Source organism: Anopheles moucheti, chromosome 3 (genome assembly GCF_943734755.1).
Source record: "Anopheles moucheti chromosome 3, idAnoMoucSN_F20_07, whole genome shotgun sequence".
Taxonomy (NCBI): Eukaryota; Metazoa; Arthropoda; class Insecta; order Diptera; family Culicidae; genus Anopheles; species Anopheles moucheti.
In genome coordinates, this window is record NC_069141.1 from 83,024,680 (window position 1) to 83,092,909 (window position 68,230).

The following is a 68,230-nucleotide window of genomic DNA, read 5'->3' on the forward strand; positions in this document are numbered from 1 at the left end:
CCAAGTTGACGACATCGGTGTGGTATTTTGAAGGTTCAGCTCGTCTGCCGCCCCACGCACCACCTGAAGGTGCGACAGTAGCCCAGTCATTTTAACACCACCGACCAGGGTCAGGGGGGGGGGGATCGATATCATCTCCCAGCAGGCAGCTACTTTGAACATGTCCGCCGACCATTTTGATAACAGTAACACCCTTGCCCGGCAGCCCAGAGAAAGGGCTACTTTAATTAGTGCTTGTATCTTTTGTTGTTTTTCTTGCGCTTCCTGTATCTGCACCCACTACATGGCGTTGGAATTTGTTCCCGGAATGAGTTTGGTTTTGCGCCCCCCGGGGTAACTTACCTTTTAGGGGTGACAGTACGTGACAGTAATAGCTTGTATTGTTTTGCGCCAAACACCTGTCCGGTTGGGGCGGTTGTTCCAGATACTAGGGACACAATTCACAGCTAAAAAAGGGCAATAATTTGCAATGATAAATCAGTTTTGATACGCTCTTTCCGGGTGAATGTACGTTGTTTACAATCCCGTATTACAGGCTGGCTGATAAGGCCTCGCGCATACCCTTGGGTATTTCTAATATACGCAAACGATAGGGAGGGGTTTTCCCTTTGCCAATCGATCCATCAATGCATTTGAAATTAGAAATAAGTAAATTCAACACTTATTTATACAAAAAAAGGATTTTCGTAGTACTACAATTGGAGCAACTGAGGTTATCGGTCGTCAGAATATCTAAATGAGTAAAGTAGTACTACATTGTAAGTATAGGTCAGGTTATATTACGCCTCAGGTGTAAACAGCTTGAATGTTTTTTTAAAATAAGTAAAAAAGTAACTTTCAACTAAAGCTATTGAATGTTTTTAATAAAAAGGAGCAATAACTTTTAATTACACTTTACTCCTTCCAAACTTTCTTTCTACTTAGGGAGAACCACGAAACAAAAACAGTCTTTCTGACAGTTCAGTGTTACAATCTTACAAATATTTTGTAATTTTAATTGAATCAAAATTTTAGAAAACTTCCCACACTCTCTCGCAGCTTTCGTTTTTCATTATCGTCATCGTGTTAAGAATTGTTTGAAATCCTTCAGCAAAATAGATGACAAAATCCCGATTGCATAAGGTTGCACCATGGACAACAACTAACAATAAAATCTCCGTCCTAAGAATGTGCATCGTCGGGGGTGTAAAAAAGCCGCCTAGATAAAGCAACCCGACGCGAACGGGGAGTCCGGCGGCGAGGTGTTTGTTTGTTGTATATTTTCCATGACGTAAGTTTGTCGTTCAAGAATGTACCGGTAGTGCTTATCAAGGGGTGTTTGCTCTCGTTGTTTTCCATTCCGAACAGGACGAAACATGCACCAAAAATTAGGTCATCTGAATCCGTGAGGTTTTCCTTCGATTTTATGGTACGATCTTCCACTTATAGCCAATCATCAGCCAATAGTTCCTGTCTCATCTTTCATACACCCAGTAATTAAACCTAACGCCGTCATGAATCGAACACGGACCGGAATCTCTGTGACGTGTAGCCCGATCGCCGCACCGTTCGATTAGATAGCGCAACTCCAAACTCGTGACTCCAACGATGGGCCAGTGACGAAAGCAATCAGCCTTTGACTGCCGGCAGGTGCGGGCGAGCTACGATGATAAGCACGATGGCGGCATAGTTGTCCCGTTGGTCATCCCCGGGTGCGTTGTTTTTTTTTTGTTTGGCCAGCCCTTACTACGCTGATACTACCGCTATCGTTAGCCTTTTTGTCGCGACCCGATAAGGGTTTGGTTTTATTTTTCTCTATATTGCATAGCTGCAACAGCTGATACAAACACCTTTCGCGGAGGTTACGGACAGGTGGATGGAGCAGGGTGGAAGGAGAATAAAAAATTGGTAATGGAAAGGTAAAGGGCCCGCGTTTTTCGCAATGTTGCGTACTTACGTATGTGACTCAAAGCTTGTTTCCTCACTTGTACGGTGACGAAACCTGTCGGTTCCTGTTCCTTTGCGTGCATTCTATGACTTTTGCTGCGCGTTGATTAGAATGTGTTGATAATAGGCGTGCAATATACCAACATTAGTTCCGATTTGTTTACGATTAAGTTTTTCCTTCTCGTCATCAATACTGAGTCATTTTGTATGGATGGCAGACCGATGGATATCACCTATTTGTTCCCGTAAACAGTTTTCAGTAGTGTAAAGTAGGACCAGGAAGCCTGTAAAATCTGCATAAAATATACTAATTACTTATTACAGATTAGGTTGAATTTGCTTTGATTTAGCGACTTTGAAAAAGTCATGAAAAATAGAAACGGAGCTTTTCCGGATCGGTTTCATTCCGTTCCGTTTTTTTTCTATCCAGATCACCTAACACTATTTCAAAGTACTTACCGTGCTGAAAGTTCTTATTTTAATGGGCCAGATTTTCCAAGCAGTTAGAAGGACGGGCTGTTGACTTCGGTGTATTATCTGTAGTACGGTGCGCTGGAAGGGCTTTGACTCCTTGTACCACTGGCAGCCATAAGCTGCATTAATCAATAATCCACTCTTTATGTTTATAAATATATTTTAGGAAAGACAAATAAGATCCAGATGAAATTTCAAACAAAAGGGCTTTCTAATACTTACCGATTCGACAATATCCTCACCGTACACACACAACATCAGCAGTTCAATCAGAAAACACAGCATAAACAGCACAAACTTAACCAGCATGTATCCACTCACGGTCTGCAAATGTAATGTACGAAAAGAAAAACAACACGTTACACGCCATGCAGCAAACGTTCTGACTCACTAATTTGTTTTCCGTTGACATTACGTCCTTCCGAAAATACGTCACCAGACCGAACGCAATCAGACCGCCATTGCATCATCGCGTATATGTCCAAAAGCACGTGCTGATCAACATCCGTTACGCGCCAACATAACGCCAGCATGCATACGCACGGGCGCAAACTGACCCCTGGGCTGTCCCTACCATTTGCATCTCACCCTTTCGCGCGGGCTCCCCACCGCTTTTGGGGTAAAGAAGTTCTGATAAGATAAGACTTGAGCGCGCCTTCTTGTGCTTGAGATATTGCACGTGCTATGATTAGACCGTTGCGTCTCCAACCACCTTACTTCTCCGGTGGCCTCCGTCTCTCTTTCGCGGAAGGTCAATTTAGTGGCAAGATCCAGACAGTGGTTACGGGGAAATTGGTTGCAATCCTGTACATTCACGTACCACGGTGGCGTCTGGCGTATGGTGACATGTATTACGCAGCGGATATTGATAAACCAAACAACGTTAAGGCAGGAGCCGTTCGAAGATGTGTAAATAGCCGTGTAATTTTTGAAAGAATTTTCTAAAGAAAGAAAAAAAAAGAACATCGCAGCACACTCACCGTAATCATAAACATTTGGATGCAGATAATGATCGAACTGCCGCAAAAGTTAACAAACAGCGTGTTACCGAACACGTTCTGCATGAATACGCCACACCTGCAAATAAGTTACCAAACGTTAGTGGCTTTGGTTGTTTTCTTTTAGCGGCTTTTTCAATACCCAATCAAATTTTGATGATTAACTATCACCTTCTGCAGACGTGTTATGCTGTTTTTGTCCTCATTCTCCTTTCGATCAGTATGCCCCACAGCAAGGGCGAGATTATGCTCCAGGATCCGGAAGTGCATACACAAATGGGCGGCCAATATGCAGAATAAACAATCGAATGCCTGGCAAACATTTTATGCATAGGTTTAGTGGTATTATAATCATACTACAGCTAAGGTGAGTAAAATAATCCTAAAAACATTTTACTTAAACTCTTTCTAAATGCATCAGACGTACCATATGGATAATAATGCCAATAAATCCAATCACCACGTACAGTGGATAGACGAACCAGAAGTACTTGGCACCGGCGAGCACATCGAACGGCCACCAGATGTTGAACGATAGCTGACGGGTCCAGGTGCCGGTGTAATAGTGGCAGTAGATCATTTCCGCTATCGGTAGCATGGTGAAGGATATGCCCATCACCACGTTTACCAGAGCCGTTACGGAGGTAACCCAGATCGCTGGTTTCATGGTATCCGCACATATCTTCCAATGCTCGTCTTCTACGATCTGGGAATAGAATTTTGAATCGTTGAAAGTAATTACTAGATTACATTAAAATACAGTAGAATTCACACTCAGCACCAAGCACCGCTTACCGCTTCGTTCCATTTCGCGCGAAACAATCCCACCAGCTCGGCGATCGTGTTGCGTCGCACCGCTAGGATAATCATTTTCAGCACACCGATCACACAGTACCCAATGCACGGTGCTTGAAATGTCACCTCGAGAAAGTTCACTTCCCGCTCGAACATCTGCAGCAGATAGATCAGTTCGCCGATCGTTGTATAGCACAGCAATAGGAAAGATCCAATAAAGGCCAAGTTTCTCCAAACCGTAGCCAACACACCGACCGGATAACGTTCCTCGCAGGGCGGAATACCCATCATCAGCAGCATAATGTTGGTGTTTTTTAAAGTTGTTTCAAAGGTTAGATGGGTGCGGTAGTGTTCCATTTTTGTTTCTTAGTGTGCTATCACGCTCGCAAAGTGTGATCCTTCTTTGGTAGATGAACGAAACACTCTGGATGCGTTTGAAACTCAATCCAAGCAGGTTGGTATTGATTGAACCATTTGCTGGTGGGCGGAGCTTGTTCCTTTCTTCTTTAATTGCCACTTTTATCGCTTTCCGTAGTTAGTTTTCCTGGTTAATTATTAAATAATCGATAAATTAATAAGAAACGATTGCTTATAGGACACAACTCTTTACAATTAACCAAGCGATCAATGGACTGTCACCTTTTAAAATATACTCGTTCAAACAACAAAAATTTTGAGTACAGAGCAAAAGTTGTCACATAAAAAACTGTAATCAATTATTCTAGAACTCGGAAACAATGAAAAATCTCATTTCAGGAATCTCAACACACTTTTACGATATGATATAAAAATACGATTTTATATAAATCTACTCATTGTTGTGTCTGAAGCATGATAAGGTCCCTGAAGATATCTTGATTTGTTGATCTCTGTTAAGCCCAAAATAAGGGCGATTTCCACAAAGTGCCAGGACCTATTGATTCTTAGGGCGAAATTAAAAATAGAATAATTTCACTGGTTAGTAGTTAGTCCCCTATGTCGGCTACCTTGGCTAGGGCAGGACAATAAAACGAATTCCTTTGACAATCATCCTTAAGTAATTATATGTGACTTTACATGTTTCTCCTGCTCCGGCACATAGTAGCTTCACGTACGATACTAGCAAAGACCTGATATTCTAGTTCAAATCCTTTCCAAGCTGCTGATACCGGACAGGTAAGAATATTGAAGTACTAATGGATTTACACTGTATAGTACTCTGTAGAATATAATGAATCTCCTTACACTTCCTTCATGACATTCAAAAGAGATAAAGGAAGAAGCATTTCTTACATCTGCATAACTCCACCAACGCCAGCCCGAAGTGCTCGCGTAATTTATCGCACAACAAGAACCAATGTCACACAATAGCTACTACGAAGCGCTTGGTTTGACACGCTGTAATGTAATGCATTTTCGGATGGTATGTAGTTTCACGTGCGCGAGTGTAGAAGCATTAGAAGCGCAACACGGTCGTGCACATTAATCATAACGTGGTTGCAGTTTTCAAATTTTTCGCGTGGGCTAACACAAGTAACAGGTCCCTTCTTACCTTGCACCTTGCTCGCATTGTGAAGGTTTGGTTTTTGCGAATGCAGAAGCACCGTATCCACCAGGTTTGGAACTGGTGCTGTAACCGGCGAACCGGCAGCAGTGGTTCCATTCGGAATGAGAGGTTTATTTTTTGTTGTGTTCTACACTTCATGTTTGATCCTTCGGTCGTGCACTAAATGCACGTGTTCGTTCTATCAGCTGAGTTTGATTATTTATGGGAATAATTACACCCCTGCGCTGCCCATCTTTCCCTCTCTGTCATGCATTACACCTTCCATCATGGGGATGGGATCGTTGAGTACACCGAAACAGCGCATCGTATCAGAGTAATCGTAATGCGGACAAGACAGAGAACAGCACCGCAGCACTGTACGTGCACATGAATGCACACTAAATCACCATTACATAGTTCACTGTCGGGGTTGATTTGATCCCAAAAAAGAGTCATAATAAATAAAGCAGTCTCGGAAAAACCCATTTATACCGACGATATGACGTAGTTTCTTCCTCCCCCCTTCGAAATAGTGGTTTGTTTCATTTTTCCAATTTTACAAACAACCAAATATTCGTCGCTCGTATGAACCCAACCCCGGGCGACCCTTCCCCGGTGTTTCGAGCTTGGTGGTGCGTGTGATTTGTGAATCGCAAGTGTGTCACGAGCCGCATAAATCATCCCACCAGAGCACGTAGATCCGGTTACGGACGATCTCCAACCGACAAACGGGAGTTAATTTTTCATTTCCCAATACTAATGCAAACGTATCTTCACAACGGCACCGGCGGAGAGTACGTGGCCAAACGGTTTGCATTTTTCCAACCGCAAGATTTTTAAGGCAAGGACGAAGAAAAAGAAACCCTTTTTCCCCCCCCCTACCACCATGCAGTCAGCTGGTTGTAATAAAATTTTCCAATCCAATGGAAAAACAAGCATGTCCAACCGTATTAGCGGCACCGGCATCGTACGTATCGTCCTCTCGTCATCGAAATCATCCGGGAAGTGGAAGATTTATTGCGCTCAACCATTTATTGGAATTCAATTTCCTGCTCCAACCTTGCAAGACTGTCCTTTTTTCTCGCCACCTTCATGAAACTGTCAGCTCGGTCGGTGGGGGGGTTTTTTTTTTTTTGGCTAAAACTATTTCTGTTGCCATGCTTCTCCACCTGTGCCATGGGTTTATGGCCCGCCGGAGCGAAATTGATACAGCCCGCCCGTTATCGGTGCTCTGACGCATTCGATGTGCATTTAAATATAGCTACACGCTATCAACCGCGCGCACCGAGTTCGGCGGCATATTAATATTTACGCATGCACCTTCACGGATGAGATAAAAATCGAACGTCTTCTTGGCGGGCTAAACCACTCCGCTGCCGGTAGGATTTATGATGGTAATTATATTATTCTTCTACGTTGCGGTGAGCGTTATTTTCTTATTGGGCTAGCAATGTTACGTAGTACACTGTTTGCAAACAAGAAGAGTTCTTGAAGGCCTGGCTAACGTTGAAGTACGCTTTTGCTCTTTCATTTGTTGTTACTAATTGCCTTCCTGAAGCTTTCTTGTAGGTATTCTTCAAAAATCTGTCCATTACCAAGTCGAAGATACTGATAAGAAAGTTCATACTGTTACTATTCTATTAGCTTTAATTCTCATTTACAGAGACTTCTGATACGATTTTTTTTTAACGTGGGGTTTAACCTAACTCCAATATCATTAAAGGTTAGGTTGTCCGGTATCATTCTAATAACATGATCAACGCGATCAAGTGCCTCCTCTCATAGAGCTCCTCTCTTAGATGTCCTCTCTTATCATCTGCTGTTTGAAGACGCGCATTATTTGAAGATTGCGCAGGATCAATACAGTAAGGCAAAAATATGTCTAGGAACTGGTGAAATGCTTCAATAACTTTTAGGCAGTTGTGTCAATATCCGTCAATGTGTTGCCTAAAATCATTATTGTGGACTGGTGAATTGGGTTGAAATATTTCAAGCTTGAAACATATATGTTTCAAGCGGCAATGCAACTTCATGCGTTCGTGCTCACCATGGCAACGAAGCGAACAAACACTCGCGTCCCTGAAAACAACAAATCGGTGGTAACTATACATGATTGCAACTGGTAGGGACCAAATTGTCTCTCCCGTGCTAATTCCGTTCCATCATGTCGCTGTTTAAGGTACGCAATTGGTGGAAAACGCAGTGTCCTACCATCGAACCAGCGTACGATTCCTTTTCGTTGCACTGTGCCCGGCTGTGCATAGAGGAGGGTGAGAAGGATAGCATCGTGGTTGGATCCCATTCCGGTCAGCTATGCATCTACCGTCCGTCCGGTGGAACCGCCAACCTGCCCGATCTCGATGCGGAGGACGCCGAAGGACAGCAGAACCAAAGTTCCACACCGAACGAACCGTTCGAGAATGTGTTTCAACATGCGGATGTCATCCTGGAGGTGCAACTTGCGTTTCCTGTGCTGGCCATTGGCAGTGGAAAGTTTACCACGTAGGCATTGGTTTTGGCAGGGTGACATCTCTGGGGTGGCGCTATCGGTAAAATCGATGTGTTTCTCGTTGCAGGACGAATAAAACCGATCCCCGACTGCAGCTGGCCGTATTGCACCCTTCGAAACTGTGCATCTATCAAATCGTGACGGTAGACGGACTAGCGGATCATGGCGATCATACGCTTCTCGTCACTCTCTGCGACCATCCACTGTCGAAACCCGCCTTCTCCCTGTGCCATGGCCCGTTCGGTGGTGTGAAAGGACGAGATTTCATTTGCGTACAGCATTTGGACGGTTCGCTGCGGTTCTTCGAGCAGGACGGTATCAGCTACGAACGAACGTTGGCCACCGATCGGCACATACCGTCGCCGATACACTATTTGCAACGCGTTGATTGTTTCGTGACGGTTACCCCGAGCTGGGTGCTGGAGTGTTACCGCTATCAGGACATTGCCGAAGCACTCGAATCATTGCGTCGTCACGATCCGATCTGGTCGCTGTGCGTTGGCGAGTATGCGCTCGATCTGCAGGTGCATCAAATATCCAAGTGCGTGTAATGTGCAGCATCTAGCATGAGAACCACGCAACGCTTTACTCGTTTTTCTCCTATTTTCAGCACCGAATCCGTCATCGTGATAATGGGTGAGAACAATTTGCTGTGTGTATCCGACACGGGTAAGGTGCGGTTTATCAAAAAGCTTGACTACGCACCGATCTGTTTCCACACCTTCGTCACTGGTTGGTACTGGGGTAGGTGGTTTGGAAGGTATTCCCTTCGTTAAGTCACTGAGCTAATCATGGATATTCGGTAATTCTCAGAACCCGGTGCACGATTGATGCTGGCGGTTGTGTCCGAAAGTGGATCCTTGCTGCTGTACGATAGCGATCAAATCATCTGGTCAGCTCAGCTGGGTGACGTCCCGGTGGCAATCGGTCGCGCCAATGTAACAGGGCTCCCGGGCGCTCTGGTCACGCTCGGTGCCACCGGAGCCCTCACGATCGGATATCTCGGCTCGGAACCGCAACTGTTTCGCGTACCGGCCCTCAACCTAGCACCGTTTGAGATTGCTCGCTGCCAAAAGGAGCTGCTTGAACTGGAACGGGAAATACGGGCCGGCGTGGATCCGAGTGACGCGCACATCGCAAACGCGGCTGCCGAAAGGGACGTCAAGTTGGTCGTTACCATCGGCGAGGAAACGATCCCCTGTACCCATCCGACCAACATTCCCCCGGGAGTGGCCACTGAAATGTGCCAACTGAGTGTGACGGTTCAGGTGGAACCGAAGCTCGAGGTACTGCAGCTTACCATCACCACAGATCTGGCTGTGGGATGCTCGAAAGATGCGTACCTATTTCGAGATGTCGTAGCACACAGCACGGAACGATTTGACGTGTGGGTATATCCTGCCGAGCAGACGCTGCCAGCCACCCGTAGGGTGACCGTGTACTGCTCCTACACCAGCAAGCAAGGCATCACGAGAGTGCTGCAGAAAGAAATCCTGCTACCGTTGAAGCTATTCCTCAAACCATGCCAACCATCAAAGGAAGCACAATACAAGCTAACCCTGTCGGTAGTTAGCACAACGCAGAACAACGTCGGTGGTGGTAGCGGTTTGGGACAATTATTTCCAGAGTTTTCCTCTGATGGTAGCAGTACTGCCAGCGCTCTTGGACTGCAGCCAATAGGAGCTGGAGATGGACGTAGAGTTACGATAGTAGCGGCCAAAAACACGAATCGTTTTCGTATTCAATCTGATGAGCTTGGAATTATCGCGCTAGTGTTGGAATGCCTCATTGCACGTCTACAAGGGGGACGGGACTCCGAATCGGATGGATCCTCCCGAAAAGATTCGTGCAAAGTAACTATCAGCGGAGTCCCGTCAATCAGTGGACTAATGAGATCGTTACAAATTCACTGTGAATTAAGAAAAGCTGTAAAGCAACTAGAGGTAAGTTCGGAAGTCTTACCGTTGTAGTTCAACCCGAACACACCTATTCCTTCACTCCAACTGTATTTCAGGAGGAACTGGAGATCACCACCGGACAGATGCGTTTGTTCGAGCGCCGGTTCGTTGTCAAGCTGCAGGAACGCTCCTTGCGTGCCCTCGACGGTATATTAATGCTGCTCAAGCGAAACCACAGTTCGGTGGCGGCGGGTTGTCTGCAGCTTAAGACTGCACGTCAGAAGATGACACAGTGAGTTGTCTACGGAGTTCCGTTGAGAACTTGCTCATGAGCAATGTCACGTTTCGTTCTAGAGCTCAGATTGATTTGGCCGCCATTTTACACTTGTTTCACCTGTGCTACACTCATACGGCTAACGCACCGTCCGGCGCAAAACATCTCGATCATCTCACCGGACTTCTAAGACACTCCGTCATCGACAGTACCGAGCAATGCTACGAGGAAATGCTACTTCCCGTGGTACGATTTTTAGATCAGACGGGTCCGCTGAAAAACACCAGCGAGCAGCAGGACACTTTCGATGACGCGTTCTTCTACACCGCCAAACAAAACGAACGTGGTGATGTGGATGTTACGATCCACAGTGAACTGTTGCAGAAGCAGCTACAGCGTCTCCTAGCGCGGGTTAATGATCGTTTCGTTACCACGGCAAAAGTATCCGGAAGTGGCAGCGGTCGGAACAGTGTCGACTTTGAGGATCAACCACTGCCGGAAGCCCACAACGAAGAGACGGAGGAGGAGGATGAAGATAATCGGAACGATAATCGATCGGATTCCGATTTCCCGAAACTCCGTTCCAACGCTAGTGAATGGGTGAACTACGAACAAATGTCTGATTTACCGCTGTAAGGAGGGGAAAAGGTTTTTCTTTACAGGAAGTATGGGAAAAAAGCAGCAAACCGGTGAGCGCATGTGTTGGTTTTTTTCCTGGTTTTGTATTTATTTTCACTCCACACCACTCCCACCTTTCCTATTCCCTTCATCTATCGTCACTCTAACCACGTCGATACTGCATATTTCGTTATACTATTAGAGGTTGTCCACTCTGTTTCCCCCATTGCCATGCTGTGCTCTTACGCGCGTGTAAAGCGAATGGGGGAGTAATGAATCTTTTTTTACGATAATTTTTTACCAATTTATTTGCTATTAATACTTTACGATAAATTACACCTATTATGAACATATCCCTTGTTGTTTTCATGCAAGTACGTAGCGATTAGAGTTTTATGTCGTACCTATGGCGATAAATAAAGAGCAGCATCGCTAAACGACGCACTCCACGCTGACACAAGCAATTTTAATGTACATTTTAAAACGCAAACCGATACTACATATCAAATTTATTACAACGCCAGATGGAAAGGAAAATGAGCCAGAAATATACGATATAAGTATTACAAATGAACACGAATGAATCACCCTTGATAGCATCATATTTTCTTGAAGTACACACAAATGTGTGCCTTGTAACGTACAGTAAGTAGAGCATCAAAAACATGCCTTTATTTCGTTGTAGCTATATCGAAGCTTCTAATTCCTTGTCGCAACATTGTCGGCTGGTAATGGGTTTTGTGCCTATACCACTCTCATTTGTTCATTTGGAGGAGAAATGTTTCCTAATTAGTACGCCAAGATTCATGTTTATGTTTGCTTGTTCACTTTAAACATTATCTATTTACAACTCTTATTTTAATGGTAATTACTGTTTTAAAAAAAGCTCCATCAGGCTTTGTTATTGAAGCAAACAAACGGGCGAACAATTTGACAAAACGGAAAATGAACAATTTATCTTTTAAAGTGGTGCTACGATAGAGAAAGACGAATGGTAATTTCGTTTGGATCTCGATTGGGAACCCTCTTTATTAAGCGCTGGAGATTGTCCCTAGAAACGTTAAATTCGCAAGATCGATTGCGTATGTAGCGCTAACTAGACAAATTTTAAATTCAAAACACTCGTCGCAAATTAGAGTACTCGTCGCAGTAGCTGGAATTGAGTTAAAAACATTTCACAAAACTATCCATTCTCACTCGAGCAAAGTTCAAGCCTTTGCGAGCGTAATTTACTTTCTTAATATTCTGCAAATTCATTCCATGATGCACAACTAATCTGATTGAAACACGATGAGATCAATTGTGCAATGATCCAAGAAAAAATGTTCTTTTCGTCACAGTGGAAAATTAGTTTAAGAAAAAAACCAGAGGTAAGCCAAACTATTAATCATTTCAAACAAATAAATTCAAATCAAATAACAAATACAAAGTCTCATTTATGTTGAGCAAAAACAAAAACCCGAAAGGCAAATGGGATCCCTAATCTGGCTCAATTATTGATGGTTCAATGGGCAAAGAATAACCACGTGGGAATGATTCATGATTTTTTTTAGTAAAATGCAACTCTGGCGCAAGTAGATTGCATCCTACCGGACACACCATAAACGTATGAAGTATCATATGTAGACCTTGAATAGTGTTCTAATATTTATATTTTCATGATAAAATCGAAATTATTTCCCCTTCCGCTTTCAAATACCGCATACGATCCATTTTCTTACTCATTTTACAAACTAAATTAGCAATAATCTCACATACTTTTCCCTTTCTCCTAACCGTACCGAACCGTAACATTAATTCGATAGCATATTTTGCTTTTCCTTACCACTACACATATTCTTATTTCGCAACGTTCGGCGATTGCTTCTTTTTTATCATACTCACCTGTGGCGATTGCTGTCCGGACTGTGTGGCGTTCGTTGTACCAGCGCCACTGTTCGGTCCACTACCGCCAGCGGTCGAACTCGCCACTACTGCAGCGGACGACACCTGTGTGGTACCGCCGGCGGACGATGCAGCCCCGGGTGCAGACGCACCGACCGTGGTAGACACGGTGGTAGTACCACCATCGACGGTAGCCGCTGCTTGCACAATGCTTGTGCCGGTTGTGGCTATGTGTTGCTGGGCAACAGTTTGCTGCTGCAGTGTCAGTACCTGTTGTGCGGCGGAACTAACTTGTGCCGTTGCCACGCCAGCGCTAGGCTGGGCTTGAACTGGTCCGTTGCCGGTTCCGCCAGTGTTGGTACTGACACCAACACCACCACTGCCAGCCGCGGATGTGGTGGATTGATTTCCATCGGACCCAGAACCCACCACCGACTGCGATACGTTCGGTGATGATGTTACGGTCGTGCCAACCACTTGCTGCTGTTGTTGCTGTTGCAACTGTTGCGGCTGTTGAACAGTGACGGCCACCAGCGAACCGCCGGGTGTCGTCTGCAGCCGCACGGGACTGGCATTGGAGCGTGCCGATTGTTGGCTTTGAATAGTGTTGATTATCACCTGCTGCGGCTGTGCGGATGGGGTACTTCCCGTGACTTTGATCGTACCGATGTTTTGACCCGGTACATGCATCCTTATGTTGCCGGCTGCGAGTGCCTGCGCGGCAGAGGTTGCCGATACCACCTGAAATGTAGAGTGTTATTATTTGCCGTACGTTCTATACGCTACTCACACACTCGTACTACACGTACCTGTATCGCTTGTCGGTTGGGCTGTTGTGACACGGAAACTGGGATCATTCGGCTGACACCAGTCTTACCGAGCACTATTTGTCCGCCTGTTTGGTGCGCATGGTGTATGACATGCTGCACCTTTTGCATCGTCATCGTTGTGCCGGATGCGATATTTTTCGAACCCTGCAGGAACAGCTGCGTCGGCTGTCCCGCTTTACCGGCCACGTGCGTAATTTGTGCCATCTTGCCCGCGCCTCCTTTGCGTTGCTGCGCTAAAAATTGCTGCTGGATGTGCAGCTGCCGGACCTGGCTTTGGTTGCCGATCGTTTTCAGCTGGCCGGGCTTCACGTGGGACAGCGTCATGCCGGTTGCGGCCACGGTACCACCGGACGTTTTCACCAGTGTCGCTATCTGCTGGCCGCCAGACGTTCCAGCCTGCTGTACCTGGAGGTTCGCCTGTGCGAAGATTTGCGCCTGCGGAATGATCTGTTTGTTGTGCTGCTGCTGTTGCTGTTGTTGCTGCTGCTGCTGCTGCTGACTAATGATTTGACGCTTCACCATTAGCTGCATTTCGTTCTCCGTTACGGGGCGCGTGATCATGTGCTTCGTGCCACCGAGTTGCTTGATGTACTGCATGCGAGGCGGCTGTCCCTGTACGACCTGCACGGTGGCGATCGTACCTCCGGTGCCGGTTGCCACGGCCGTCGGTGTCTGGGACACGATCGTACCGCCGGCAGCCGATACCACCTGTGTCACGGCATTGCCACCCGTTACCGTGGTAACACCGGATACCTTCTGAACGACGGCCGTGCCACCAGCGGCCGACCCAGCGGCAGCCGTTGCCTGCTGTACCTGAACGGTCTGACCGACCGTACCGGTTTGGATGATGTTACCCTGAATGATGGCCGGGCTAACGATCGTTGGCTGGCCGGCAGCCGTTTGAAGTACGGTTGCCGTTGCACCGCCCGTCGTTGCAACCTGTGTCGCCGTGCCGGGATGTAACACCTTCAGCTGCTGTCGCATCGGCTGCTGGCGGTAGAATTGAATCTGCGAGGTGTTGACCGGCTTGCCCGCGCTCGTTACCGTCCCGACGGAAATGGACTTTGCGACCACACCCGACACTTGCTGCGCACCCGCCATCGATAGCCGCAACTGGGCGGTTTGCAGCTGGGCCGGTGTAAGTCCACCGCCCAGACTGCTCACACTAACCACGGTTGGGCTCTGCGAACCGGAACGTTGGTGCAGTACCACCTCTTGCAGTGTCCCGGTTGGTGCCACAATCCGCTGGGCGCGCAGAGCGGACGTCGTAAGGGTGGTTACCTGCGTGGGCTGTATCGTGGCACTGCTGGCCGCACCCGTCGTCATCACGCTACCGAGCTGTGCCACCGAAACGACCTGCGGAATCGATTGGCCAGCAACCTGGCTCACGATAGAGGATTGGGACGCTTGCGTAATGGTTGCGCTGCCACCCTGCAGAAGCTGCTGCGACGATTGCGCCGGCTGATGGATGGATACGATCTGCGGCTGGGACAGTTGGACCGAGTTCACACCGGACATGGTGGTGACCGGTGTCGTTAAAACGACCGACATTTGCTGCGGTTGTCCCGGCTGGCCGGACTGTTGCGCGTTGCTACTCTGCTGTGCCGCCGCCACCTGCGCCAGCTGCTGGGACAGTAAGTTCTGATTCGCCGGGCTGGCAACGATCGCTTTGACGATCTGCTGCGTTTGCTGTTGTTGCTGCTGACCCGGACTGGCACAGATGTTAACGACCGGTTGAGCGGCACGACCCGCCTGCACGATGGTAGCCACGGTCGAGGTCGCGTTCGTGGAAACGCCACACACGACGATGGTGGCCTGCTGTAAACCTTGCCCAGCCGCCGTGGTCGTTATCTGCTGACCTTGCACGGTCGCTTGCTGTTGGGAAATGGCATGTGCTTGGATTTGCAGCTGCTGCTGTAGTAGATGCTGGGCGGGAGTTGCGACTGTCACCGCCTGTACCGTTGCTGCAGTGGGTTGCTGCTGTGCTTGAACAACGGTTTGCACGTGAGACGCTGCCTGCTGCTGACTCGTCACGATCGGTTGCACACCTACCAATGATACACCGGCAACCTGTTGTTGAGCGGCAGATACGACGTTTGTTTGCGATGTTCCGGATACAGCCTGCTGCTGTGCATTTTGTTGTTGCTGCTGCTGCTGCTGAGCTTGTGCTTGTTGCTGTTGCTGCTGCTGCTGTTGCTCCTGGACAGCTGTCATTTTGTGCTTTTCCTTCAGGAACCGCTCAGCACGCCGAGTTGCTATTTCGACCGGTGTTAGTGGCGCATCGAACGCTGTGATGCCATGCTTAACCAGCACAAGCGCATGTTTCGGATTCTTCATCGACACAGGCAGCGTATTGGTAAGTGACGATTTCCCCAGTGCAGGCTTTTTGCCAAACGCCGTCCGAAAGCTATCGAACTTTTGGCGCATCAGTTTGATGAAAGAGCTGTTCGCATCGTTCATGTACAGCTGCCCGGTGCGCATGGACCGTATCTGTTTCGGCGGTGAAGAGCCCGCAGTCAGTGGCGGCGAGGACGACGTCGTCGGGGACTGTTTCTGGGGGTTTTTGTTCTTTTTCTGTTTTTTCGGACTCTCCAGCAGCTTGCCTTCTTCGCGCGGCATTATGACGGACTCGTACCGATAGCGGCACTGCTTCGGCAGCCGATAGGTGCGCGAAGTTTGGTTCACAATGTCCGCCACCAGATCCCAGTTCGGTACGTGGCCCGGAGAAATGAGCATCAGGTTCAGGGGCAACCCCTGCAGATTCTGTATCACGTTCAGGATTGCCATGTCCTCGTACACCGTCCACTCCGGTATACCACCCTCCGGTTCGGTCGGTGGCTTCATCGGGATGGTGGTCGGTTTTATGGCCAGCATCGGTGGGAACGGTTTGATAATGCCCTTGTACCGTTGCAGCTTGTACTCCTTGCGCAGCTTTGCTATCTGCGGCGTGGGCCGATCGAACAGAGAGCGCGGTGCGTAGTACGTATCCTCGCGACGGATCTTCGGTGGCCGGCGTCCGTCCGGATAGAAGCCGGCTTCCGAACGGCTACGCTTGTAGTCTTTCTTCACGTACACGGGAGGAAGTTCACCCTCCGGGATGATGTCCGACGTATCGTACAGGAACGTCAACGAATGATCCACGTACAGATCGTTATCATCTTGCGGGGGCGTTGGTGGACACCACATCTGTTTGGTTTTGATCGATTTTGATCGAGAGATGTACGTTAGTTACAAATGGACAAGCTGATTGTTTCACTATTCCGTACCAGATTTAGCTTCAATTAAACTGAATCAATTGTAAGCCAAGTAAGCATAATTGAACCGACGAAATGTTTTTATCTCGACTAAGGAGCAATTATAACTAATGCTAGTACTATTGGAATACGTAAAACAAAATGGATAAGATATTCTGATACTCACCGGCATCTTCTCCATCGTGCTATCCGATATCCATATCTAGAGCATATCCACCGTACACACATTGGAAGAGTGCGATTTTCACAACAAAACGAGTTGAAGAAAAAATAGAAATAGAGAGAGAGAGAAAGGGAGAGAGGGAGGAGAAAAGAGAGATATTACAAATCCGTACAATTATTTTGTTAATTTTGGTTTGCGTAACACAATGCGCGCGTTATCGAAGCGATGAGATGGACCTTGGCATGCGCAATCACATGTGTCCACCACATCGCGTTCGACATCACGGGCAGTGTGCTGCTACTCAGCTGCTGACTAGCAAATCTTGTCTTCTTAATAAATTTCTGATGCTTTCGAAACTAACACCGCCTGCGGAATATTAGTTCAGTTTTCGATTCTTTGTGCTTTTCTTCCGACAGCGATCGCTCAGTTACTGTGCACAACAATTGGAACTTGAAGACTTCTTAGTGCTTCTTGTTTAATTTTTGCGAATTTCTTGGACTTCGTTCTATTGTTGCATTGTACTCGTTTACCGTGTGAGATTGGCGGTAACTTTTCCGGTTGCCCTACGATTAATTTGCTTCCGCAACATAAACAAATCTATCACATTTCAAATATGAATCCAAGACATAGTTCAGCAGGAGCTGAGGGCAACTTTGAGCTTCCACTAAAAAGACACCTCCTATATCTCATAGAATCGCGATCTTTCGTTTGCCCTTTTGGCTTCAGTATATCATTCGAATGCATCAGAAATTACAAGAAAAAATTAACAAAATAAATCATCCCCTTGCTGTTTGTTGAGTTGTCTGAATAATATGTGTTGCTTATATGTACGTTCGCAAGCAATCTTTATAGAACACTTTCCATTACCTCCGTACGTTTAATGCCATTCCAGTGACCCAAGTCTGTTTGTTTTTCCAGAAAGTGTAGCTTTTTCATACGTGCAATAAATTATTAAGGCTCTTTTTTTTTGTTGCGTTCGTTTCTTATTTTTGGTGCCATCAAGAATCCAGAATCCAGTGCAAAATACAGTGGGGTTCTGCGTGTTCTTATGTTCGTTTTGCTTTATAAAGCGCGATTGGAATAATAATTTTGTTTGGGTCATTTTAATGCGGGTATCAGTGTAAGAATTATCAAGAACGTACAATAAACAGCAAGTTATGGTTTGGATTTTTATCTCGTCCTTATTACTATTCATTATCATCTCTCTCTATATATGTATATATATCTCTCTCTCTCTCTCTCTCTCTCTCTCTTTCTCTCCATTGATCTATTTCATGTTTTGCTTCAAACTCGTTTATACTTTTGCGTTCTCGTCATATTAGCTGCTCTAGATACAAGGATATTGATACCACCACCAACCAACGAGTAGTTCTCGCTATCACACGAAACATTTTTCATGCGTTTCTTTTCTTTCCAGCATACTGTGTTCATACAAATGGTATCAGCTTTTGGGTTTCGACAACCATATTTACGCTTTCTAAACCGACGAAGCCGCTGAACGATCTCTTGCTTTGTGACACCAAAAATTCATCACATTCATGTGAAAAGAACTTTCACGTCGTACACGGAGGAGCCGTTCTGTTAAATTATGCATATGTTTCAATTTGTTTTTCAATCGCATTCTTCTTACATCATACTTGGAATGAATTCATCAACTCAGCATTTACTCAGCAAGGACAATTGTTTATTCTATTAATTTTTTCTCGCAAACTTTCGCTTCACAGTTGCGCGTATGCCTTTTCCCCGTTTTCCATATATTGCAATATTGTTTTCGGCGAGCATTTTTCTGCGCACTTTTCCCTGGGATATTGTTATTTTCGTTAATAGTGTGTTACTGCCTGTTTGTTTATCGTTCTGTAGCCTACGTTTTTACACAATTGTGTGATTTTTTGTGTCTTTGACCACTATTGCTCTTTGAATGGGTGCCTTTCGTTCATTCGAATGAGTTTGTTGTTGTGATTATTTGATAGAGACTTTGAGCTTGTCTCGAATGAGTTTGAATGGTGTAAAGCCAATTCTTCCTTTTCGTCAGTAGTCGTTCCTTTCGTTACGAATCGTTATGCTACAATTTGATTTGTTCTGGGCATTTTTGTCTTGTTTCTACATTGATCATTTAGGCAGTAAAGGATGGAGATGTACATTTTAGCTTATAACCATTTTGTACAAGGTTTTAGACTGTAAAAAAATAAGAAGTGTCTAATCCACAATGAACCAATTTGTTGTAATTTGCCATGTTCAATAACGTACATCCGACACATTAGCAGCACAGCAGTACAGCTCGAATTATGTTTCGTAATAAAAAAAATCGTCCACACTGATAGAACTACTCTACTTCGATGTAGTTCTCTTGCTTTTACTGCACACAGTTATACACGTCTTAAATCGGCATTCGACAGCATGCAAAGTCGTTAGTATGCAGAGTAAAATATTAATAGAGGTATTGACCTGTATCTCGCGTTAGACAGGTATTGCTAATATGATGCTAGGCTGTACATTGCAGAAATAATCTCGTGATTGTTTCTTATTTTACATATATTTACATTATGGAGTATGCACTGTCAATACCTGCTACAAATATTTAGACGAAGATTTGCAATCTTCAAACACATGCCCATACATTCTTGTTGGATAATTTATAATCTTTTTCTGCGAAAACAATCAGAACCGAAATGTAACATTTCTTCCAAACCTCCCTTTCTACTACCTCACCATACTTGCGTTGCGGCGTGTCTATAAAAGTAAAAGCTGCGTACAAAAAACGCATACACAAGCGATATGTTTGATCGACGATCCCGGCGTAACAGGACAGCGTATACGATGATCAAATCGCAATTTATAGACTATTACTGCATATGAAGGAGCATAGTGTAACCAACCAGATGAAAAGGATAATTATGATGATAGAAATAAATAGTGTCGACCGCTCAAATGTACATTAATAAAATGCTATCACAATTAAACGATACACACAGCGTTCACATCATTGTTGCATCATTTTCATAATGAGACAGAGGGTGCAGACAGATCGAGAGAGCTAATGTTGCGGTGGAGAAGGAAGGTACTATTATTGGGGGAACGAACATTGCTTATTGATTAAATGGAGCACTATTCCAACAGATCGGGACTTTGTTTCGGCACAATATGTAGTGGTTAACTGTGGGGCAATCAGTCTGCTATTAACACGCACATACATAATCGTCTATGGATTCTAAAAAAATTGGATGATACCCAAAAGCAACTGTAGGAAAACTGGACAGTATGTCCAATCCCACGTCTGATAGCAAAGTCCAATGCCAATAGCAAAATGGTATGTACGATGGGTATGCTGTAAAGCGCATTTTAACAACTTAATTTAACCCTTCTGTAGACAATTTCGACGATTTGTCTTATCTCTCCTGTGTTTGAATTGATTGAGATGGAAATACAGGACGAGCCTATAATAAAAACCGAATCTAGACCACATGTGAACATTTGTCGTTACACCTAAATAGATGTATTTGCCCCAGGAGCAAAGTTTGCACCAAACAATTTATAATAAATTAGGATAAACGGATAAAATTTGCCGCGATACTGTTCGTCCAATGGGGTTGTGCTTTGAAATGGTGCAAGAAACGTAAGAATATACTAAAAATAACACATTTTCTATCGTGATCGTCTTTGTATAACATTGTCTACAAATACTTTTCGCTTACATAATAATAGTAGTACTTTTCCCAATTTGGAACAACCAATGTCTAACAGTGGTAGCAGAAAGCGCACAAGCAGTTGTCAAAGTTTGAAATGCTCGTAAATATGTACAAAAACTGTGATGTTTATACATTAAAAAAAAAAAAAAAAACAAAATCAAAAATAAAATCTTGATACACCAGTAATGTGCACGGTTTTCCACAGCAACCTTCTAAAGTTCCACCATCAAACTTCACCATTTCCCAATGGATCGTTCTCTTCGTGAGGCACGCAAAGTAAAAGTTCTTCCTCAGAATCGACCGGTTTACTGGCAAGCGGTGTTGACGACCCAGACTCATCGTGCACTTTCTCCGATTTCGACCGTCTGTGCGCATCAACACTAGTAGCATTCATCTCCGAATCACAACTGACATGATTATGTACAGCGGAAGACTCGAGTAGGTCACTTACTTCTCCCCCTCTACGACTTGTTCCCTTCGTAAGCCACCCATCTAACGTGCGAGTATTAATTCCACCTGCTCTCTGATCTTTCGCCGTACTGGGAGACGTTACCCTACCGCCTGATTTTGATAATCGCTTCAACTTGCGCAGCTTAGGATTTGTAGGCGTTGGAGTTCGGAAACCATCGCTCACTTCCGGTATTTTCCTCGTAGTGTTGGCGGCGCTCTTCAATAGGTCGTTTACAACAACCTTCAAGCTCCTTACCACATCGTCTTTTCCTCCTACAGAGCTCACCACTTTCATTGGCCGACGTTCGGTAGTCGCAGAGCTCGGTATTTCAGAGCTGTGATTCGAATCATGGTTGCTATTAAGTGCCGTTTTGCTATTACAATCCACTGACAGTTTTGACATGTCGGACATTGAAGACGATTCGTTTTTGTTGTAACTGGAACCCTCAGTTTCATCAGCCAACAACTTACTGCCACTATCAGTAGAATGATTTGAATTTTGTGAAAGTTGCGGCGTTTTGGATCTATTGGTACGCTTGTAAACTGGTAGCATGGGGCTATCATCCAAAGTCCACAGATTAATCTTCACCGTTCCGCGCGAACGCGTTCGTGGGGTAGTTTTAGTCACACTCGACTCGTCCACATCATCTGATGTTTCATCGACTGTAAGATCACCGCCTGAAGACACTATGGACGATGTTGGAGTAGCATTCGGTGTCTTACTTCTGCCATCAAACGATCGACCGCCCCTTGAAGTGGGTCTCGACTGTTCCTTCACAGTACTTCCGGCAACAGCCGCTGAAGTATCTTCATCTTGAGCCATTCCCGTACCAGCGGAATTACTGTAGTAGCTGTTCATTTGATTCGAGTCTGAATCGGGTGCATCATTGGAATCCACCATCACATCTAGACTGCACTCACTATCAAACTCATCAAGCGATTTCAATAAAGTCGTCGTTGTTCCCACCTCATTGCCAACACGATCACGTTGTTGTTGCGGTTCGGAAGACGTACGAGTATCAGCAGAGCTAGGTGACGAACCTGCAGCTGCGACAATCACGTTCGATGGATCTACAGTAGTGTTACTCTTTACTGCAGAAACAGAACATTGAACTTGGCGTGACAGCTTTACTCGCGCATTGATACTATTTGTAGCGTTTACTTTCGGTGACTGTCGAAGATAATTACTACTCTTTAGCACTGCAGCCCCTAACACGGTTTTAGACGCTACTGACAATCGTCTGGACATTCGCCGAACAGTAACGATGGCAACCTCTTTTCCCGATCCAACCTGATTTTCACCTTTGGCAGAAACGCCTGGCTTTCTAAGCTTCTCATTTTTCGGGAGAGTGTCCTCTAGCGGATCCACGTCGTCTTCCTCTGATCCGGCCTCTGGACTTTCTATTGCTCCCGAACCAGAACCATTTGCCTCAAGAAGAGATTCGTCTTCACCTTCCTGCAATGTTTCATCTGAACTATCGTCATCATCCTCTACTAATGATGCTCTTGTATGACCCCTTCTGGCATGTTTTGTGTTCGGGGAATTGTCAATCGTGTTGGCGGTTTTTACATTGCCTTTAACTTGACGCAAATTTGCTGCTCTACTAGTCTGCTGCTGACGAACAGCATCAGCAGACTTCGAGGCGGCTACTGGATACTTTCGTTTGCCCAGTATAGTTCCATCGGATTTGTTATTAGCTACACCTTGTTTAATGGAAACCCCACTCAATTGATGCTTCTGTTGCAATTTCTGCTTTGCAGACGGCACCACCCTCCTGCTGCTGAACGTTGTAATATTCTGTCCTCGTGCATGGAGCCCATCGTCGCTTCTACTACCACCACTGGTACCTCCATCACCCTTGGATATCGATGACACTTTATGGCCTCTACTAGTTGTTCTTGTCTTTAGTGTCCTTCTGTCATTATTAGTCAATGTTGTCAACCTCAATGGTCGGTCATTTCTGCGCATCTTGCGCAGTCTCTTCCTACTACTACCACCACTTATAGCTCTATTACTAAGATGAGTTTTATTAACCTGATTTTTGGCATCCTCCCGGGAGAAGGTCAGCAGGTCGGCATGTTCCTCTGCTTCGCGCTTCCGAGCAGCTTCCTCATTGCGCCTCTGCTCCGCCAAACGATTCGCCTCCCAGTCGCGTTTCTGCTGTTCAATCTCTTGCTCTACCGCTTTCAACTGCACCGCAGTCCAGGTACCTTCGGTGTCCTCTACAAAACGCATAGCGTAGCGCTCCACAGGACTCAACTTCAAAAGACAAAGAAACGCAATATTAGCTTAAAATACACATTTCACAAACGCACACTAACGATCTACCAATGGCAAATGCAATAATGGATGCCCTTGCTACCTATGCGAACAATATGTATGAGAACTTTGATGGCACTTGGCTATGCACAAGTACACGCCATGCGCCGTCTGAGACTGCATTGGAATATTCTATACCAACCAGCAAACAATGAACTGAGCTTTGCATTCAATGAATTAGCCCAAATCTCCGATCCATAGGGACCAGGTTACGTTGCTAACGTTGGAAAACATGCAACAGTATGCGTGTGCAAAGTAATTTATCACAGTTAAACGTACCTGTTTGATTAGATTCTGAACTTCCTTTTCCGCTTTGCTCAACTCCGGCTCTTTGCCATCAGCATCACCCGCCACCAGTTTGTCTTCATCGATCGGAATGTTCTCGTCGAACTCATCCAAATCGGCCGACGCTTCGGCCTTGGCAAACTTGGCCGCCTGCACGTCCTGGTCATCTTCCGCAGCTGCCAGCGCAGATTCAAACACATTGATCGCCGATTTGTTGCCATCACCTTCGCCTGCAACTGGTAATACTGCTGCAGGCATCGAAAGGTTAGCATTTAAACGATCCTTCCGTTCACGATCACGATCTAACACCTCGGCCAGACGAGCAGACGCATCCTGTTCCACATTATCCACCGTGAACAGATCCTGGATGGTGGTAGAACTCTTGAAGTAAGCTGTCGTAAAATTGCCACCCTCGATCGCCAAATCACCGAGAATTCGTTTCTGGTTCGCTTTCTTCAGAATGTTTTCCTCGATCGTTTTTTCGCTCACCAGCCGGTAGATGTGCACATCGCGCGTCTGACCAATCCGATGGCAACGATCCTGTGCCTGTGCGTCCATCGTGGGATTCCAGTCAGAATCGTAAAATATCACAGTATCGGCGCCGGTCAAGTTAATGCCAACACCTCCGGACCGGGTGGACAAAATAAAAGCGAACATGCGCCTATCGTTGTTGAAGCGCTCCATCAACACTTGCCGCTGTTCCACTTTCGTTGTACCATCCAGTCGCAAATAAATGTGCCCATGGTAGTTTAAAAAGGCTTCCAGCACGTCGAGCATACGTGTCATCTGCGTAAATATTAATACGCGATGCCCTTCCGATTTCAGCTTCTTCAGCAAACGATCCAATGTTTGAAGCTTTCCACAATCGTACTGTATCAAACGGGGATCCGGGAACTGCGAAAAAAAAAACAAGTAGTTAGTAGGACAAGTTTTCAGAATCTGCAACTAATTCTTTACGTGAATGTGTATGTAAAAAAAATGTTGCATCACGACAAAAGCTGCACAGGAAAAGCTCCACGTAAAACCATTTCAATGATGCGCGGAATTGTATGATAGTTCCATAAATTTCCTGCCACATGGCTAGGAAAAAAAGACGATTATACGCCAGCAGAAATGCAACGTCAAACATGTTCTAGCTCCATTGCAAAAACCGTTTTCGAAAGATAAACCCAAAACGATTGATTTTAAAGAGCAAGCACAAACCAATCGTATGAACAATAGTTTCGCTTCAAACATAATTTTACGACTTTAGTAACAAAATTGTTGTGCTCCAAAATGCTTACCTGTGTACTCATGGCAGATATAATCGGATGCAACAGCTGGATGGCTGGTTGGATTTGTTCCGCCATTGTTGCCTCCCACTGTTGCTCGGCATTCAATTTGGAAGGATGCGGATGGGACACTTGCAAGTATGGCGTCGGGGCACACACAGCAGGCACAAATAGGACAAAGTTTGATATCGTCGCACGCAATTCATTCGCTCGCTGATCAATAGTTTTTATCACTTCGGAGAGACTCCAGCTTGCGACTAGGGCCGCATTATTGCCAACGCTACTATGCGCCAACGTTGCCCGCCGAGTGTAATACACGCCGGCAACGCCGAAAGGAATGAGCTCATTAGATCGCTGTTGAAATTCTTCATCAATCAAAGCGCATAGCGTTTCCCGCAGATCTTTGCCGTAAATTGGTGCTGCATCGCAACGCTTCGCATTGATACGCCCGAGTAGCTCTAACACTTCCTTGCGACGCTCCTTCCGCGATTCTTCGATGCATGCCAAATAGAACTCGGTACGTTGACGAGCATCCAGCTCTGCTGACTCGGATGTCCTGCCCGTGTCGTTTACGTTCTTGTTCGAGGAATAAGAATTTTGTTTTAATCCCTTCATAATCGTTGCGGCCAGAGTGGATGAGATCTGCGTTTGTTGACCGACATTTTGCACCATTCGACTGACACTTGCTGTCGTGGCTACTGGCGTGGATGTGTTTGTATTTCCTCCCTTTGATTGCAACATTGCTATCCGCGAGGCCGGAACCACACTAACTCCACTCGTTGAGGACGATGAAGCAGGCCGGTGAAATATCGTCTGATTATTGCCACTGACTGGTGGTTGCAAACGTCCGGTAATGATGTAAGATTGTGAAGTATTCGTACCTAACGCGCCGGACGCCACCTGAGGAATGATCTGCACTACCTGCCCAGCATTTAACCGATTCTGTTGATGCTGGGGACCGCTCACAGACATGACACTACCCCCAACAATATCACTTCGTTTGCGCAGGATTAAACCAGGCGACATACTTCTGCTACTGCTTATTCCACCTACAGCACTGCTGGAATCAATTGCTGTTATTCCCGCTGCTGACGATGTCCCACCCATCATCATTAACACTGCCGACGCAGGGCGCTTTCGTACGTCCATTACTCTCGAGTTGATTCCCGAACCGATGAGTGATGATTTCTTATCTAAGGATGCTTCATGATTTACAAGCGGAACGAATTTCGTCCCTTCAGTCTTCATTGCTGGGCTGGTACCTACGCGAACTCCCGTACGGGCACTGACGCCGGCACGATTACCACTACCGACTGATTCCTGCACGCGAACATCCGGAATACGGACGTGCAATCGTAGCTTCCCAGTAGGACAACGTGGTGGCGGCATGGGCGTTGAATCGATTTCTTCGATTAAGCGTTTCGGCATGCAAAGGTGCTGCGTCCGGTGGGCCACATACGCAGGCAGCAATAGTTCCAGTTGTATTAACACTAAATTTAAGGAAGACAGATCAATTTGCTGCGAATGAAAGAAAAAAAAACATGTAACGTTAATTCGGTAAAGTAATATCATGAAAGGCTTGCTTGTTTTATCGATCGTTATAACTTACAGTGAACGGATCGTAGTTGAACATGTTGTAAACGAGAGAGGCCGTCTTTATGCTTATGCCCTCCATGCGGAAGGGTGATATCGTCGGTCGTTCTTCGAACATATTCGGATGGTTACACACTTTTCTTAACTGCATCAGAACGTTGATAACACTCAGAAGATTACCGGATGCCAACGTTTCTCTCGTCCTGCAAAGATTTTTTTAATACAACCCGCATAAGCAATCGAGAAGTTACTATCACTACCCATCTGAATACACTCACTTTGCTCGACTCATAAAGTCATCGTAGAGAAAACGCTGACGCTTCGATAATCTACACATAACCACGTGTTCGTACTTTTTCGGCATTTGCTTTTCTACTTCCGACTTCAACCTCCGCAACAGAAACGGTCGTAGAACCTACAGAGACAAAAGCAAGAAAAGAAATCCAATGGTCATACATTAATTTGTATCGACGCGGTAAACAGTTATTGTAGTATTATTTCAAACGATTATTAATTAATGTAACATTATGATTATTTACCACCGAAACCAAGATAAACGAAACACAACAAAAAACAGAAGACAGCATAACGCACACACACACAAAAAAACATATTTCCACAGTATGTGGTAGGTGCAGCACCCCGACAGACGAAAATACAGTAAAAATATGTTCAAGAGTTATTTTCTTAGACTTAAAATGCCAAAAACCAATTTCCCAACAACTTCAACATGTAAACGTGTTTTATCAGAACACACTTCACCAAAACCGACATTAACACACAAGATGTTTAACCAATTAAAATGGACGGCTTCAACGGGGCCTCAGCAGAAGCATCCATAAGATATGATGCGTAAATAATCATAATATTACATTACGTACAGGGTACAGACCTTGTGAAGGCGCTTGATAATCGTCTCATTGTATTCGGAGTTGCCTTCAATCATCCCAGTCATTGGATTCGAGAACCATTCCTTGAATTCGCGGTGCGATTGAAATATGTGCGGCATCAGAAAGTGCATTAAAGACCACAGTTCCATCAAATTGTTCTGCAGCGGTGTACCGGTGAGTAATAATCGTCTGAAATGGAAAAAAAACCATTAGGCAATGTAAAACAACACTCACTGAATACGGGATTTTCAGCATGCAAGCACGCGTTACAGACAGTATCAGACAAATGCCTCGTATATAGTCATCTTAAAAAAGGAAAAGTTACTCTAAAACAGAGGAACAACTCCAATCAGATAATTTAAACGTAAACTTTTTATCATCATATTTATGAAAATGGCTGTTGCAAATAAACGCTTCCAAATAGCTGTCCCAAAAATAGAAAAACCGTATACTCACTGTTCAGTTTGAAAATTTAGCAGCAGTTGCCAGCGTTGAGATTTAAAATTTTTGATGTTCTGTGCTTCATCCAGGATCAGATACTTCCACTTTTTCCGTCGGAAGCTTTGATGGTCTTGTATGACCAGCTTGTAAGACGTAATGCATACGTGGAACGCGTTCACCTTAGTCCAGCCGGTGCGCTTAAGCTTGCGCTCCTTTGGCGTACCGTAATAGGTCAATATTTTGAACCCCGGGCACCATTTTTTGAATTCCATTTCCCAGTTCAGCATCACCGATGAGGGCACTATGATCAAATGTGGACCCCAGTTGCCCTTGACACACGCCAGATGCGCTAGCAACGAAATCGTTTGAATCGTCTTTCCCAAACCCATCTCGTCTGCCAGAATACCGTTCAGCTTGCGGTCGTGCATCGTCACGAGCCAATCCAAACCAATATGCTGGTACTCACGCAGCGAATGTTTCAACAAGGTGGGAATCGGCGTCACGACACTGGTCGACGAAAGTGTATTGCCTTTGGGCTGAATGCTTTCGGCGATTGCTGCTGCATCGTTCAGCATATCGTCTTTATCTGTTTGACTCTTCCCGGACGCTCCCGTGGCCGAAGCTGATCCAACCAAACCAGACTCATCGTCTAGCAAATTCTTCAAACCAATTGCTTCCTCTTCGGCTTCCATCGCTCCTTCACTTTCCTCCGATTCCTCCTCACTGATATCCTCATCGTCTTCAGACCCGGTTAGACCTTCGCTACTGTCGTCATCTTCCGACGGTGAAGAGTCGGACATCGGTTGGCTTCGGGTTCTTCTCCGTTTTCGATTCCTGGTCGAGTCTTCTTCTAACGCATCGTCATCAGAATCAACATCCATCGTTTCACCGGCGGGTGGAAGATTTTTGTACTTTGCCATTAGTTCTTCAATGCTCATCTCATTATCAGCCTGTAGGGAAATGTAATTATGTATTATCAACACTGTCTTTATAATGCGCAACAATAAACAACTGTTACTCCACTCATACTTACGTTCAACTCATCGATTTCCTTCTTGTGATCTTGATTTCTTTCGGCCTTTTCCTGCTCCTTGATCGTGTCTTCGTAATCCGTGCTGTCTTCATCGGCACTAAAGTCCTTGTCAGCTTCCTCATCTTCTTTCGCGGCACTTTCATCGTCCTCATCGTTGTCGTCCGGGTCGGACAACACAATTTTGTCACGATTTTCCAAATAATCTTTCGGTAGATTCTTCAGGAAATCGTCCAAATCCATTTCGGACTCTTTCTGCAGGGCGGCCACCTCATCTTTGGTGCCATCCTCCGCCTCTGCTGCTTCCGCTTCTGCCTTCGCAATCGTTTCCTCGTCATCGTCCGAACTTTCCGCCTCGGGCCTGAACTCATCGTCGGACCCCGTAAGTCCACTGCGCAGCGGAGACGAAATGCGGGACGAATTTAAACTTTCAGCTTTACTGCCAGCGGCTAGTGTGCCCGCGGCTGTCTTGTTCATGCCCTCAACCAACTGCTGCGAGTATTTTTCCGTCTGATCGACAATGAAGCTTAGTTGCTGATCGAGAGCCTTCTTCCGTTTCTCGTCCAGCTTTGTCTGCTGCTTGTACTCGACCAACTTTTCGGCATTCGACCAAAAAGTTTTTATTTCCTTCGCCACGAACGCGGCTATTCGTTTCAGTTGCAGTTCCTGTGCTTTCTCCGCCCGCTGTGCCGCCAGCGCCTTGTCCTGAAAGTGTTTCTGAATCATGCGGGCGCACTTACGCGCACAAGCTTTCTTCCACTTCCGTTCCTGGGCGAAATCCGCTGCAAGCCAGACCATTTCCTCCAGCAGATAGTCCCAGTGGGCCTTCGGCCGCCCGGGTTCCTGTACCTTCGGTAAGCGTTTTTCCGTCCATAGTCCTTCCTTTTGCAGTTCCTGTACACGCTGCATAACGAACACCTCTTGCCGAGCTTTGTTGGTGTATTGGTCTGCCCCATTGCTATTTCCTGCCGTGTTTGCCGCGCCAAGTTGTTGACCGGCCAATGCTCCAGAGGATGCATTATTACTGCTTCCGTGCCCAAGTCCAGGTCCATTCTGTTGAATGTTATTGAGACTCCTAGATGAGGACCCTGCAATACCAGTGGTGCTGCGATTGCTGGAAACGGTAACACCTCCACGAAGGCTTGCCAAGTTCGGCCCATTAGTTCCACAGGTAAGTGCCGGGGATGTGTTTCCATCTTCCAGTAGCTCGTTCTTTACCATATGCGCACCAGCAGCAACGGGTGCAGAAACTTGCTTTTTCCTGTCAATGGTGGAAGTTGCTGGTGTGATGCCAATACCAACTCTGTCAGGAATAATCGGCGTACCACCTTAAACAAAAAATAAAAAAACAGCAATATTTTTAAACCTGCTTTTACATATCTCAATTATCAGCAAAAACCAAAAATAATAATCAAACAAGCAACCAAAACAATTCATCACCCTTCGGTGAAACACATTCCGAATGAATTATTTCACGATTATTTTCATTACAAAACAGCCATCGTTCTTTCGCATATTATACACTAAATATGACAAAAAGCTTCAAGTTACACATCGACGATTCTAATATTGAAAGCTAGAGATAAATATTTCAGTGTTCAAAAATTAACTAAAATAAACGTTCATTAAAATCGACTGCAGGGAGAGCTTGAAGTTGAAAAATGCATGCGTTCAGAACATAAAACAATGTACTACCGAACATTCATGTTCCCCAGCAAAGCAAATGAAAAATAACCAAACAAAATTATGACATACATTCTGCAACTCAATTATGATAAAGCCAAAATAATGCAGTTTTGTTGTTACTGATATTTAAGAGACCTTATGTGAAATTAGCATGCCAGCAGCGAAATGTCTTGCCAAGATGCAACAATCTAGCAAGAATTACATCAATAACACATGATTTACCATCCTTCTGTGTACACCAAAAGGCCAAAAACCATAACAAATGCAAATATAAGCGCTAGAAACGATGAAACAATGTTAATAAATAACAATCACAAAACAGCTATTGTAACAATTCGTAAAGAAAAGAATAATAATTAAACAAGGTGCGCTCTACCTGGCACCAGAAGTTGCGAGGAGTTTCCAAGTGCAGATGGTGCACTAATTTGCCCAAATACCATCCCATGGCGACCACCCTGCGGTCTACCGGGTATATGTCCTACAATCCCACGAGGGTTTTGAGAGAGTACAACGCGTGTGGTTGTTGCAAGAACGGCCGGACGGTAAGGATAAGATAAGGTTCAAGTTGAAAGAGGTGAGAATATGAATGGTTGTCAATTTTAAATAGTAACTGGTGACAAACAATTTATTTTGAACAGAACCGCAAACATAATATTTCCCCAAAAACGCACATAAATATCGCATTTAATTAAAACCTCCATTTGCACCTGGATAATTCTTATGCGAAAGGGTCTTGTGATTTAATATTTTAACGATTTTTTGAATATGATCGATTTTTCGCAGTATTTTATACCAATCAAAGGTGAGAATTTGCATACGAACATTACCTTGCTGACTAAGTTGAGCAACAGCGGCAGGAAGGGTGGTCGAAACGGCAACCGGCGTTGCGCCCACACCAGGTATTTTGATTTCCGCTCCCTGTGGTAAACCAGTCGTAGTATCATCGCCACTACCATTACCACCTAATGGTGTCACACTACCGATAGTGTTGCAGCTGCTACCGGACGTAGTAGAAATGCCGCTGAGCGAACGGGTTGACTGCTACAAGAAACATAATTTTTATTTCATTAAACTATGCCATATTGTGCATACTTTGGTGGAGAAAAGTAGTTAGCTGTTGCTTACCTGCTTCAGTGCTTCTCCTGCCTCTTCCAGATTGCTAGACAATGGTTCCAGCTTGTACGAGCGTATGAAATTTGTGAATGCGGGCGTCGTTGGCTTCTTTCTCCATACGGGATATTCCATCATATTGCCGCCGGTTTGAAGAAAAAACAATTCGGCTACATGTTCATTGTATCTGTAAATGTAGGATACATGCATTAAAACGCTGTATATGGAGGGACTTCAAAAGCTGCACCTATTTGAATTTGAAATTCATGCCAGTATTTCTACCATTACATTAAATCCCTGTAACGACATTTTAACCACACGGATATCCTTATGTTTGGTTCAAATTAACGCAAAATCTGTTTTGGATGATAATTATTGATGGATAGTAATGATTTTCACCAAGTTTAGTTCGAATTAACAAAACAGATTAACAAAAAACGGATACTCATACAGAACACAGCAGAACGCTTCAATAAAGATGAACTTACCTCTCTTTGATACTGCGTAATCGCATATATTTGTGTTCAAGAATTAATTTCTTTAACACATTGATATCAGTTTCTGGATCCGACTCAAGTTTGATGCGCTTTTTCGATGCTGTGACAGAACTAGCAACTGTTGAAGCACTACCAACGGCCAGTATCGTTTGCCCTCCAACAGCAGCCGGTGTGAAGGACGATGCAATGTTTGTTTTAGTGTACAGTTTCCCTACCCCACTCGTTCCACCGATTCCCTCACTAGCCCCACCACCCACTTCCGTCACACTACCCGTACTCTCGACTCTTCTCTTCTCAGCAACAAACGTACTTTCGTCGCCAGAAACTTCACTTCCACCACCACCACCACCACCAACACTTTCACTTGCGTGTTGTGCACTGGGCACTACCACTACACCACCACCATCGACACTGACGACGGTTCCTCCTCCTCGTCCTCTTCCTCCGACCTCACTTTCAGACAGACCACTTCCTGTTCGTTCACCACCCGGCGTACTGGTAATGTTAGCATTATTAGCCTCGACGCTGCCACTGGCACTACTGTTACTTGCCGTGCCGCTAGCACTAATGTTGTTGTTATGTTGCTGCTGCTGTTGGAGGGTATTAGAAGAAGCCGATGACAACTGATGTACGCTAGATGGATCTGTTGCGATAGTTACGTTGCTGCTAGGAGACGGCTGGTATGTCGGTGACGATTGCTGCGGTAAACCTTTGCGTGGTGACGACAATGACGATGACGTCCCTGTTCCGGCAGGCTGCATTTGCTGACCCTGCTGTTGCTGCTCCCGCTGCTGGTGGTGGTGCGGTTGCTGTTGCTGCTGCTGTTGTTGAGACTGTTCCAGTTGCTGTTGTTGGTCTTCATTTAACGAGCGAGACATTGGTGTGGTAGAATCGTGCGTGCCAGTAGTTAGCTGCTGAATACGGAAAATTTTGTATGAACACCACAAACATAACGATAGCATATGAAACAACGCAGCTATGGAAATTTCCCTTGCTTACCTGGACAGTATTACTATTGGTTGATGCTTTTCGATGAATCCCAGCAGGAAGGGCCAGGTTTCGACCACGTTGCCCTCCCGCCGTATCGCCTTCATTCATTTTTTATACATCTGTGAGACGAAGTGGTACAAACAAAACAACGTTAGAAACATAATGTTCATGCAGGAGTAAACAGAATAAGAGGGATCTTTTCCACAGCACGATATCAGACAAATGCCTCGATTGTAATCTTGTTGGCATATCCGTCTTTCCAGAATGGAACTACGAATCGCTCATTACAAATGTAAGTAAAATGTATCATCATATTAAATTTGCACGATTATCCTTCGCAGTTTGTTGGCTGCCGCTTGGTGCATTTTAATAAATCGCAGTTAAACACATCAATAGTTGAATGGAAACAATCCCGGAGAGAGTTGTCGTTTCCATCGATGAATGCTATTATCCATTAATTATTTTTTCTTATTCCTTTGTAAACAAATCATAATGTAGGAGCACCATTGAAATACAAGCCGAAAAAGCCGCTCATCGAGGGCAGCTGTCAAACATTTATACGCGCCACATTCCCCTTCCTGTTCATTCGCAAGCACACTGAAGTAGCCCTAGCAAGCGCGGCGATCCCATCGCGAAGGGCATCGCGGTTGGGATGGTGATGCGGCAAAGGTAGGCAGACAGAATGAAAGAAGTCAAAATCATTCCACACTTGCGTTTTTTCTCTGCTACTGTAATCTGCCAGAATGGCGGATGGGACACGATGCTGCGCTCTCATGTAGCATTAAAGCACCTCTTTCGTAGCCACACACGTTCACCACATATCGACCATTCGCAGTTACACGAAATCGAGAACAGATGCTATATTCACCGGTATCCCCGACCGCATCAGCGAGGAACAAACCACAAAAGTGTTACAGAAAAAGTGTCCAAAAATACGATTTAATGCGCTACCCTCACCAGCAACTAAGCCGTCTAATTTACTTCGCTTGCTAACCCCGTAGAACATTGCTGGGAGCGTAAGTGCTGGATCTGTACAGGGAAAAAACCCCAGCGGCAGCCATCTTGCTTTTCGAAGCGAACCTCTTTTTCGGGCGAGTCCGCCCGGGCTCTCTGGGTGCAGAGTAGGAAAAACGCGTTGCCTTCATGCGTACCTCAACAGAAAGGCAATTTCGATCCCAAGCGGAAGATTAATGCACTCATTCTATTTTCGCACCAGCACACTACGCACTAATACGTTACGCCGCATTCGGAAATGCAAAATTTCGCACTGTTCTTTGTTCTGGTGAGGCAGAAACTAATTTTCTTCTCACACTCTGCGTATGTGCGAAACTAACGCGACGGCAGAAAATGAATGCTTCGTTCTTTTTCTCTTGCTTGTGCTGCCGGAAGCGGTAGTGATGGGCACGCTTCGCATCGGTTCGGTCGTTCCTGTCATGCTGTTGCTATAGCGATGGGTTCAGTACTCGATTTCGTTTTGGCGCTACAGCCGAAATGGTAAAGTTTATGAATTTACAGCTATTTGGGATTAGTTTTGAATATTAGCATTATTTTAACAACATAAAACACCACTAAAACACAACGGTAACAACGGTAACGGTAACTTCCTTTCAGATATATTCCAACGCGCGAATACGATGTGTCCGATCCATATTTTTCATTATTTAAAAGTTATCTTTTTTGGGTTGACTAGCTAATCGGCCCGGTTACAGAGCTACGGGCTGATGTATACGCAAACTCAATTATGATTTCTTCCCAATAAGTGAACGTTGTTAATTTATTTCATTAAGTTTAATAAGTTGTAACATTTTTCATTTCGGGAGACCTTAGCTCTCTTAAAAAAAACTTTTCGGCAAAGCATATCCCAGGTCACATGCAGCTAATATTGTTGGTAATGGATTTAAAAGACCTTGAACGTTAGTGGCTTCGTTCGTCTCTCAGTCTGATATAGCAATTCGTCTGATCTGCACATCTAGTGTCGTGTTTTAGATATTTGGTCATTGTAGTTGATTAGTCCCGAACCTTGGTCAGTTATCACGAATGAAATGTATCGTAAAAATATACGACATGTCCTGTTTACGTTCAGCTCCCATCTACATTGTGATGCCCATATACATCATTTTATTTTAACTAGAGTACTCCAAATTACACTTAAGAAATTCTTAACCATCTTGCGTCAGATGTGTTGCCCTATGTTGCTTACTATGCATTCCTGCTTTTCGTAGGCACCGTACATAATTTCGTCTAAAGTCGAAGTTTATACAATTAGAAAACTGCATGTGCCTAAGGTCTAGTAGGCATCCACATCCAGGTACTACTGATTTCTCATGATTTTTTTTCAGATTTCTTACACAGATACAGTAAATTTGACAGTAATTAGATTTCATACGATGCCATTTTATCAGATGTGCCTAGTGATGTATTTGATAACGGCACGAGTCTCCATTCGATAAGATCGAAACAACATTTCATCCGGACCAAACCCTCGTTTCCCGAAACAACTATTCAGGTTACGGGTAAATTAAGTTATAAAAGCATAGAATTAGCAGGCCAAGTTCTCTGGATGTTGTGCTTAGCTTGTGTAATGAATTATTGAACACAGACGATCTGCAAAAAACATTTACCCTACAAAAATCTTCTCGTATCGTAAAAACTCCATACATTGATGGCGACAATTCTGCAATTACAAACCCGAAATATCCGGTGAAATACAATGATTAAGAAGATGATGGCAGCCAGTTCTATTGGCTGGTATGATTTGAACTGACGATTGTTGACTATAATTCAACCGAGCCTTTCATTCAAAAGATGTTGTCCTGAATGTTATGGCAATATTACGTATTTTGTCTATTAGCATTTGATGGCATCTTGGCCATTGGGATTATCCTCCACAAAATTGTGCGTCTCCAGACTCTTGGTTGTCTGAAATTAGTATATTCATAGTATACCGTTGTAGTGACTTGAGGAGGAAATACACTTTTCGGATCACACTAAAACGCCAGACAATCAGAGTATATCTATTCCAGCTGACAGTTCTAACTCAACTGACTCGTTTATTTTGTCTTCATATCTTTTCTCCTATCCCGCTGATGCATATATTCGTTTCTCTCTTTTTTATAACTCCCTCTCCTCTTCTCCCTATACCTCATAATCCCTACAACCGTGTAACAAATTAGTATATTCCCGCCTACTAAAATGGTATAGCGTATACTAAAACAGAACATTACGGGTACAGTAAATAGTAAATTTATGGTATCCGTCTTACTAAATGAGTATATGCATAGTACTGCAGATTTATCCTTTGATGCGTTGGCTGTAGCACTGATTCAAGGATTCCTGGAGAACTAATAGTTATTGAACTTGAACCTAGCGTAGTATAGTTTGCGTAAACCTATAGTAGCGCATAGTATACCTATACCAATACTGTAGCGTACAATTTTACCATGTAAAATTAAGTCTGAGAGAGATAGATCTGTAAATTAGTAGAGAAATATAAATAGATAGATCTGGTCATCTGGCACGGGAATACTAATTTAGATTTCCCGTATATTCTTAAAAATATTAATTTAGTATTTTTCTGCCACCCGTATACTAAATTAGTATACCCCATATACTAAAATAGTGTATCGTATATCGTAGTATCGTAGTATCCTGCGCTCACTTGACACTTGGAAGCTTTGGAGCCGGTGGCCCGGTGGCACATGATGGGGGAACTTTATCACCGACCAAAATTAAAACCTTTTTGAATTTCTTGTGAAATATCCTGCTAGAAAACGTGCGATTACCCAAGGACAACAACATTCTCATATTGCGCGTCTGTGGACGTCGTTACGTGTAAAAAACTTGTATTTGGTAAAACTATAGTATAAATAGAAAAATAAACTGTTAGCGAGGGGATCATAGAAGGCGTTACGTGATAGGAGTTTGTAGAAGAGATGTGAAGTCAAAAACGCTCCACACAAAATAATGAACCACGGGTGTGGGAAATAATGTTACCATGGAAAGGATAAGCGGCGCTACCAACTAAAATTTGTATAGCGATCCATACACAATATAGTGTTTCTGTGAGATTGTTATTTTAGCAATTGCAGCTTAAAACACACCGGCTACATTCTTGTAAAGTGTGTTGTCTGCACTCAACTGTGTTCATGTATTTCCTTCAAATGTAAGAATGGTTTATGCTACACATAATTTCTTCTGAAAATGATTGAACTTTATTATTGTTCTCCTTCTATGTTTTACTTTTCTTCAAGCTTGACTAGACCACAGAAGCGTCTACTTGATTTCGCTTTGTTTTGATTCTGTGCCGCCCGGTGTCGGACGATCATCAAAACAAGAAATCAAAGCAAATTTTAGGGTGTCGTTAGATGGCCGCCACACAATTAACCGCCGATTTACATCCGGTTCTTACCGAGTACGTGATTAAAAAGTTGCAAAAGAATCGTCTCACCACGGTGTACAGCTTTGTTAAGGTGGAAGTAGAGCAACTGATAAGGATCACCAATCTTCCCGCCGAAAGTGTTGTTTTGTTGAAAAATCAACTAATCGAACGTTTCGCTGGCCAGTACCGGAATGCTCATGCGCAAGCAGCGCAACCCGCGGTCCGGTTGGGCACGGGAATACATTCGGTGGACGCATTACTACAGGGTGGACTAATGCCGGGTCACATTTACGAATTATGTGGCGAATCTGGTACTGGAAAGACGCTACTCTCTATGACGATCGCCGCGAATGTGGTACTTCAACGTGGTGCGGTGTACTACATCGACACAAAGTGTGATTTTTCCGGCCAAAAGATGCAACAAATACTGGACAAGGGACAGCGAAAGCTCACCGAGCAGGAACTCGGCCACACTATGGCACGGATTAAGGTGGAACGGATATTTTCACCCGAACTGCTGGTACAGGTAGTGGAAGAGCTAACCACAGGAAAGCATCTGGAGGAAGGGACGGATCTCAAACTGCTCATAATCGATTCCCTTCCATCGCTGTGGTACCTTTACCAAGACTCCCAAAGCTCCGTAGAACCTTTGGGTCTGTTAACGAAATTAATCTGCTCACTGCGCAAGCTGGCAACGCAGCACAGTGTAGCGATAGTGTTGGTTAATTTGGCAGTTCGCATGGTTGAAGCAATGGCAGGTAACTCAGTGGAGGGTACGAAACGAAAACTTTGCCCAAATGGAAACTATCCTGCACTGGGACGCTACTGGGAAAGCGCCCCCGGTACAAGGTTACTGCTAGTACGGGACGATGATCGTTCCGAATCGATTACCCATCTGGTGCAGGTGTGGAAAAGCAATTACCTACGCACGGGTGAAAGAACGATCGTTCGGATGACGGATGCGGGCGTTCAATGAAACACTGCGAACTTCAGCGAAAGAAAATAAAAGTGTCTATTTCTAATCGGACTCGCTCCGATGGGGCTGTAAATAAAATCGCACCTCTAGCTAATATCTTACACAAGCGCTAAACGTAAAACAACACACGACCATTATCTTGCAACGTGGTTCGCACTACGATGACCATGACCTCCGGCCTGTATGGTGCCGTGCTATTTAAGCATCCCGTATTTTTCCTTGTGATACATCTTGAGTACCTTTTTCGGTGGTACCAAATCACGGCTTAAACCGGGCCTTTTCTTCCTATCCGGTGGAAACGGTTTCTTCACCATAACCGTGGCTGCCGACTCGTCAACGGTACCTGTTCCTGTATCCAGTTCCTCATTTTCACTGCCGGCTTCCGTGGGCAGCTCTTTGCGCAGTATCAAATCGGAATCGTGCGCAAAGTTGCATTTACTACCGAACCTACACCGACCCTTCTTATAACTCCAGCACACTTTACGCTTCTGTTCCGCCATATTTGCTTCTGGATCGACCATCTTTACGTGCTTCTCTAGACTGGCCAACTTGGCTTCTTCCGCTTCACGGAAGGGATTGCTAAAAACGCTACCCTTTATGACGCGACTCGAACCGGACTGTAGCATAGCACGGGCACTGGGCAGCGACACCGATTGGCCATCCGTTCTGTAACAAAGTTCATTCGAAATTATACTTCCATGTTGGACAACGAAACGGGTTTTAGTGCTCACAGAGTACTGGTTTGTTGTTTGATGGTGGGTTCAGCCAGTGGCTGATTGTGTGATCGGTGTCCTCCGGTACTATCATCCGATGAATCGGATGAGGTCGATTCTTCACTATCGCCATAATCTGCTACTAGCGAAAACATCTCGCCAAAATTGTCATTTGCGGCAAATGCTGCGTATACCGGGGGAAGCCGTCCTCAGACGTACGCGTTGCGGGTTTACTTTACGTAAGTTGAGCGTCCCGTGCTGGTGTTCTTTTTATTGCGATTTCTCTGTTTTATTCCGCTTTTAATTACAAACAAACACGAATTGTTGATGTTTTCGCTTTGACAGCTGAGCGTTACGCAAGACAAGTCGGGAAACATATCGTTTGATAACGCATGCGATTACTCGATTTTGTTGGTAATGTTTTTAATTGATTAATTTTTAAAAAGAACGGTTTGTTAGTGTTTTAAAAATAAAACTTGACAAGCAGTTGTTTTTTAAACAAACTGTAGCAAATATTAGTACGTTTTGTGATAATAATAGTGTTTCTGTGCGTGGCCGTTATTGTGATTAAGGCATCTCGCTATGCCGGACTTGACAACTCGCACAGCACGAACGCAAACAATAGCAACACAACACATGGATGAAACGTTTGCTACTGAGGAATCTTTGCAGCATGACGAAATTTATTGGTAAAAATAAAGGTTTACACGATAGTTTCTTCCCTTCATTTCAAATCCCAATCTTTGTTTTAGATATTGGAGCAAATCTGACCGATCCCATGTACCAGGGAATCTACAATGGATCGACCAAACACGAACCTGATTTATGCCGTGTGCTTCAGCGAAGCTGGACCGGCGGATTGGACAAAATAATTGTGACGGTGGGAACGCTTTCCGACTGTGAGCCAACGTTTGATATCGTCCAGAATGATGGTGAGGGATTTGAATATCTATTTGAGTACGTAACTCGATCGCTACTGATACCGGTACTTATTTCTGTTTCTTTTTATCGTCCTAATCAAGAAAGACTGTTTGCCACGGTAGGCTGTCACCCGACTCGCTGCGGAGAATTTGTCCCAGATCCTGAAGGGTATTTTGCGTCGCTTTGCAGTCAGATCGAGGAACACCTCGACAAGGTGGTTGCGGTTGGTGAATGTGGTCTAGATTACGATCGTTTGCAGTTCTGCGAGAAAGACATCCAGCTGAAGTACTTCGAGAAGCAGCTTGAACTAGCAGCAAAATACGATCTTCCGTTATTTCTGCACTGTCGCAATGCACACGACGACTTCATTGATATTCTGCAGCGCAATCTGGACAAACTACCGAAACGTGGTGTAGTGCACACGTTCGATGGAACAGTGGAAGCCGCGGAAACATTAATAGCGCATGGGTTCTCTATCGGAATCAATGGTTGTTCGTTGAAAACGGAAGAAAATCTTAGTGTCGCTGCACAAATACCGGACGAATGGATCATGGTGGAAACGGATAGTCCCTGGTGCGAGATACGACCGTCCCATGCAGGGTCGAAATACGTGAAGAGCAAATATCCTACCGTGAAGAAGAAGGAAAAGTGGGAACCAAACTCGCTCATTGCCGGCCGATGCGAACCGGTCATGATAAGGTAAATGTTGCTTTCTTTCGTGTTTCTCCAAAGTAACCCTTTCCAATCAATGTTTCAATCCTTGAATTTCTATTTCTAGCCAAGTATTGGAAGTGTTAGCAGGTATTAAAGGGAAGCCAGCGGACGAGCTTGCCGATCAGTACTACAAAAACACACTGAAAATGTTCTTCCCAAAGCAGGTGGCGAACAGTTAGGGTGATAATTTCGGCTTTGCGCACTCCTGGCTACATCGGAGATTAAATTAATAATGAGCGTACACTTCATTCAGGTGAGCGACAAACGAACAACAGTGCTTATCGTTTTCGAAGCGATGAAAGAAAGTTTGTTACCGAAGGTGTATTTTGCTTATTCCCACTTCTTAAACTCACACCCATCCGGTGGCCTAACCTGCACCGGGTTGGCACCAACTTCCGCCCAGTTAGTACTGAGCACGGTGCCGCTCGACTCGTAGTAAGACTTCATCATCGCCTTCCGGGTATCCTCGCTAGCATCGGCAAAGATCTTCTTGAACAGTGCGCTGACGTCGTCCTTCGTCTAAAATTAGTATTGACAAAACAGTGGTGAACAATGCGGAATACGACAAGCCAACAAGGAACGGATAAACAACTTGCCTCATCATCATTTTCGATTTCCTTCGATATCTTATCCCAATCGTGCAGATTCTTCTTGGCGACGGAGGATGTAGATTGTGGCTCTTCGGTCAATACCTTCCGTTCCAGTGCTTCCCAACGTTGGGCGATCAGTTTGGCGAGTTTGATTTCCACCTTGCTGGGGGTCGCTTTATGTGCACTCTGCTCCACGTTGATCGGATTCCACAGATTCAGCGCTATTGGTTCAATATCGTCGGCCTGCAGAGTGAGCGAGTTTTGCTCCAGCTGGACGGAGTAGTTCTTTTCGGCTGCATTTTTCAACAAAACCGTCACCGTGACGGCAGTATCTGTTTGGTACCAGTCGTATTTCACCTTTGCCATTTGTTGCGTGTGTGTGATTGCTTCGATTGCACTTAATAGACGACAAAATACAGCTAGCCTTAACTAACCACTCTTGTTTTCTGTGAGTAATATGATCGAACAGCTGCTGCTACAGAACAGGGAAACGTTTTTATTTTCTAGAACCTGTTTTTGCGCAATGACAGCGACTGTTTGGGTTTTCCACTGACAGTATTAACGATAAGTTTTTTTTTGCATGGATGGAAAAAAGATTTTCGAGAATGTTTTGAATTTTCTTTATGACAAAATGAATGTAATAAAAGAATAGTGGAGCAAATGGAATAATTTTAAATCTTGATTCGACTATACGCAGGATAAACTTTTCTCTAAGGTCTGATTTATATCACAACTAATAAGACATTCGGCAGCTGAAAACGGTTGTGAATCAGGAAGGAATAGAACCATTACACTCATTTGATTGACACCATTACTATATATTTATTCGAATTACTGATTTTTCATTTCAATCGTCTTCATCCTCGTCGCGCTTTGGTGGTGGCATTGGTTTGGTAGAATTGTAATGCTCACCCAACCGATACATATGCCGATGATACGTTAGCACCAACTTCCGATGAGCACCCTCATCTTCTCCGTGAACGGTTGCCGGACCGACAGCCTGGATGACTTCGATCGGACACTTCAGACTGGTGGACAGGGCCTTAATCTCGATCTCACCACCCCATGCCTTTGTAGCCCGAACCTGATGACAGTACTTATCAAACTCTTCCGGACTGAGCATATCTCCCGTGTCCGGATGGCTCATGTAGCATAGCATGGTGTCCCGGTTAGCCTCTATGTAGTCCGCAGCCATACGGCGCAACTCCGGCACACTGTACGAACCGATTCCCAGCTGGCTAAGCTGGTGGTTGATCGCATTGTACAGACAATCGCCATCGGCCGGTACGGAATGGGCTAGCATGCTACGCTTGATAAGAATTTCGTTGATACGATTGTTTTCCAAGATACGAGGGGAGCTTTTTAGCAGCTGTGCCTGCTCCTCCTTAATCAGCGCATCACGCTCCCGATTGTCCTGTGCCTTTTTGTCTCTTCTGCGCTGCGCTTTCGAGAGCCGAGGTTCTTCCTTGCCATTGTCGTCATTAGGTTCTTCATTCGCTTCCTCATTACTGTCCGGCTGGTTCGCTGAGGGTTCGGGTGCGTCCGAAAGGTTCAACCGATTCAGTTCATCCGCATGCCGTTGCTCTATTTCCTGCTCGAGATTTGCGATCTCCTCTTGGATTTCTTTCTTTTTCTTTTTATCCACCTTCAACTTCTTCATCGATTGTATTTTGCACTGTAGTTCCTTCTTTTCCTTTCGGTGGCGGGCCATGACCTCTTCCCGGTCTGTTTCTGGCAGTGGGTCGCTCATTGTGCGAGGGAAGTTTTTCACTGATCGGGTCAGTAGTGAAGCTTTAGCTCTGTTTGATTCGTTGCTACTATTTGTCGTTCTTCCAGCCGGCTAGAGATCAAGATCAAGTTAGAGAATCCGTTCCACGTGTATAGTAGTACTTGCCCGGAGCTTACATGATCAACTGGTTCTATATCGGGTCGACATTATTTCACCTACCGGGAAGGAAGTTATGTTATTCACTTCGTAAAGTGTTTTTAAAACAATAATACTATCGGAGCAAGGAAGCGTTTGGACCACAGCTGGGAGAGCCCACAGCAACACAACACGCATTGTGTTCGAGGTTTGACACAAAAACGGTAAAAAGGCAGGAAGGAATTGTTGCACAATTTGATGTTATTTTGAATGAAAAGTTAAAGATAAACGAGTGCATATTCTTTGTTTCTGTACGGCGATAAATTAAGCGCCTAAAATCATACCAAATACCAAACCAAATGCTGTGAAAATCGTATGTTTCCAAATGTCCAATTCCAAATGTCAAAGCGATCGTTTACCTGCCAAACGCCCTTCATTCTTTGTTTACAACATCGCACGGAGCGAACACTTTGGCCAGCAACGGATGTCAATAGAGCAGGATTTTCCAACACTGCCCCACAAGAAGGAAAGCGGAACGTGTCCCCCACCACAAAATCGGTGTTACGGAAAAACAGGCATACGTTTTTGTGTGAAATTGGGCAAGAAATTGGACATATTTCAAATTCACCGTACCACCGTTGTGTACTTCCTGTGCAGAGGATCGTGTCACATTTAATCGCGGTCTCATTTGTGCATTGTTCGTTTGTTGTGTCGTGCAGTTTAAGTTATCGGAGTTTTGTTGTTTTCTGTGGGGTAAAGCAAAAGCAACAAGACAAAGTGCAAATAATTCCGTACGAATGCCTTGCCGCGTACGTTATGTGCGAAAGGTGCCGTCTTTTGGCAGGCATTAAACGACCCGCTTCAAACGGTGCACCGTGCGGAAAGGAGCGACCGAACGGAGGTTACATCAGGCGGAAACGATTGAAGAACACGCTTTGTAACAACAACGGGGGTGTTCGTGTTGGCATGGTTGAATCGCGAAACTCGCTCTCTCCGCGTGTACTGTCGCCGTGCTCCTCGTCGTGACGTGTGTGCTTCGATGTAACGGATGCTGAGAAGAAAGCTCGACACCGAAAACTCCTCAAAACGATCGCCTCAGCCTCAAACATACTCCGCAAAAGGGGGAACAAAAAGCGTACATTCGTTCCTCGGTTTCCTTCTATTGGTTCCCCGGAGCAAAGGGGCCCGAGAAGAACACGTAATTCAATTAACCCGTCTGTAACTGTAACTGCATCGTGCGTTATTTTGGGATAATTGTATATGTACAGTGCAATACGCACACGTTCATCTGCACTGGAGATATTGGGTTGCGGAAAACCAGATACACACGGTGTGTGGACAGCCACCTCTAGCCCCCCCTTCACCTAGCTCCCCATCCGTACGCCAGCATGAAAGGGATCGAAGCGAAAATTGTCGTTCTCGGGTCGCAAGGTGAGAGGATACTTTGATGTTTTTCAAAGAACTGATGCGCAGGTGGTTAAGGGAGGGGTTGCTAACTTCTGCGGAATACCCAGCCACACACAACCATTGGGGGTGACCTTCACCTTGAGCGTGTCTCCTTTCGGTGGGCATTGTGGCAAGCTTTCATACGACGATCGTGCACAGCAAACGGTGGGCTGTTTTTGTTCCACCACCCACGGCGATCATCGGTTCACTTGTATCGAACTTTCGCTTTCATGAGGATGGGGTAAAATGGGGCCATAGCGTCTAAAGCCACCCAGGGAAAGATAAGCACCAAGCCCTGGAATGGGCATACCATACGTATTTTACTTGCCGCTATGGTTCCGTTTCGATATTAAGCTTCCTACTCATACTCCCTTGCCGTTGCTTTAATTTTCCCTTCCAACACCCGGTAAAACCAGTTCCCACCGGTCTTCCCACTTCTCCGGTGCTCATAAGACACCTGCAATTGTGCTGCAAATAATTTCGTTCGCAATGGGATTAGGTTTCGGATTTTGTTATTCATCAAACGGCCTGGTACCTATACCCGTGACCGTGCTTATCAGTGCAGAAAGTGCTGGATGTGCAGTTTGTTCCGTGTGGTGCGGTCGTTTCGCAGCCCGCAGTTTTCGCTTGATTTTGTTTCTTCCTTTTCTTGTGCTCCTGTTTCCCGATACTCGGATATCGGTTTCATTGCTCCTATCTTCGCTTCCCTCAATTCCCTTTAGTAGTAATTTGATTCCTTATCTTAATGCTGTGGAGGTTTGTTGTTTTGCTTTTATTGAAGGGAATTAACACTTTCACAACATGACAATGATTAAGGCATGATGATCATCTCGCAAAACCGGCACGAGATACCACCTGTAGGGATCGGTATGTTTGTTTGCCGGGCTCATAAAATGTCCATCCTGGGGAATGCACGTTCTCATCTGGGAACCAAATCTAATCTTAACATTCGGTCATAAAACTGGATGCTCTATTCGGAAGACAAATAATGCACCATCCGTTATCAACCTTATCAATCCTCGGAGGCAATGGCAAAGATTGCATCTTTCGCTGTGGAAATAGGGAAATCATTGTGGTCCAAATACTTCTTGAATGTTTGAATGTGTCACTTGTTGCATGATTGTTATGGAATAGGTTCCATAAAAAAAGAAGAACATTTCATTAAAATCACCTCTCTTATTTTTCAGGTGTTGGAAAAACGAGTCTGGTCGTGCGGTATGTTTCGAACGTGTACACCAAGGAAGTATCGCCCACGATCGGGGCATCATTCTTCACCTGCAAGGTTAACCTAGAAGACAACAAAGTAAAGATGCAGGTATATCTAACAAGAACGTGGAAAATCTGATGTGAATATCTATAGACGCTCTGATGAGTCGTGAAGATATTCACAAATCTTTGGAGAGTCGATTCATGATTCAAATGAAACTTTCCAGGAAAATCATATGAATGACTCTTTTCTATGCGCTATGAATTCCTTACCACAGCTTTTTTTTTTACTAATTGTTGCTCATGCTCTTCCAGGTTTGGGATACGGCGGGACAGGAGCGGTTTAAAGCCATGGCACCGCTGTACTATCGCAACGCAAATGCCGCCTTGCTGGTGTTCGATCTGACGCAGTACAATTCCTTCAACGAAATTAAGGGCTGGGTACAGGAGCTGCAGCGCAATGTGCAGGAACCGATGGTACTGTCGCTAGTAGGCAACAAGCTCGACCTGGAAGCGAAACGTGCCGTCTCCCGGGAAGAAGCTATGCTGTACGCGAACTCGATCGGTGGCAACTATTTCGAAACATCCGCCTTACACGATCAGGTAAATGGTCATACCAATGTTTGAACCATTGTACGTTTGATCTATAACCTCTATTCTACGCTGTACGGGTGTTTTTTTCAGGGTATTGAGCAAGTGTTCATATCGATAGCAGTAGGATTAATTAAGCTCTCCGGCAAAGACGTGTGCTCATCTCTTAAGCGATACGAATCGAACGATTCCCTCGTGTTGTCCGGCTATTCGACGCGTAAGTGTTCCATCGCGCACGGTTATTTTGATTCTTTCGATCATTGTCAAACTCTCGTGTTGTTTCTTCCCTTCCACAGGTGTTAATGGTGTCGTGCAGATGGGCATTCCGGTGGAAAATGACAGTATATTAAGTGACGGTATGGGCAGACTGGAGACACCATCCTGGAGCCGGGACCATATAGCGCACGGTGACGAGCAGCGTGTTGGTTGGTGCTGCTATTAGAACACCGGACGGTCTCGTTCATTTTTGACAAGTATTTGTTCGGTTCTCATTCACTCCTCCCTGATTGTCCCTTTATAAATAACACCTGGAAACGAACACAAATGACGCGCGCCCACGGATCCTAGAATGGGTCGATTTCGAGAGATTTGTGATAGCTTTTTATATTTATATACATATACACACACACGTACACACATACAAGAATGTCCCCAAAACCAAGGGTTTGTGCTGATGATGTTTGAGAAGATTGGGTGATGATGACCTTACGCTTTGTAAACTGTATATGCGAGATATAGGGAAACTATTTCGATTCACCACCCTCCCACGCAACGATTGGTGATAAGAAAATTGCTTTTGCTCAAAAAGAAACAATATGGTGACACGTGTTAGAGTTGCAAGGGGAGTTGATTTCGCTTATCGGTAAGACATTGTCACATTGCCTTTTTGTTCAGCGATGGAGCTAGGGGATTTTTGAGTTCCGAGCAGAAAGACAGTTTCAAGTACGAACAGTACAGAACTCTACACACAGATTTGGGGTCTTTGACTCGTTTCGAGGGCATTTGTATAACGCGGAGTAGGATATGTAGGATGCGTGAGGTATCTCTTTTGCTGCAAGCTTAGCGACCACCGTGACACCCCAAGTATAAGATGATCTCTTCCAGCAGCCGATGTGACAGATGTGATCGATTACATCTGCTGACCTAAAGAAACGTCGGACTTCGAGTCAGATTGGAAGTATACATTTAGAGTAAATACATTCACACGCTCATGCGGCCACACGTGCGCTCGTATCTATTTATTTAGAACCAAAGTCAATTACTTTCGATCGGCATCTTCTCCCACAGATTGTTGACGAGTGTATATCATGCTTACATTTTTGCATTATCCAGTTGTGTGGCTCGTCGCGAGATTTATCGTTTGTCTTCATTTTTAAATAAACTATTTACGAAGAGCTGTATGATTAGGAGAATGTAGTGGAATTATATTTTCATATGCTAACGAAAGAAATGCTGTAAACTAATGAAATCATCCTCTCAGTACGGCATCAATCCAGCCATCCACGTCGTTAGGATGTTCCGAGTTTCAGCGCATCTCTAGTGTAGATTTGTTTGAAATGTTTGCCTTGAAATGACACAATTTGTTTGCAAAGCTGGACGGAGGCAGTATAAAACAAAGTGTAAACAGATAAACAAGATAAACAACTCCCAACCAACTGTTCGCGTGCGTTCTAGCATAGCAGCGCGTGTAAACCACAATTTGCGCTGTCAGCTGTTTCGCTCGAGAGTGGCAGTGTGTGAGTGCGATCGCTTTACAGCACACGCCGTTCGCTTGCAACCTGTTGCTATGACAACCGCGTTGTTGTGGTGTTGATGGGAACGTCAACGCGCAGGAAGCAATGGTGCACGTACGGTGTGGGTTTGTTGTAAACAACGCGTACGCGTAATGTGCGTTCATATTTTGTGCGTGCCGAAGAAATTGATGTTTGAGTACTGCTGGTAGTTTGATTGCCAATAAAACCCGGTAAATCGTTGCACTTTTGTGTTGGTACGTTAAGTGCGCCATTGCGCCTAGATGGGCTAGCAGAGATGGAAGTTAATGCGGGCACTTTTGGCAAGCGGAACAGTAAAGCAAGCTTTAAATTCAATTCCTCAAACGATGGGTAAGTTTCGGAGCAGTTAAAACCCCTTTATTCCCCATTGGTTTAATCGTTGTTGTGTGTTTTTAGTGTGCTGCTACATCTGCACCACACCGTGCGGAATCAGACCGATGGAACCGTGGTACGAATACGATTTACAGCGGCCGGATTCAGCTGGAACAATGAACGATTGATCGCGGCAGATCATAGGTAGCTGTCAAGTGAGCAAACATTTTTCTAAAACAAACGCTTTCTCACATTTATTTCCCTTCGTTAGGGATAATGTGTTTGTGTTCGATTTAGTTGAACAGCGTTTTTGGACGCTTCAGGAACGGCTTACGCGAATAACAGTGATTGAAGGAGTTTCCGGTGGTAATCTTGTTGCCCTTGGAAACAAGGAAGGAATGGTGTTTATCGTCGATTTGGGTAAAATGTCATGCGTTGAGCGCGTTGCTCTGAAGTTTAAAGCCTTCCCTTTCTATATTTCAGATGCAAACAGTTGTGTTCGCAAGCTTAATGCCAACCCGGGACGAATTGTACATCTGGCCACTACGCCGCTGTCCGCACAAAAACCACATTCCAAACCATCCAGTGCCTCCTCGACAGAACCATTCGAACGGTACGATCGTCGATATCTGCTAGCAGCATCGCAAGACGGTGCGAAACTGTACTCGCTCGATGATTTCTCCGAACTGTCACTCATTAGTTACGGTTTGGCATCTAATAATTCATTCCGGCCGAACGCCTGGCACTGGTTCGCCGGTTCCAACGGTACATCCCTGATTAGCCACAACACCAGCGGGATTATTAGAGCCTACCGGATCAGTTTCAAGCAAGCCAAAGAGCTAAACGTCACACGGCTTATCGAGCTTTATCTTAAGAACACACCACCTCAAACGATCGCCTTTGACCGGCCGGAGCCGGATAATGTCGAGCTTAGCGTGAAACGGTTCATTGAAGTATCACCGGTCGCCGGAAGGCGCATAATAACCGCACAACCGACCACCGACGGTCAATACTATGCAGTACTGTACGGCCACGGTACCTTAGCCTTTCTGGCGCTCGACTCGTGGCTCATCTGCCGGGTGGTTTCATTTTCCAATTTGTTTATCACACACTTTGCATTCGTACCGGTGGCGAATGGTCGCAACGGGTGCGATTCCGGCAGCGGTCGTGTACGGTGGCCAACGGTTGCGTGTGCCCTTACCATCCGTACCGCTGACAATGATTTAATGCTGCTAAAATTCGGTGGCACCGGTACGAATAATCTACCCCTGCTACGACCACTAACGAAGCGGGCCGAACATAATTGCTATAAATTTAGGGTCGCTCCCAACGGGCGGATGCTGGCGAATGTTTTGAGCAGTGGTGAGGTGTTGCTACACAACCTGGAATCGTATCAGGTGGGTAGTGGTCCGCTTCCAAGCGCCAATAGATCGCGTACAATGTACATTGGTAAAACCGTACGACCGGATGGCACGTCGTCCAGTAGTAGCAGCAGCGGTACGGTTACGATGCAGTCCGGCACAGGGAATGGCAGTTTGCGGTCACCACGCAAACTGAAGCTCGCACAACAAATAAATGCCCTCCAAGAGCAGGTGAGTTAGTTTGGGGACACTAGCACTTTCAATTCCCGCGAAATATTTGGATGGAATTTCGTTTGCATCTAATTACGTGCCCATCCGTGTGCAAATCCCTCTATCGCTTGTATTTCATGCGGATTTTGTAATCGTTTTTTTTCTTTCTTTCTTTCATTTTAGCTATCGAAAACACTTCCGAAGGAACGTTTGCTACCGATACTGAAGGAGTATGGTGAATATCCGACAAAGTACCGTGCCACGATTTGGCGCACGCTACAGGAACTGCCGGGCGATGCGGAAAGCTTCGGTATGCTGCTGCAGCGCGGTCCTCATCCGTGTGTGGCCAGCTATGAGCAACGTTTCGCCGGGTACGATCAGCGTACCGTGCGTAACCTAAAGAAAACCGTTTCCTGTCTCGCACACTGGTGTCCCGTGTTTGGGCTTATCGATTACATGCCCAGCTTTGTGCTACCGTTCGCCCGGCAGCAACCGAACGATGCGCTCGGACTGTTCGAAACCGTCGCTACCGTGCTGGTGAATCAGTGTCAGCTATGGTTCGAGTTTGCCCCACTGGAACCGTTCAACTACCTGGCGATGGTGGAGAATGTGCTGGCCGAGTGTGAACCACGGTTGATGGCATTCTATCGCCGGCACAATGTTGCGTCCCGCACGTACGTGACACCGCTGATGGAGACGGCCTTTGCGCGATGCTGCAGCGACGACCAATGGCTAGCCCTGTGGGACCACGTGCTGTCGAATGAGTCGTACTTTCTGGTGTTTCTCATCGCCGCGTACAGCAGCATCCATCGGGGCACGCTAATGGCTGGAAATGGTGCAGCGATAGACAAATTTTTCTTCCATCCATCGAGCTCCCTCGATGTGCGTCGGTTGGTTTGCCGCGCACACGATCTAATGGAACGCTGCTCCGACGCTACCCATCCAAGGAATTACTTTAAATCCTTCGTACCGCTAAGCACAACTGGTCGGGCGGTCATGCTGCGTGAGAAAACTTACCGCCGGACGGAGAAAGACCACCTAGACTCCGCTGCTCGACCATTGCGCGAGCGGTGCCCTCCAATGGCCACCGGGAAACAGGGCGTTTTTCAGGGCGCGACTAATAATGCTCTTGATTTCTCGTCACTCGACAGTAATTCATCGAACCATCGGTCACCATCGTCCGCATCGTCGGCCGGCGGCGAATTGGTCGATGCGTCGGAAAAAGGATCAACCCGGACGTACGTTAGCTTTAGTAACTTTCCGAAAAAACTAACCGAAGCCCGGTGCACGGAAACGAGCGCCCTGCAGGCGGAACAACGTCGACTGGAGGCGAAAATTATCGAACTGGAAAAGCTGGAACACAGCTTGCAGGACCGTATGGTGAACAACTTGATACGCCAGGAACATGCGGAACGCGTGAAGGGTGAGTAAATTGGGTGCTACCCGGTCGAACAAACCATAATGACAGGTGCGCGTAACGCCGGCGGCAATCCTTTTACGGCCGTAACACACAGCGCTGCACCAATTTGGCTCATGAGCAATCAAGCTTAGCTGTCCGGAGATGAATAGCGGCTGGACGCCATGGGGATGATAGCAGTGGCGTCCATCTGGCGTGTGGAAGAGGAATTTGTTTTTAATCGTATTAAAGTCAACCGAAAACGAAGCGTTACCCTTTTCCCATTGTCCAGCGGTTGGGTGCGTTGGGAAGAAATAAGCGGCTTAACGTGATGTTTGCCATCGACCATCGGGCATAGTTTTCCTTCTTAATGCTTTTTTTTTTGTTGGGTAGACTTCTATTTTTTTTCAATCGTCGGATATCGTTAGTGATGAATAATAGAAAGTGTTTGGTTTTTATGATGCTATCAGGACGTCAACATCGTTCGTGGGATGTTTAACGACGAAGAAGCGAGAACCGAACGCAAATCTGTCCGAAACTGTTTTTCGAACTTTCGGCTAACACACACCCAGGTCCTTCCCCATGTAGACCATGCTTTTTTCATGCAAGAAATGCTCAGTCCCATTTGGTAACGAGCTGTACATAGTTGCCACAAGCTGTTCCAAGTTCATGAATCACTTTTTGTGACAGATTTCAGTTCGAAGAACATATGAAGTACCACTTCCATTCGGTTCATTAGTTAAGTCGGATAGTTATAGCATCAAATTTCGACTGAAGTGTGTTTAAAGTGAAAAAATAACATAAAGTCTTAGGAGGTCGCTAGAAGACACATTTTTGGGATGGCCTGTTGGGGTATTGGTGGCAGTGAAGGTTTCCAAACGACAGGATCGATCTAAAATCCCATCCGGAAAAATTCTCCCAGTTCGCAGGATTGACTATGCACTGGACTATTCGCAGTACTGACTGGTACTCGAAGAATGCTAGAAATGGCAGGCCTTTTGAAATTGTTGTGTCGATAAATAATGAGAAGGAAACATATTAAGATATGGGAAAGATTTATGAAGTCAGTATAAATTCATATTATTTATCATATACTATTTCTGGAACTGGACACATAGAATATAATTAATATCCTTTTCCTTCATAATACATCGGATGATTCTGGAAGTTTCTCTACAGAGATAGGTACAAAACTCTTTGAAAAAATGATACTAAATCCTTGGAGGAATCATCGAGAAACCCACATTAAGGCTGTGGAGAATACTCTAAAGCAAATAATAGAAAACCCCGTAAAAAGCTTTGAAAAGATGAAAAATTATTATGAAAATCTCTATAGAAATTGCTGCTTCGTCGAAAACCCACTGCTGATGTACTCGTGAAATCGGAACAACTCTCCAGATTAGCATTATCGAGAGACACATACTGCCATTTCTAAATGAAATTATACACTTGAAAATTAACAAGAGCTGGTTGAAGCACCTAGCAGTCCGAAATAGTCGGAAAAATTTCGGAGAAATTGGTTAAAAGTTCAGCATCTGTGGAACACTTCGAAGCCGACTCCGGAAGATCTTTACTTGCGTTACTTACACATCCACTGAATGTCCTTCCTTTAAGCAATATGTACGTTGCATGAGTTTGCTACACAACTTAAACTAATATTTGCTCAGGCCAGTCAAATTTAGATTTGCATTCTCCGTAACATGAACCGGATCTGTGTCGTTGATAGAACAAACAGTGTAGCTCAGTAATGGAGCGCATTCCAATCGAGTGGAAGCGTACCATGTTTCGAAAACTCACCGAGCGTTCCAGACTTTCCACTGCCACACATATCGGCAATGGCCATGCTCTTTTTTCCCTCCCACGGAACACAAAACGTCTGTTTGTCTTGAGAATACGTTCCCGAAGCCATCATCAAATATGTATTTTGCTTCTTCAGAACGCTTCAGCACAACATGTCGAAAGTATGACAAGATTCTTGCATTTCACTGAATTCATAATACGACCACCCAATCCATCCATTCGGACATCCGACCTGGGGTGCGAACGGGCGCGCTGCCTGCCGCCCTTAATGGTTTGTTTTGGGATGACTACTGCTCGTCTAGAACGGTCCCCTTATTTGACCTCACCCTACGCCCGTTCGCGAACATTTGCTCAATATTGTGGCAATCTGGTCGGAGATGATGATACTTCCGTCCCGAGAAATGCGGACTCTCGTTCGTTAACGTTTCTCTGATCGTATTATTGCAGAAGTGGAACGCAATCTGGAGGAAGCAATCGCGCGCGAGGAACAGCGTGTTGAAATGCAGCGGAAATTATTGCTGCTCCACCGGAAGCAGCTGCGCGAGCGAGAAAACGAACTTTCCCTAGACGTGCACAATGCCAAGCTCATCAGTGACGCCACAGTGCGGGAGCGGGAGCTTGATGCGCTGTTGAAAAAGTTTGAGCGCGAGGTATGTATGACCGTGGGGATGCATTCGCGCCCTTCCAAAAACACGATAGTGAATTTGCTTTAAAATTGAATTTTCATTTATTTCCTTGCGCTTCTATTTGGCCGTCTCGCCCATCCATCGATCCATCGCCCCGGGGGTGGTTGGATTGTGCTGATTCGGTGTGCCTGCCGGTTGCGTCCGCGTCCGTTTGTGGTACAAACTTTTCGCTGCGCGTTGCTTCGTTAATGCACACGATTCCCTAGCGACAACGGGAAGAGACCGATCTGCTGTTCGCCGAAGAGGACATCAAACTGAAGGAGCTGGAACTGTTGGCACGGTACAACAGCGGACCGGTGAAGGTAGCCGTATCCAAGGAAGCGACTTCCGACGAGCGTCCGCTCGATCAGCGGTACCAGGTGGCGCTGGAACAGTTGGCAGTACAGAAGCTAAAACTTTACGACGAAATTGATCGGGTAAGTGTGTAATGGGGTGAGTGTGTTACAAATGTGTACGGTAAGTGGTTTGACCCTTTGGAGATTAGGCAACCGATCGTACTGTCGTCCCGCAGAAGATGACGAAATCGGTTAGTGGGAAAGTTTCGCTACCCACCTATTCGGGAAAGAGGCGAAAGTTTTAATTGCTGTGACACACTTTCCCGCAGACGTACTGTTCGCTGGGCATGCCTTCGGGAGTCAATGAGTATACGTACCGCACCGTGTCGGAGCTGCGCAAGGTAGCGTCCGTTGCAAGCAGCGAGCGCTATCCGATGGCGAAGGAACCCGCGCAACAGCCAAGGGAACGCCAGCCGGTACTGATGGATGGTAATTCCACGAGCCAGGTAATAAGGGCACAATCGCAATCGAGAGCTTTAAATTTGTCCACTTTTCTAATGTTTCTTTCGTGGTTGCATTTTGCACAGGAGTACGTGGATACGATACGGCGAATGGAGGAACAGGTGAAGATTTTGCAGCGATTGAAAAACGACACGGCAAGAAAATCGAACAACAACGTAATTGAATAAGTTTTATCTGTTTTGTCTTTTTCTTTGTGTGTGTGTGAATTTTCCCGGTTATTGGACTGTTTGCAAAGATAAATACAATTACAACAAGTTCAATATATTTCGTAGGTGATGTCAGTGCCTTCTCTATGTCGATTTAACATTTTTTTTCGCTTTCGGGTTTAAAATGTACAGATATACAGTAGATTCTGTCCTCAGGAGACATCAAGAGATCTGAGGGAATCTCAACGACAGATAGAATGTAGTAAACGTCTCTGTTACAAGTTACAATGGTAACAATTTAGTAACACTTAACGTCCAAAAGATACTCGCTATTCTATTGGAGAACTCACTATTTCACAGCGTCGGTTAAAAAATCGGACAGCCACCGAGTGATGCTCACCGAATGCCCACTCCATAAACTTTTAAACTTTGCCCGCTAAACCAACTTAAACTCAAACCATTTCCTTGCGGTATACCTGGGTGGGATGTACAATTGTGCGATAAGAAATCGTTAACGATCATGAAGTTAGTTAGGAATTGATAAAATTTGTTAGTAGTTCCAAGATACCTGATAAGAACAGTTTTTAGCTGAGCAGTAGATACGGAGAATCATGGTGATCTACGAACTTTGGACAAAGAAGATGCAATAGAGCGTGAAATTAAACGTTTCGGACCTTTTAAGGGGATCGATTAGGGTATTTAAAATAGTATGAGCAATTGATGAGAAGGAATTGCGTCAAGATGTATGTTCAAAGGACTGCTGAAGGTGTTTTGAAGCATTCGTAACGAGATGTATCAGAAGATCGTGCCAAGATCGATAATATTACCTCAAGTACAAGCAATAGTAGAAGAAGTAGTAACTCCAGATATAAATTGAAGAATCGCTGCGCAGTTCGGATCGTGAAGTGATCATATGCTGAAGCGAGTACGAAAATTATGTGCACAATGAATGAAAAGCAGCTCCTCCGTTTTTCCCTGCCACACGAGCGAACTGAGATTTTCGTGTGGAAATGTATTGTGTTGCCCATATTTTATCCCATTTGCTAGCTTTTGCTCGTGACATCCCGGCCAGCACGATGATCTCTGGCTCGGGGTTCCAAAAAAAAAAAATGGACAAAGAAAGGGCAAACGCGCAAAGATGCCGTGCGAAGTATAGATACAGAACGTGGAGATCATCCCACAATAGAGATTTATTGCATGCCGTGTACGGAATTGGCACGGCACGGGCTGCAAAAGGCGTGCAATCGGCACCGGGTTCTTTGCTATTGGTGCATACTCTATCGCTTTACAACTAACGCAAAACGATCGGTATGACCTTTTGCTTTACGGTGAAAGAAGCTTTGGGTTTTATGTTTTGCCCGTTAACCTCCCACAAATTTTTCGGAAAGATGGGGCGCAGTAAGGGTGGATGACAGATCCCATTTGCTGCAGAGCGTTACTATTCTTTTTCGCTTTACTTCCAACCAGCACACCAGCTGGATGTTACTTTTGCATCGTGCAAATGTGTTTGTGTGTGTGCGAGTGGGTATTTTTTGTCGCCCGTTTCTTTAACTTCCAAGTTCTTCTGGTCTGTTGGTCCCTTGCACAGACACACACACACACACACACCAAAGGTCGCCCGAGCAATAAATCCGTGCACTCGATCCATTCTCCACGGGGTGGTAAATGGTTTGAAATATTTGCATCACACATTTTGGTTCATGATTTATATTGCTGCTAAAGCTAACAGGAGCAAGGAGTGAAAAAAAAGCTGTCCAACAACCTGGGTCCCGAAGAGGAAAGACAAAAAATCCCTCCTTTCTGTGCCAGATACCTCCATATGGCAACTCGCTGTATTAGATGTGCACCGTGTGCGGCAAAGAATTACGGTCCGATAACAATTTAACAATGGGCACGTACATTCGGCTACAGCTTTCCCAATTGCCTTGCGCTTATTTTTCGTGTCTGCCCTGTGTGACAGCTTAGCTTAAGGAGATACTTTTTGTCCCTGCCCTGCTACGATTTACATCCTAACAACGAGTTGTCATTTACCGGAAAGCACAGCGCCGCGTTAGTTTTTTCGGCAAACCGGTGACAGCACCCCGTATTCAAAACGTGTTGCTATGGTGAAAATTATTACCATCAATCTAGCATGCTTGATGACATGCGGATAAGCTGGTAACGGTACGGAACGGTGTCCACACCGTGCGCCGGCGATGTGTTAAGGGTGGGTGCTGGGTGGTTGATGATGTTTTATGCATTCAGGCACTGGCTTCTCTGTGTGTGCAGCAAGCAAAACAGCATCCGTCGGGCCGTACACGATAGCGAGCAGTGCCATTTGCAGGCGTAATATTACGGGCAACTTGTGATTATTTGAACTTCAATCACGTAATTTAATAACATTACAGTGAGCGGCCGGATGTGCACCTTTTCGGTGCTGGGTGCAGATGCATTTTAGCTGCTTCGCTTCGTTCGTGTGCTAGCTGATGATTTATGGAGCGATGGGTGTGGGATTTTTCCGTTTTGCTGCACGGCGCACATTGAAACAAATAGGGTTAGCCTTTGAGATTGGGTCGCATGGGAGATAAGCAAATTAGGACGCTCGAAATCCCAGGTGTGTGCTTAAGTGATGTTTTTTAGGGGTGAATATGTTACAAATGGACATTTATATTCTTTGCGCGCTTAGGGGGTAGTTTTAAGGTAATTTTATAATTATGTTTAAATTGCCAAAACATTTAAATTTCAACTTCTATTCTGTTCTGTTAAAGTTTGAGTTTGAATATGCAACGACGTGTGTACGAACCAAGCTGGAAGCATATAGAACTTATATAGTTCCGGTACTCGGTACATACGGCTCACATTTAGAACTTTGTCTAAAGATTATGAAACTTTCTTAGCCAGGAAGGTTCTGAGAAGGATGTTTTTAGGAGGTGCGACTATCACGAGCTCTACGAGTTGTGCGATGAGTTCAATATCTCATAGAAACTCCCAGGACTCTGGTGGGATGGTCATGTAATTAGAATTCCACCGAACAACCCAGCCCGTTAGGAATGATGGCGGTTGTAACGCTGAATAAGTAAGTAAAGGCTGAATAAAATAAAGATTTAAACAAGGTTTGAAAATAGAGTTGCTAAAGAGTGAATTTGTTGCTGCTAAGGTGTTCCTTTACACTTTTTTCACACATTCTGCATAATATGCAGCTAGACAATTGCTTTTGGAACTCACTGTAAGTATAACAGTGTGAAACAGAGATTGTGAAACACAAATATCATAACTATACCCATCGAGAATGGCGACAAAGCATCAGTGAATCGATGCATTATATATATACCGAGAAGAATCTCTACCAGTCTACTGACCATTATTCGATTCGATTACGAACGTTTGCATCCGGCGCAAGATTTGATCCGCCTCTCCGTTGGGGGTGGGGTAGTTTTATGCTCCACTGTGACACGTCTGATAGACACTGCAGTCCCTTTCCCAAGAGAGTGTCTCCGGAGCTGCAGAAACGGAGTAGATACACATTGCACACGTAATAAAAATTCATTGCCACTCACACACTAGCTGATTAATGCAATAAAAGCTATGCATAATGAATGAAGCGCACATCACCTGAAAGCACAGCGAAGATCCAGTGTCGTATCGTGTTTCCCTCGTCGTGCACGAGGGTTTCATCATCATTTGCAATTCCGTTTCTGAATGGACCGATCTTCACTATCGTGTTTCTGGATGGGTGTTTTTTGGTTGGATGGCTGGATGGATGGATGGAGGTTGCAGGAAAAAATGAAACGCAAACACACGGAAAAAATGATCCGATCCACCCGATAAGCGGTTTGCCAATCGCCAAAAAGGATATGGGTAGGACCACCGGTGGTAAAGCAAATGGGAATAAGCTTCTTACGGTCACGGCTGTGTCTGTGAAGTTGGATTGAAGTTTCAGACACTGCACGGTGAAGTGTCCACATCTGCAAGTGCTGCAGCTGCTGCCACTCATGCCCGGAAGGAGATTTCATTACACCGGAACCGGATAATGGTTTTTACGGGATGGCTTTTGCATGGGGATGGAGAAGCATCGATGTGTTTTAAGCTGTACCAGGAGGGATGTACGATGATTTTGGCGATGATCTGCCGATAGTCAGGATTGGCCAGTGCTTTCCCTCAAAACATATAATCCGTTTGCCGGTCGAATCGTGACTGAGCCCTAATTAAGGATTTAAAAAAGCGTATGTCTATCCGGGACGTAGGGCTGCTGGCAATTTGCTGAGATATTTCAAGCTTTAACGGAAATTCTGTTTTATCTTTTAGGATGAGAAAAGGTAAGGAATTGAATGTATAATTAATATTGGTCAAATATATGATTGGTGAACGGGGTTCGAACAATGTTTCGTACAAATTTTATTTGAATATTTATTCATTAAGGTTTAACCCAGAAACATATTAAAACTGGGACACTCTAAATTGGGTTTGCTCAGAAGAAATGGCATCCTTGCAGAAATTATAGTTTGATTGTTAAAGTTTTTACTGCATATTTAATGAGAAGGTGCTATGCTTGTTTTAAATATCCTACCTTTGCTCCGGCGGGAAATAGGTCAGAATGTTTTGAATACCTGCAGACAACGAACACAGTTTGTTTAATGCGGTTAGTTCACCAGTTACACTGTCCGACTAATGTCTTCTAATGTCACTGTGGGCAGTGGCACTGCATCGACACGAAAGTACATTAACATTAGCGAAGTGGCACAACATGGCGAAGTCGTATGCAAATGCGGTAAACCTTCTCAACTGTTACGTTGCCCCAGAGAGGTCCTTGTTTGCACAATGCACAATGTATTTCGCCTCACCCTGTTGCACTGCCTCATCGTGCATTGAGCGAAAGGCCACGATGCAGATCACTGTACGCGCGCTAATCACTGCCACATTATCGTTAGATTTATGACAACATTTTGTAATGGCAATCGTCAATTTATATGCAAAACACGACCTCCTTGTCCATAGTTTGCGCGAATAGCGAACTGGTTGCGGTTCGAACTGCTGCGAACAGCAAATGGCGCTACACCCGGGGCATTCAAGTGCGGGCGAAAATGGGGGAAAGGTGGACACATTTTTATGTGACGGGAGAAAAAAAAATGATCAGAAATGGGCAACATTCCATTGTGGATCGTAGACGATGGAATCATGTCTGTTTGCCGCTTTGGGGCACGATTTGCTCCCGGGGGGGAATGCTATGGAATGTTATAATGTACACTCCCGCCACGGGCCGTTGCTTCAGTTGGTGCATGCATCGCCCTGGTGGCCACCATCCACACAGTTAATTGAAAGGCAAAGGAGCAACGATCAGCAAAACGTACGACGTGTTGGCTTCGGGGTTTTACGTTACGTTTGGGAGTTTATTTTGCAAAAGTTGATTGTACTGCTGTGCGGTTTGGTTGGGTATTGATATGAAGAAAATCACGTTATTTACAATGCACTCAACTTTGTGCTGCTGTGCTATCCGGAGGGGGAGAAGGTTTTCGGGGTGGATGCCAGCCATTTTGTGAAGTAATGATGAAAATTGGGTGTAAATTAATGATATAAAATTAGGGTCAATTGGCCACAAGGCTTTATCGCTTTATTGTGCTGAGTTCAAGCTTTTCTAAGCCTTCTATTCTACTCTTCTATGAGCTTCACGCTGCTCCCTTGTTGAGATACTCTTAAATGACTGCCATCGTTCCATATAAGCTGTGCATGGAGTTGTCTTGAAAGACTGGTTTTAGTGCAGTAAGCCTCTTTTTCAAATAAAGTTTAAGCTCATCACACAATATCGTGAGAAACCTTTAAAGATTTATGGAAGTCTATGAGCCTATTAGCAACTCTCACGATATTACGAATTGTCAAAAATGTAAACAAATATTTTAAATACTTCTGGTATAAATATAGTTTAAATTGTACATCTATATTTTTCTCAATTACTTATAGTCTAATATAATAGATATTCTCACTCAGTTGGTTTCCTTCGAATGTTGCAGTAAATAATTAACAGTATCCTTTTTGATTTTACAATTACAAACTGAGGGTTAATAGTTTCAGTACGATGTTACAATTTTGACAAACTTTTTCTGCACACAACCTGTTTCGCAGTGTGAGTACTTGCTACCAGGCACGTTTTCAACTTTGATCACAGTTCTCCCTACTATAAAAAGAAGTGTATTTAAAGACGGAAGCAAAAGCTCGCCCCTCCATGTCAGAAAGCACTAATTGAGTCCTGTGCAAAATTGCATCCCCTACCTTGTGGGGTTTTGCATTGCCGTAGCGGAGCTTTACGTGCGGAGGTTTTTTGTTTGCGTTCGAACCTCCCCTTGCATCATTCATTTCAATCCCCTAATTTGCATTCGCATCGATCGCATCAATTGACCATTTCGCTTTTCGCAGGGTAAGTGAAACGATAAAGTTCGCTGTTACCGGACATTGCAACCCGTGCTATAAACGTGCCTCCGTGCGGGCGTACGGTAACCGGCGTTGCCGAACCAAAGTTTGCCTAATTATGTGCGATTTACTCTAAAACTTGTTGGCCAATTAATCAACCCATCGTACCGGTTCGGTTTTGCAGCGGCGAAACGTCGAGTGGCACCGAAGGATGGAAGGATCAACAAATTAAGGCTGTGCTATACCGGACCCGGGGCCCGTTGAATGGTTTCACTTTTTGCAGTTTCCAACTAGTGTTATAAGGGGTTTCCGTCCCATTTGCTCCCATCACGCACGATTCCCGTGGCTTTTGTGAAAGCTTACGAAGAACCGGCAGGCAAGAAATGGTGCGAAACATGTAGAGAAAAAAAAAGTGTAAAAGACAAATTTACCATAAATCACAAGTTGACCTACGGTGGCTTGTGGGCAACCGGCTAGTTAGCGAATAGTTACCACTTGGTCATCCCCATGGTGAAATTTACCCCACAAACTGGAAAGTGGCGTACAAAAATAAATCCAAAGTTGTGTTTTTTTTTCTCTCTCTCTACATTTCTTTCTTTCCTTTATTCCCAGTGGCTGGCCACAGTCCCCAGCAGTGTCGGTTGGGAAACGTTCGTTAGTATTTTCGGGTGCATTCAGCTAGCATTTAATTATGACTGATAAAATCCCACCGGTGCTGTGCTACAGTATGCATATGTATGTATGTATGGGTATGTGTGAGTGCATTTTTTACTTCTTCCGTCACTGGTGCACTTTTGCTTAAATCAGACTTCCTCTCGAGCGATTGCTGCTGCTCGAGGGATGCAGTAGTAGTTAAACTTTCTGCACAACCGTTGCTTTCGAAAGCTAACTAGTGCTGTGCATTTTGCAGTGTAAAAACGGTTCATTCATAGTGAGAGAGAGAGAGAGAAGGGGAGGGGGAATGAGATGGAGAAAAAAAAAATCTTTTCCAGTTGCATAGGGAAAGAAAGTGCGCACCGGATTCTCATGGGTGAAACCCTACACGGGTGAGCCTTTTTACGTTGGTTTTGTAGTTTTTTTCCTGTGTGTGTCTTGTTTCTTCCATGCAAGCCCATAGTACCGCATCGGGTAAAGTAAAATAAAAAGCGAGAACGTGCTTGAATGTTGGCGATAGCGCAAAACGGTTGAATAGCTTAAGGAAGCTGCCAGTTTTGTGAGCCAGCAAATATGGTTCTTTTCTATTCATACGCAAACACGAAGGTTATTGTGTTTATTGAACATGTTTAATGTAACATAAGGTGATTGTTTGCTTCCATGCTGCATTTGTTTACATTTGTTAAGCGATTAATGTTTTTTTCTCGCCTTTTTTAAATTTTGTATGCACAATGGAGACGCCTAATGGTTGGTACAATAGTTCTGTTTTTTTCGCATTTGGTTCACTACAACGAAGGGCACGTGTTTAATCATAATTGAGCCGGAATAGAAGGAAGAGCTGTAACTGTCGATTTAAAAAAATGACAACAAGTCATTACATCGGTGACATGACTTAAGCAGTTAATACGTCAAGGAAAGAAATGGAGACGCCCAGTCCTTTATGAAATACCAAAGCATTACTGTGTTGATATCGTAAAAATCAGATAATATCGACTGGTTTTAGAATAATTAACTAAGCACTATAAATCTAATTTATCTTTTAAAATACTAACGTATTATTTTTTCCTATTATCTGTTAAATTATAGTGAATTTTTTAGTGTTTTCTCCCTAGTATAACACACCCTAGCAGAACTTTCTCATTCCGTCCGCTTCACGAGTGAACAATCTAGTACTCTATTTACGCTGTAGCTTCGTTAAAGTAAGATCTACTGCTCACGGTGGAATCGGTTGTGTAATCGTAAAATGGTATATGCTCTCCGGTTTAGCGCTCAATCATCATCATCGGCCCCATCATGAGATCGGTAGCAGCTGCCATGGTTTGGAGGTTGGCAAACTTTCGCAAACGTAATGCACGCACAAAACTCCCAAACATGTGTGATCAACCAACCAATATCCTCTACGGAGCAAGCCAACTACGCTGTAGCGTGCATAATGGTGTACGTTTGAAGTGAAGAACTTGTTTTCGCCTTATTTTTGAGAGACAGTGAAAGGGAGCGAGGAACATGGAGTTAGTGGAAAAGTTGTTCTACTCGTACCGCGGGAAAACTGAATTTTACACATTGCTAGTGATAAGAAACATGTGGAAATCATGGCAGCAATAATGATGATGATCGTCATACACACAGAACATAACTCTGTACCGGCGGGTATTCAAAAGCAATTAAATGTGTGCCAAGTTATTTTTTTTTGTTGGCGTCAATTTCGTTCGTTCGCCTTTCAGAAGCTCCTGTTCATGGTTGATGTTTAAACTGCACACTAACTCCACGAGTGTAAATCGCTCCCAAGGATCGCAAGTTCACAGTGGAATGGTTTGGAATCATCGTGCCTTTGAAGGCACAGACAGACAGGAGATAACTATATTTGGTAGTTGCAGGATTAGTTAACTTGTTTATCTATGAGTTTACAAGGTTTACCAGTTTAGGTCAATGGGTTGAACCCTTAGATGTTGCTTTAATCACCACACGACTGTGAGAGAATTGTTTAACGAATTGGGATATAATTCAGTATAAATGTCTTCGCTAATGGCCTTAGTTAGGAAAAGATAATTGAATAGCGGGGATAATGATAATGTATTCATTAATATTTCAATACTCGCATACATGCACAGATTTTTGACGATATGGATGTTTATTGCTATTTCACATCAATTATTTACCGTCAATTGATGGTTCAGCTTCGACTGAAGTGCAACTGATGGTTCGAAAACACCAGAACATGTCAACTTACTGCACTTGATAATGTGAAATTATGTTAAATGATGATGTATAGCCATTGTACAGAGCTATTATTAAAATCATTTCAGACTTTTCCACGTTTTAATTTTCTACGTACCAGTTTGGGTATTTTAATTCGCATGTAAAATTGTTGTGACAAATGGAGCAGAGCAGTCAATTTGCTGAGAAATATTTAAAATAGCACATGCTATTATGAAACGGTCAGCCCACCCGCAAGGTACGGTTTAATTGAAGTTGTAACCGAAGAGCAAATAAGTGAAACATGTCCCCGAAATGGAATCATCCACCCGTAGCGATGAATCCGTGTTGGGTGCACAAGATCAAACGCACGGTTTTCATCGGATCGACGGTGTAATTGAATTCCGATACGTACGCTTTTTTTGTGGCCCCTGTACGGTGCACTGATTCACCGCCACCATTCCAAAGTTCTCCACACCGTTGAGTTTGCTTCTTCCGTATTGTGCGGTGCGTGGTCGCTGTTTCTTGCGTTATTTCCCCAGAAACCGTAGGTGACAAGACATACCGTCGAGCCGTGTTTCATTGAGGAATTTTTCATTACATCGAGTACCGCCGACGAGTAACTGATTGCCCATGCGACCGATGAGGCACCGATTGTGCAGATCGCACATCAGCAGCAGAAAGTAATTCACTGATAAGCGAAAAGTGCTAAAAAAAGCTTTGATAATGTAAGAATTTCATTGGGTGGGATGGTGCATATTTTAGCAGGAGAAACACAATGATCGGCTGCGACTGATTGCAAGGTGGGGTCGATCTGACAATATTGCTCATTATGCAAATTTCGAAATTCATTATGCGAGGGTGCAATTGGGAAGGTTTTAATGAGTGGCGGTATTTGGAGGATTAATTAGTTTTTAAAAGGCAATCTTTATTAAAATCATTTGACGTTACTTTTGCTGTTTTGATGAGCATTGTATGGTGATCATCAAAGAAAGATTAAATTAAAATTGGCATTTTAGTAAAACAACCTTTTTTTAATCCGAATTCCAAGCAATGTACAGCGTTAATGTACAGAAACAATTGCAGTGGTAGTTATTGTTTTTTTTGTGTTCTGCTAGTAGATCAAGCTCTTTTTATATTTTATTTATCTAACCGTTGTAGTCCATAAAGACTGCCTCAGTTTTGATAATTTGTGTAAAATGTTTACAACACTGATACTGATACTGAATATCATTGGTATATGGTTCTTTTTTTAAGCGCTTATTGAACTATTGTGCAAAGTACTTAAAAACAAAAAAAATCAAATTTACAAAGATCAAATTGATCATAGCATCACCGTGCCATGAAAAAAGAGAATTTAATCATTAAAGTCGATAGAAAAACTTCAGTAACGATAGAATTTTATGAGATTTTATGTAACTAATGTAGAGAATATAAAGATTCCATTCTAATGGTTGGAGAGGAGATGGATGAGATAGAGATAAATAATAAAGGATTGGATAGAAAAGCACACAATATGCAAAATAAACATCGAAATACATGCAATCCGCATAAGAATATTCACCTATACAGCCATTCAGCCAGTCGCTAACAACAAAAAAAAACATTTGCCAGAAAAATTTGTCTATATGTAGCAAACATGTTGTCGATGAAAAAAAAAATGCTCAACGATTAGATGCAACACAGTTCCACAGTTCCCTTTTCACCTATAACGCCTCTGTTTGCTTCGTCCCTGTTTACAAGCATGTAATTGAAAATTTGTTTAACTTTTTGTTCGCAATTACCTGCGTAATCTATCAGCGCGTACCTTCCGCCCGGTTAGCACGCCTTGCCGAAACGTACACGTGTTTACTTATCGCCGGAACGATCCGGCAATGAGGGGTTGACAATTTTCTCTAACCTTTCGCACCGCACCGCTATCGCAACACTGTTTCCATTCTTTCGGAAGCATTTTATGCAAATGATGCTCCCGGTTGTTCGTCGCTCGCTTTCGCTGAAAGCGATGGCTTTGCGGTTGTTTGTGTCGCCTGCATTCGCGCCGCTCGATGTGTTGGACGATCGGGTGAGCGCACGTGAAGGCGTACCCGGTCGAGGCCGGAAGGCGTATACGACGTGCAAGGAGCTAAATTTGTTTGTGTTTGGCAAGTTTTACGTACGATACGTTTGCACTTTATTTATGCAATCGTGCTTTACACTCCCCGAGCACTGTGCGGGAGTGTGCCGGACGAACCGAGTGCACGAACCGTTTATGAACATAAATACCTACACGAACGAAACATCGCAGCTCCGGCTTTTGGGGGAGGAGGGTTGCTCTGTTCTTCGGTTGATTGTTGTTGTGTACTACTTCTAGTGAGAGGATTTTTTTTGCTATTGTGCTTTTTGTCTTTGCACAGTGGGAAGGCAAAGGGGTTCTGATCGTTGCGCTCGGGTTAGTTGATTTAGTGGTAGGAAGGCAACCAAAAACCAAAGGGGGAAGGCAATAGAACTAGCACAAGCGTTTTGAATTCCACGTAAAAAGGATGTTGCTTTATGGGTTTAGCGCGTGTAAGTTGCTCATGCTTTAATGCACATTTAATTAATTATTTTTTTTGAGCATTGCTGCCGTTGTGTAAACTAAATATTTACCAAAAAGTGTTGTTTATCGTGTTGCTTATCGTGCGCTGCAATAGAGGTGAAAGCTGTGACGGGGTGCTGTTGTTCGGCGTGGATTTAATTATCTCATTCGCAACAGATACGTCCATGGTGTACGTACCACATTCGCGCCAAAGCACACACACACACAAGGCACACACGTTGGCACAATAATCGTGCCCTTCCGGTGCTGTGTACTTCCGGGCGCGTGGTTAGCACAAAGCGCCCGCTTGTAGCCACTTTGTCTGGTGTAATTTCCGCTTGTGCTGAAATCTAAATTTTGCCAATGTACCGAACATTCCGGAGCGAATGCGTGCGAAGGCAAAAATACGCCCTTGGAGCACGATTTGAAGGTTATTGTGGAATAGTTTGACTATCAGGACGGTAGCTCCCTTTGTTAGCTGGATTAAGGATAGTGTTAGGCATGCACAGTGCTTTACATGTTGATCCTGCCAGGCAGCACAAGTTCTTGGCCAGAACGTGACAAGCAAGGGTTTACGAGAATCTGCACAATGTCTGCTCGGATGTGCGATGATTGTGAAGATTTACGCCTAGAAAATAAATGCGTAACCGTTGCAATATTGTATCACCGTGCTGTTGACGTGCGGTATTAGCAAAGAACGGATAGCAAATAAATGTTTATTCCTTCGGCAAACAAAGCTTGGTGTGCCTTGGCAACAATGTTGCAGCCGGATATGCATTTGCAATTATGTGCAATTGGATTAGATTGGTAATTGAACGGTGGCACTACTGCAAATACGATTTGCTTTGCCATGTTGTTACAATCAGCTGCTTACAAGTGCTCCGCCGTCGTAGTAAATATTGTTTTTCATTACGCAACTATGTGACGGAACGATTGGAATGAAAGGAGCAGATTTGATAAAAAGTAATGGTGCTAAATTATTCCATTTTGAACATGAGTAAAGTAAATACGTGGCAATGCGAATCGGGGTGATGGCTGCAGAATGCATTTCGCGGTTTCGTAAATCGAAGCAAGCCATGACTTTCAATGGAAGAAAGCCTTCAAAAGATACTGAAAATCAGAAATGAAGACGGTTGGTCTCGTACCAAGGTCTGTGTCGGATAGAGGTCGAG

General features: G+C 44.6%; 10 protein-coding genes and 1 non-coding gene across 13 annotated transcripts; 5 read left to right on the forward strand and 6 right to left on the reverse strand.

The window, feature by feature from the left end:
* Nucleotides 1-1,684: 1,684 nt before the first annotated feature.
* On the reverse strand, nt 1,685-4,684 carry LOC128303753 (odorant receptor 4-like). Its single transcript, XM_053040812.1, has 8 exons — nt 4,194-4,684; nt 3,826-4,104; nt 3,541-3,710; nt 3,381-3,477; nt 2,623-2,724; nt 2,386-2,541; nt 1,937-2,219; nt 1,685-1,829 (listed from the first exon to the last, which is right to left on the reverse strand). Exons 1-7 carry the CDS (start codon nt 4,548-4,550, stop codon nt 2,160-2,162), a joined length of 1,221 nt encoding a protein of 406 aa, XP_052896772.1. The 5' UTR covers nt 4,551-4,684; the 3' UTR covers nt 1,685-1,829; nt 1,937-2,159.
* A 3,198-nt stretch (nt 4,685-7,882) lies between these two features.
* LOC128304811 (protein PTHB1) lies at nt 7,883-11,035 on the forward strand. Its single transcript, XM_053042049.1, has 6 exons — nt 7,883-8,220; nt 8,295-8,768; nt 8,838-8,971; nt 9,041-10,170; nt 10,242-10,417; nt 10,480-11,035. The coding sequence occupies exons 1-6, from the start codon at nt 7,883-7,885 to the stop codon at nt 11,033-11,035; spliced, it is 2,808 nt and encodes a 935-aa protein (XP_052898009.1).
* Nucleotides 11,036-11,110: 75 nt separating this feature from the next.
* LOC128304613 (helicase domino) lies at nt 11,111-33,505 on the reverse strand. Its single transcript, XM_053041818.1, has 15 exons — nt 33,407-33,505; nt 32,399-33,318; nt 31,926-32,097; nt 31,628-31,841; nt 29,118-30,442; nt 28,100-29,034; nt 27,646-27,832; nt 27,032-27,168; nt 26,770-26,956; nt 25,173-26,678; nt 23,884-24,783; nt 23,320-23,544; nt 17,152-17,187; nt 13,711-16,917; nt 11,111-13,642 (listed from the first exon to the last, which is right to left on the reverse strand). Exons 1-15 carry the CDS (start codon nt 33,503-33,505, stop codon nt 12,857-12,859), a joined length of 10,836 nt encoding a protein of 3,611 aa, XP_052897778.1. The 3' UTR covers nt 11,111-12,856.
* LOC128306116 (small nucleolar RNA Me28S-Am2589) lies at nt 27,915-28,015 on the reverse strand. Its single transcript, XR_008287543.1, has one exon. It is a non-coding gene; the product is annotated as a small nucleolar RNA Me28S-Am2589 (small nucleolar RNA).
* Nucleotides 33,506-37,761: 4,256 nt separating the features above from the next.
* Nucleotides 37,762-38,860, forward strand: LOC128302582 (DNA repair protein RAD51 homolog 4). The gene has a single exon (XM_053039432.1). The coding sequence runs from the start codon at nt 37,762-37,764 to the stop codon at nt 38,749-38,751; it is 990 nt and encodes a 329-aa protein (XP_052895392.1). The 3' UTR covers nt 38,752-38,860.
* LOC128302584 (zinc finger CCCH domain-containing protein 15) lies at nt 38,770-39,763 on the reverse strand. Its single transcript, XM_053039433.1, has 2 exons — nt 39,483-39,763; nt 38,770-39,417 (listed from the first exon to the last, which is right to left on the reverse strand). The coding sequence occupies exons 1-2, from the start codon at nt 39,617-39,619 to the stop codon at nt 38,946-38,948; spliced, it is 609 nt and encodes a 202-aa protein (XP_052895393.1). The 5' UTR covers nt 39,620-39,763; the 3' UTR covers nt 38,770-38,945.
* Nucleotides 39,764-40,064: 301 nt separating this feature from the next.
* On the forward strand, nt 40,065-41,318 carry LOC128301450 (deoxyribonuclease TATDN1). 2 transcript variants are annotated; one of them, XM_053037940.1, is made up of 4 exons: nt 40,065-40,153; nt 40,217-40,421; nt 40,491-41,084; nt 41,164-41,318. In XM_053037940.1, exons 1-4 carry the CDS (start codon nt 40,105-40,107, stop codon nt 41,276-41,278), a joined length of 963 nt encoding a protein of 320 aa, XP_052893900.1. In that variant the 5' UTR covers nt 40,065-40,104; the 3' UTR covers nt 41,279-41,318. The 2 variants fall into 2 exon arrangements, with proteins under 2 accessions (XP_052893900.1, XP_052893901.1); XM_053037941.1 differs by having other exon boundaries at nt 40,217-40,396; nt 40,487-41,084.
* Nucleotides 41,133-42,194, reverse strand: LOC128301451 (protein SGT1 homolog). Its single transcript, XM_053037942.1, has 2 exons — nt 41,696-42,194; nt 41,133-41,618 (listed from the first exon to the last, which is right to left on the reverse strand). Exons 1-2 carry the CDS (start codon nt 42,053-42,055, stop codon nt 41,430-41,432), a joined length of 549 nt encoding a protein of 182 aa, XP_052893902.1. The 5' UTR covers nt 42,056-42,194; the 3' UTR covers nt 41,133-41,429.
* A 304-nt stretch (nt 42,195-42,498) lies between these two features.
* On the reverse strand, nt 42,499-43,840 carry LOC128303144 (deubiquitinase OTUD6B). The gene is made up of 2 exons (XM_053040002.1): nt 43,595-43,840; nt 42,499-43,529 (listed from the first exon to the last, which is right to left on the reverse strand). The coding sequence occupies exon 2, from the start codon at nt 43,437-43,439 to the stop codon at nt 42,537-42,539; it is 903 nt and encodes a 300-aa protein (XP_052895962.1). The 5' UTR covers nt 43,440-43,529; nt 43,595-43,840; the 3' UTR covers nt 42,499-42,536.
* Nucleotides 43,841-44,375: 535 nt separating this feature from the next.
* LOC128301722 (ras-related protein RabJ) lies at nt 44,376-48,195 on the forward strand. Of its 2 annotated transcripts, none has more exons than XM_053038325.1 (5): nt 44,376-44,984; nt 46,187-46,314; nt 46,521-46,808; nt 46,890-47,013; nt 47,093-48,195. In XM_053038325.1, exons 1-5 carry the CDS (start codon nt 44,942-44,944, stop codon nt 47,236-47,238), a joined length of 729 nt encoding a protein of 242 aa, XP_052894285.1. In that variant the 5' UTR covers nt 44,376-44,941; the 3' UTR covers nt 47,239-48,195. The 2 variants fall into 2 exon arrangements, with proteins under 2 accessions (XP_052894285.1, XP_052894284.1); XM_053038324.1 differs by having other exon boundaries at nt 44,376-44,883.
* Nucleotides 48,196-48,824: 629 nt separating this feature from the next.
* On the forward strand, nt 48,825-55,332 carry LOC128304171 (TBC1 domain family member 31). The gene is made up of 9 exons (XM_053041324.1): nt 48,825-48,898; nt 48,965-49,084; nt 49,152-49,300; nt 49,364-50,472; nt 50,635-51,874; nt 54,095-54,297; nt 54,540-54,749; nt 54,938-55,114; nt 55,196-55,332. Exons 1-9 carry the CDS (start codon nt 48,825-48,827, stop codon nt 55,295-55,297), a joined length of 3,384 nt encoding a protein of 1,127 aa, XP_052897284.1. The 3' UTR covers nt 55,298-55,332.
* The last annotated feature ends 12,898 nt before the right edge of the window (nt 55,333-68,230 follow it).

What these genes read in the sequence shown, in the direction of transcription:
- LOC128301722 (XM_053038324.1), top strand. Translation starts at nt 44,814, where the DNA reads ATGTACAGTGCAATACGCACACGTTCATCTGCACTGGAGATATTGGGT. An exon ending in ACAACAAAGTAAAGATGCAG is followed by an intron (nt 46,315 to 46,520) that starts GTATATCTAACA and finishes ATGCTCTTCCAG; the next exon opens with GTTTGGGATACGGCGGGACA. An exon ending in GTTGTCCGGCTATTCGACGC is followed by an intron (nt 47,014 to 47,092) that starts GTAAGTGTTCCA and finishes TCCCTTCCACAG; the next exon opens with GTGTTAATGGTGTCGTGCAG.
- LOC128303144 (XM_053040002.1), bottom strand. Translation starts at nt 43,439, where the DNA reads ATGAGCGACCCACTGCCAGAAACAGACCGGGAAGAGGTCATGGCCCGC.
- LOC128304171 (XM_053041324.1), top strand. Translation starts at nt 48,825, where the DNA reads ATGGAAGTTAATGCGGGCACTTTTGGCAAGCGGAACAGTAAAGCAAGC. An exon ending in ACATGCGGAACGCGTGAAGG is followed by an intron (nt 51,875 to 54,094) that starts GTGAGTAAATTG and finishes GTATTATTGCAG; the next exon opens with AAGTGGAACGCAATCTGGAG. An exon ending in ATGGTAATTCCACGAGCCAG is followed by an intron (nt 55,115 to 55,195) that starts GTAATAAGGGCA and finishes CATTTTGCACAG; the next exon opens with GAGTACGTGGATACGATACG.
- LOC128303753 (XM_053040812.1), bottom strand. Translation starts at nt 4,550, where the DNA reads ATGGAACACTACCGCACCCATCTAACCTTTGAAACAACTTTAAAAAAC. An exon ending in GCGCGAAATGGAACGAAGCG is followed by an intron (nt 4,105 to 4,193) that starts GTAAGCGGTGCT and finishes TTCTATTCCCAG; the next exon opens with ATCGTAGAAGACGAGCATTG. An exon ending in AAATAAGAACTTTCAGCACG is followed by an intron (nt 2,220 to 2,385) that starts GTAAGTACTTTG and finishes TATTTTATGCAG; the next exon opens with ATTTTACAGGCTTCCTGGTC.
- LOC128302584 (XM_053039433.1), bottom strand. Translation starts at nt 39,619, where the DNA reads ATGTTTTCGCTAGTAGCAGATTATGGCGATAGTGAAGAATCGACCTCA. An exon ending in AAACAACAAACCAGTACTCT is followed by an intron (nt 39,418 to 39,482) that starts GTGAGCACTAAA and finishes ACTTTGTTACAG; the next exon opens with AACGGATGGCCAATCGGTGT.
- LOC128304613 (XM_053041818.1), bottom strand. Translation starts at nt 33,505, where the DNA reads ATGAATGAAGGCGATACGGCGGGAGGGCAACGTGGTCGAAACCTGGCC. An exon ending in CCAATAGTAATACTGTCCAG is followed by an intron (nt 33,319 to 33,406) that starts GTAAGCAAGGGA and finishes CGTATTCAGCAG; the next exon opens with CTAACTACTGGCACGCACGA. An exon ending in CTAAATTTTCAAACTGAACA is followed by an intron (nt 27,833 to 28,099) that starts GTGAGTATACGG and finishes TTTCCATTTCAG; the next exon opens with ACGATTATTACTCACCGGTA.
- LOC128302582 (XM_053039432.1), top strand. Translation starts at nt 37,762, where the DNA reads ATGGCCGCCACACAATTAACCGCCGATTTACATCCGGTTCTTACCGAG.
- LOC128304811 (XM_053042049.1), top strand. Translation starts at nt 7,883, where the DNA reads ATGTCGCTGTTTAAGGTACGCAATTGGTGGAAAACGCAGTGTCCTACC. An exon ending in GGCAGTGGAAAGTTTACCAC is followed by an intron (nt 8,221 to 8,294) that starts GTAGGCATTGGT and finishes TTCTCGTTGCAG; the next exon opens with GACGAATAAAACCGATCCCC. An exon ending in AAGCTGTAAAGCAACTAGAG is followed by an intron (nt 10,171 to 10,241) that starts GTAAGTTCGGAA and finishes ACTGTATTTCAG; the next exon opens with GAGGAACTGGAGATCACCAC.
- LOC128301451 (XM_053037942.1), bottom strand. Translation starts at nt 42,055, where the DNA reads ATGGCAAAGGTGAAATACGACTGGTACCAAACAGATACTGCCGTCACG. An exon ending in AAATCGAAAATGATGATGAG is followed by an intron (nt 41,619 to 41,695) that starts GCAAGTTGTTTA and finishes TACTAATTTTAG; the next exon opens with ACGAAGGACGACGTCAGCGC.
- LOC128301450 (XM_053037940.1), top strand. Translation starts at nt 40,105, where the DNA reads ATGAAACGTTTGCTACTGAGGAATCTTTGCAGCATGACGAAATTTATT. An exon ending in GGATTTGAATATCTATTTGA is followed by an intron (nt 40,422 to 40,490) that starts GTACGTAACTCG and finishes TAATCAAGAAAG; the next exon opens with ACTGTTTGCCACGGTAGGCT. An exon ending in TGCGAACCGGTCATGATAAG is followed by an intron (nt 41,085 to 41,163) that starts GTAAATGTTGCT and finishes TTCTATTTCTAG; the next exon opens with CCAAGTATTGGAAGTGTTAG.